Source organism: Vicia villosa, linkage group LG2 (assembly GCF_029867415.1).
Source record: "Vicia villosa cultivar HV-30 ecotype Madison, WI linkage group LG2, Vvil1.0, whole genome shotgun sequence".
In the NCBI taxonomy this organism is placed as follows: domain Eukaryota; kingdom Viridiplantae; phylum Streptophyta; class Magnoliopsida; order Fabales; family Fabaceae; genus Vicia; species Vicia villosa.
This window is the reverse complement of record NC_081181.1, coordinates 12209512-12272587: the sequence shown is the minus strand read 5'-3', so window position 1 is coordinate 12272587 and position 63076 is coordinate 12209512. Positions and strand designations below refer to the sequence as shown.

General features: G+C 35.2%; 5 protein-coding genes and 1 pseudogene across 5 annotated transcripts; 4 read left to right on the top strand and 2 right to left on the bottom strand.

Moving 5' to 3' along the window:
- The first annotated feature begins 4710 nt into the window (after positions 1 to 4710).
- LOC131645893 (F-box/kelch-repeat protein At3g23880-like) lies at positions 4711 to 6017 on the top strand (annotated as a pseudogene).
- A 1691-nt stretch (positions 6018 to 7708) lies between these two features.
- On the bottom strand, positions 7709 to 8626 carry LOC131645892 (GEM-like protein 4). The gene is made up of 3 exons (XM_058916089.1): positions 8403 to 8626; positions 8023 to 8306; positions 7709 to 7924 (listed from the first exon to the last, which is right to left on the bottom strand). The coding sequence occupies exons 1-3, from the start codon at positions 8536 to 8538 to the stop codon at positions 7739 to 7741; spliced, it is 606 nt and encodes a 201-aa protein (XP_058772072.1). The 5' UTR covers positions 8539 to 8626; the 3' UTR covers positions 7709 to 7738.
- Positions 8627 to 20110: 11484 nt separating this feature from the next.
- Positions 20111 to 22005, top strand: LOC131648573 (GEM-like protein 7). The gene is made up of 4 exons (XM_058918322.1): positions 20111 to 20155; positions 20701 to 20824; positions 20928 to 21265; positions 21349 to 22005. The coding sequence occupies exons 1-4, from the start codon at positions 20111 to 20113 to the stop codon at positions 21520 to 21522; spliced, it is 681 nt and encodes a 226-aa protein (XP_058774305.1). The 3' UTR covers positions 21523 to 22005.
- A 1321-nt stretch (positions 22006 to 23326) lies between these two features.
- Positions 23327 to 24683, bottom strand: LOC131645891 (GEM-like protein 7). The gene is made up of 3 exons (XM_058916087.1): positions 24322 to 24683; positions 23881 to 24218; positions 23327 to 23794 (listed from the first exon to the last, which is right to left on the bottom strand). Exons 1-3 carry the CDS (start codon positions 24455 to 24457, stop codon positions 23606 to 23608), a joined length of 663 nt encoding a protein of 220 aa, XP_058772070.1. The 5' UTR covers positions 24458 to 24683; the 3' UTR covers positions 23327 to 23605.
- Positions 24684 to 27060: 2377 nt separating this feature from the next.
- Positions 27061 to 28306, top strand: LOC131645890 (F-box/kelch-repeat protein At3g23880-like). Its single transcript, XM_058916086.1, has one exon. The coding sequence runs from the start codon at positions 27107 to 27109 to the stop codon at positions 28244 to 28246; it is 1140 nt and encodes a 379-aa protein (XP_058772069.1). The 5' UTR covers positions 27061 to 27106; the 3' UTR covers positions 28247 to 28306.
- Positions 28307 to 29565: 1259 nt separating this feature from the next.
- Positions 29566 to 30930, top strand: LOC131645889 (putative GEM-like protein 8). The gene is made up of 4 exons (XM_058916085.1): positions 29566 to 29765; positions 29862 to 29942; positions 30175 to 30449; positions 30566 to 30930. The coding sequence occupies exons 1-4, from the start codon at positions 29630 to 29632 to the stop codon at positions 30752 to 30754; spliced, it is 681 nt and encodes a 226-aa protein (XP_058772068.1). The 5' UTR covers positions 29566 to 29629; the 3' UTR covers positions 30755 to 30930.
- The last annotated feature ends 32146 nt before the right edge of the window (positions 30931 to 63076 follow it).

The following is a 63076-nucleotide window of genomic DNA, read 5'->3' as shown; positions in this document are numbered from 1 at the left end:
ATACAATGTTGAAAAACAGTTAATGTTCAGATTTTTCATTACCTCACAAGTAAAATGAGTTTTGGGGTTATGAAATTATTAGTTTTTATAACAATACTTAAAGAAACATGGAGTTCCTAATGCGGCAGAACATGTGATTTTTAAATCACAATGCAATTGCGGTCTGATGCGGCTGCGGAGGCTACCGTATCAGCAACATTGCGGCCACAATTGCAGTTGCGGATTGCAATTTAGAACCATAGATGAATCCAATTAAATCTATATTTGGGATCTCTGCTGGGAAATTTATAGGGTTTCTGCGTGTATAACAAGGGTATTGAGGTGGAAAGAATAAGGCTAAGGCATTTTGTGTCACCACTATTATGAAAATGCATCAGTCTTTTGTTTATCTTTTGTATCTTATAATTGATTTCTATCTCTTTTAGTTAACTATATTTGGATCATGTGCTGATTGAAAGTAATGATTAGGTATGATCTTCTTGAGAGTGAAAAATTGTATCTGTTTTGTCTGTTGCAGGATCCTACACTAAATAAATACTACTACAACACATGAGTATTCAATCTCATTATTGATATAATCTTTGAGAACATGGACGTAAATAATTCGTCAAGTAATTGAGTCTGGAGCTAAAATTCTGACAGTTTTCTTCACTCTTTCTATTTACATATCTAACAGTCACTTTTTCATGCCAGACCAACCTCAAAGTTCTGTTATAAAAATAAGATATCTAATAAAAATAAGGAGACCATTTGCATTTAAATAAAAACATATGCATAATTTATCAAATCCTGAATGCTTTTGTTTTAAGATAAGATTTGCAGTTTTTATAATTAGGTAGTGAAAATTCAGTATGAAAGGTGAAGATCACATGCTTAGTTTTCACTGCTATAAAAAAAAAAATAAAGAATTGAATTTATTAAGATAAATTATGCTAAAACAGAATTATTTATTAATTAAAAAACTATTTAGTAGATAAAAGAAAAACAAAAATATGTAAATGATAAGCATTGCTGTTAAATTAAAAATTAAAATTTAAAAATGTTTGATTGACTCGCATAATAAGCTGTTGTTTTTAAAAAAAATTATAAAATATTAAAAGAAAAATGTTATAAAATAATTAAAAATAAAACATTCACAATACATCTTAATCTTAATATATATAAATCCAAGGTTGTCATGATGGCAACCCTGGCCACATGTCACCTTGGTAGTATCTATAAACAAAACTTAGCCACATGTCACTTTGATAGTAATTCACACATAACTATATATTAATTATAATAATTTCTTTATCATTAATATATTTAAATTAAAATTATTTTTTATAATTTCTTCCATTACTTTCTCCCTTAAAATATTTGATGTGATTTTTAATTGAGATATATATTTTTAACTATAATATATTTCAGATTTAATTTTATTTATTATATAAAAATTATTAAATATAATAACACTATTATAATTAAAAATTAATTTTAATAATTAATTTTATATTAATATATTTTAATTATAAATTATGTATATAACTTCTTTATTAATTCTCGCTTAAATGGTCATTGAATTGGTTGTTTTTAAAACTATTCATTTTTTAAAATTTAATTCACACATAACTATATATTAATTTTAACAATTCTTTTATCATTTATATACTTAAATTAAAATATTTTTTTATAATTTCTTTCATTACTTTATTTCTTAAATTATTTTATGTGATTTTCAATTGAAATATATATTTTTAAATTATATAATTTTTTTTATTTTAATAATATATGATAATCAATTCTATTTACTCTTTTTTATTAATATTTTTAATTAAGTAACATTTTATTTTAATATTTAATACTCAAATCATTTTTTTAAAACAATTAATAGGTCTTAAGATTAATATTATTCCATATTATTATAGATATAGATTATTATTTAGAAATACATGTAACAAACTCTTCAAACTACCCTCTATTAGTGATAATATTTATCACACTTAAATATTCACTTTTCCTCAAATCAATTTGTAACCTAAATTTAAATTATGGAAAGTTAACGGAGAGTCACCAAACAGTTAGGAATTGAGAGACACCAATAAATTAAAATTTAATAATATTCTATCTCCTTTTTAATAGTAGACATTATAAATATCACCGCACAAATTACTTACACCTACACAATTGTGTCGATTTGGTTTTGTATTTTTAGTCTCAATTCTATATAATTTTTTTTTCTATTTACCATATTATAGATCTCAATCTTATTGCATTGTTGAAACCCAATTTCTGCACACAAAGTTCATTAATCTATGTTAATTTTTCTTCTTTTCTATTAATCAACTTATTCCTCTATGGTTTTATGTTTGCTTTATTTAGATTTTGCATATTCATTGTGTGTTTTTATTGAGTTGAAGTATTGTGTTCTTTTCATTTTCTTCTAAAAACACAATTTTCACAGTTGCAGAAATTGGAACATGGATGGAATCATTAATCAAATAATTGTCTTTGAATACATGCAGATTTTGGGAATGACTTAAAAATAACTTCATTATTTTTTAATTTATAAAAGTAATATCAAATTCTATTTTTAATTTGTAAGATTTAATGCTTTTGTATGTAAATATAATTATTTATTGATCTGTATTAACAACTTCAATTGTATGTAGATGCAAGAAAAATATTGGTGTGGGACTATAAAACTAAAAAAACATTCTATCACTTCTCAAATATGCAGGTAATGAAATGAATTGTTCATTTTATGGATATTATCATGTTGATTTCTCTTTACCTACTGTTAAGGATATTTGAACTATTGATGAAAATAATATCATTTAAAACTCTAATTGGATTCAATAATTCACGTAAGAATGTGCTTATAGATGTCTGATGTATAAAAATAGACACTTTAATTATAGTAAAATAATAGATACTTTAATAAAAATATAGATACTTTTCACATATTATTTTACTAATGTAGAAAAATAGTAATAATTTCTACATTGAAAAGTGAGGACGACAATCTTTTTTAAATAAATTTTATTTACCCTAATTGCATTTTTACTAAAATAATAAATGATAAAATAATAATAATGGTTTAAATTATTAATTAAAATCTATATTAATACAATAAATGAGTGAATGAATATAATTAAAGAATTACAAAATAGCAAAAAAAAAAAAAGTAATTCAAAGGTTTATGATTATGGATAGAACAATAATAAATAATAAAAAATAAAAATGAATATAATTAAAGAATAGTAGTTATAAAATAAAATAAAAAAGTAATTCAAAGGTTTATGATATTTTGTAATAACTTTTCTTTTAAGTAGTTCAAAGGTTTATGATATTTTGTAATAACTTTTCTTTTAAGTAGTTCAAAGGTTTATGATATTTTGTAACTCTTTTTCTTTAATTATATTCATAATCATATATTTTGTTCTATCCATAATCTCTCTACATATAAATATGTAATATTGTGATATCATTATTGTCTACAAACAATTTTTTTGATAGTATGGTTCGATTTTGTATAAAAGTTTTTATTTCTTTTCATGCCTTTATATTGATTTTTGTGGAAGAATACAAACTCAAATAATTTTATTTAAATATTTAAAAACAAATTTATTGATTTAACTTTTGTTAATTTAATATTTTAACTCTCTTTCTAAATTTCATTTATTTCTTGATATGAATATGGTTTTTTATGGGAATTATGTGAAGATGATAGATTTATGTTGCATCATTTTTGTTTGAGAAGTCAATGAAATGGTTGTTCATGTAAGTATATATTTTTATATGTAATAATTGTATAAATCAATTATTTTTCTATTGATATATCTTTTTTGTTAGTTCGTTTTTTATCTTCCTTTCTCATTTTCTTTTATTTATTAATGTGTGGTTATTTTTCATGTAAATCAGAAAAAAATGATAAATTTAAACAATAAATGAAATGGATGTGTTGACAAACTGATAAACCAATGACATATATTACAAAATTTTATCTGATGGAACACACTGCGACATTTTCTTCAAAAAGATATTTCAAAAACCTTTTGACCTCCGTGATTTAGTTTTTTATTTATTACCTTAATTATTATTTCTTTAATGTTTTATTACTTATCATTTCCTTAATTTTTTATAACTTATATTTTTTATTATTCATATTCTAAACTAATAATTAAATATAAAATAATATACTTTTATGTAATTTAGAAAAAAATTGATTTTCCTTTCAATAATAATTAATTAATAAGTTCTTTGATGATATATCTATTAAATGATATTGATTTTCATGTTGTAACTCCTTTGATTTATAAAATTTTACATAAAATATTACAATATAAATTCATAATAATAATAATAATAATAATAATAATAATAATAATAATAATAATAATAATTAATATTATTACTATTATTATGATGAGTATATTACATGTTACTATATTTACTAAAATATTTTTATTTATTTAAAATAACATTTAAGATAAAAATTCCAATCAATCCCGTGCGGAGCACGGGTCGTCAATCTAGTAATACTAAATACGTGTAGTTTGTTGAGATAAATGTGAAAGCAACTCATTACTTGATCAATAAGTTGTTTAAATTTAAGAATAAGTATAAGTTGTTTTAAAGAATTAGGTTACTTAATCAATAAGGAATCTTTGATGGTATAAAAAAAGTTTAACCTGAAACTCAGTCCCCTAACCTTTTCTTAGGTAGCAAAGGTGATGGCCAAAAGAAGGAAACAACCTCAACAAACCCTAACCCTAACATCACTGCATCTCAGCGGTACTCTTCCGTTCGATTTGGTGGTTGAAATACTGTATAGACTCCCTGTCAAACACCTCCTTCAACTCCGCTGCGTCTGTAAATCATGGAATTCTATTATCTCTCGAGATTCCGACTTTGCCAAGAAGCATTTCCTCTTGTCAACCTCCAGCCACGACCGCCACCACCTCATCCTATCTTCATCTAAGTTCCTTCTTTCACATTCCTCAATTTCCTCTATATTCACCTCCACATTCACTACTGCTACTTCTACTGTCAAACAGTTCGGTTACGGTAAAAGAAGTATTCTTAACAAAATAGCAGATCGGAATAGCGCTTCCACATGTGACGGCATCCTATGTTTTAAGATACATGATACTTTGGCTCTGGTGTGTAACCCTTTCATTCGAAAATTCAAAAGATTGCCTCTTCTGAAATTTCCACACCAATTCCATACCTCATATACCTTAGTGTATGATCGTTTCACTAATAGTTATAAGATTATTGCTGTTACTAATAGTTATAAGATTATTGCTGTTAATACGAGTAGAATGAAATACGAAGTCAGCGTTCACACATTGGGTACTCGTTGTTGGAGAAGGATTTTGGACTTCCCAGGTCCTGACCTCATTCCTAATTCTGGATCAGGAACTTTTTTGAATGACTCCGTTAATTGGTTGACAAGTGGTACTACTGATTGGGCGTATTTAATTATTTCTCTTGATTTGGAGAAAGAGTCCTATCAAAAGCTTTCAGTGCCAGTCTTTGATGTGGATTTCCCAATTTCTATGATGAGTACCTTAGGGACATTGAGGGGTTGTTTGTCTCTCCTCTCTCCCAGGGACACGTTTTATGATGTTTTGATTATGAAGGAATACGGTGATGAAAATTCTTGGATTAAATTGTTCAGTGTTCCTCAAACGAATCCATGGGGTGATTGTCACTATACCAAGGTATTATATATTTCAGAAGATGACCAAGTGTTGATGGAGTTTTGAAAGGGTTGGACTGAGACGAAATATAGTTTGGTGGTTTATGATTCCATAAATAATACATTCAAGATTCCGAAATTTCAAAACAACATCCATGGTCATATGGTGGCACTAGAAATCTATGTTGAGAGCTTGATTTGTCCTTTCTAGATGTTGTGCTATGTGACCTGATTTAGAGTGCTCATCTTGTTATTTATTTTGTGCTTATTTTGATTACTAGTGACTTATTTGGTTACTCTTAGTTTATGTTATTTTTATTTGTTTGTTAGTTAGAGCTGTCGGTTTTGTCATTGCACATTACATTTTATAAATTTGTCTTACTATTTAATCTACTATTCTTAATTTTGTTTTGTGTATCATTAGTTGGTTTCTTTATTTCGCTGCAATGTTTGAATCACATTTTGTTTTCTATGCAATTCTTGGCCTTAAAGAAGCTTCACTCAATATCAAAACTTGTGTTCTGGTAGCAGTCTTAGTCTACTATGTGATATATATGTGACTAATAACTTCTGTTTAACCTTACCAGAACATTTCTCATTTGGATTGTTTGCATCTTTTTTATATATAAATATCAGTAATAGTAAAATAAAAAACAAACTAAAAACTAAAATGAGTGAAACATAAATTATAGCTGGAATATATTTTCCATCTCATAATATAAAGGAAAAGATCACAGCTGATATAATCTGGAAAAGATTCACGCACAACATAAGCGATGTTTATTTAACATACATCAACATCATAGATGTTTAGTTAACATACATTATAATATTAAGATGTTACAACTCCTTGAAAATGGTTTTGTAGATAAGAATAGCGCTTGCTTATCTTAACATGTGCAGTTGAATCAATCAGAGCTAGCTGCCACTCTTACCTTTTTGTGATGTCACCCTTCTTTAACACATTTCCATCTGGCTGTTATTGTTTGCACACAACACACGGCTGCATGAGCATGATCCTTGCATTTCTAGTTTCTACATTAAAAAATAACATGTGCAGCGATTGTATTTTATCATTCAGATTTTTCCGAGTTTGACTGTATTTGGAAAAAGGACAAGTGAAAAAAGAACATCAACAAGTTCAAAAGTATAATATAGTAAGAAAATGAAGGTTGTGGAATGTGTGAATTGGAAGTAACAATGCCATCGAAAAGCTCTGCTGATGCTTATACCGATTTTTCCAAAACAGTGCAGGTCTCCAAAGGCTTTGCCGACAAATGGTAGTTAAAGGGTCAAAGGCAGAATAGAGTAGACAGCCCACGTGTAACTGATATGGTTACTTGTTGTTTGGATTTGATTAGACATCATCACCACTTTAATGTTACTTAATTTGAAGAAATCGGGAGGACCACAAACATTGTATTTTAAGATATGGCACCCATGTTTTTGGGAAAAGGATCACCAAATCATTTCCATATACTTTAGAGGCCTTACATTTCTAGTTCCACCGGATAAAGTTTATATATCATAAAGTGAGTTTGCTGACAGGGCAATGTTGGAAATGGAATGAAAACTGAGTTCTAGCCCCGGGCCGGCTACTGACATATTGTGCTAAGAGCCGACCTGTGTAGCACTGACATTTCATATCGAATGCTATATTACACATATTGTTGTTTGCTTAAAGTATATGAATATATTCAATCACTTTTATTTCTTTAATTTCTTTTTTAGGGAAAATGGAAGTTGACAAGTCATTGCCATATCATCTTAAGCGATAGCGGTGCATGTTGCCAAAAATTTGCTTACATGTACAAGATATTCCGTAACTAATGTCATTGCGTGTTTTGACAGAAATAATCTCCATATTTAATATAGACTGAGTTTTAAACTTCAGGGAACAACTATGTCTGTTAGATCATAGAACCAAAAGTTTAAGAAGCAACTAGCTTTTTATATTTATAATGTAATGTTAAATATTTTTACATATTTGGAACCTCTGCAACTTCAAAAAAATAATTGATGAAGCAGTAGGGATAAACAATTTGACAATTTCTACTTTTCTCTCTGAGAACGATAGATAGCCTGTTGCAGATATCTTAAAGCTTTCCGGTAATTAAAAAAACCCATAAACCAGAAGTCAAAACCATCCACGGTAACTATTTCTATATACTTTTCCGAAGGTTTCTTCACATTTTGACTTTGGTTGACATGTTCTATCTTTTCATGTGGAATAGATACCTGAAATAGTATATACACATTAAGGCTAAGGCTGAAAACAGATAAAAGGAATTGCGAGCATTAACATAGAAATTACAAAAAAAAGTAAGAAAATTCACCTTATAATGAATTCTAATAAATTCTCCTTTTGGAGAAGTGATCTTGATGGATTTTTCACTGCAAAAAGCAACTTTGTGAGTGGATATGAAGAGGAGGCCTGCTATAGGACCTGATGTCGTTGATAAGTAGCACTGTGATGCTTTCAATAGCTTCTCTCCATCTTTAACACTAAAGAGTTGCATAAACACTTTCTCTACTCCTCCAACTTGAAGAATTCTCGCACCCAACCTCAATTTCCCTTTTACAGTATCTGTCATCTTAGTTAGAACTGAATTTAATTTACCTGAAAAATATAAAAATTACCATGATCAATAAAATTAAATATGATATAAGTATTTGATTGATGAAATACATATTTGGTAATGTAGATGTGTCCTACCCTTCTTTGACTTTGTGATAGACTTGCAATATTTGCCAGATGAATCAGGCAAGTATCTCTTTGAGGACTTCCCAGCTGGATAAGTTGAGCTGATAGAGATTCCATTAAGTAGGTCATGAAGAAATGAGGTATTCATTTTAGTGTTCTTGCCTTTGAGGATTTTGTTTCTAGCTTGTAAAAAATATTGAAGAGGTCTAGGAATTTGGTTGATGAATGATTGTATTGTAAATGAGTATATATATGGTTAAAAGGAAACAAGGTGAGTGTTGAGCTTTTGGAGGATGAGTCAGCTAGGGATCATCATGAAGACTAAAGGAAAAAAAGCAATTCAAAAAGATTGCATGTCTAGTTGTCTACAGGAAAAAAATAATAATAGTTTTATTTGATTGGAGTATTAGACAATACCATGTGGATATGATAAAACATAGTTTTGATAAAACAAATGGTAATAAAAGGGAGTGATTAAAGCTTTCTGAGCTGGAATTAAGCCTTTCTGATGCTATACATTCATGTACAAGGGAAAAAGAATTTGAATATTTAGGTGAAAAGAAAATAGCCAAATCACTGCCACATCATCCCAATGCCCCCTCATTGATAATTAAACATTTACTTAATAATTTGATTGAGCCTAATAACATTTTCAGCAATTGGGCAGTAATGCTTATAAAAGAATTGCACATGCATCATCAAAGCTAGTTATTTGGGATAGCTTCCATTGTTAACTTTGTGAGGTCATCCTTCTTTAACTTCTCTTTTGATAAGGTCACATGCATTTCCATTTGGCTATCAGTGCTTACAAACAACACACTGCTCAACTTAGTATTCACTTTTCACTGCAATGAAAATTTCACATGAGATTTCAAGATTTTATTGAAGTACAAAATTGACTCTAACTAAACGCAAGTAAAGGCCAAAATAGAATAGAGTAGACAGCACACATGAGACTGATATCTTTAGATTTGATTAGACATCATAACACTTTAATGTTACTTAATTTGAAGAAAATGGGAGGACCACAAGCACTGTATTTTAAGATATGGCACCCATGTTTTTGGAAAAGTATATCAGAAAATTTCCACATGAAACAACTTTTTAGAGGCCATGCATTTCAGAAAGTGAGCTTGGTGACAGGGTATGTTGGAAATGGATAGGAAATTGAAATCTGGCATTAGTACCATGTATTTCAAAAGGCAACTAAACACACCATGATGTCAAGATTTTGGTCGAGTCATCCCACAAAAGGGCTTAGATTCACTTCCTAATCTCAAACCCTTTAATTAGTACATTCCTTAGAATACAAGGGATTGATCAAACCAAGTTAGCGAAACACATACCTTATTAATCAATCAGTATGCAGATCTTAAGTCAATACACCTCATCTAAAAGCCTAAAAAGACTCGAGTGGTTGAAAAAACTACGCATAAGTAATACGAAGGTTCCAATAGGATCTTATGGCTGGTAAATAGTTAAACAAATCAAACATAGTAGAGTAGATTAACACAAATAACATAGTATGACACTTATCATCTACTCTTAACTTTATCAATGATATTCTAAGCCACTTATCATCTACTCTTAACTTTATTACCTATCTGAAATGAAAACCTTTTTTAATAGCTCCTTTACAACAGATGCTGTGATCTAATATCATCCATTACAAGATGAAATCCCTCATTTGAGTAAATAACTAAAAAATAAGAAAAATAATTTCATTAATAATTTAAATAGGTAATGAAATCAGTAGCATTGCAGTTATATTATAATAAGTTATATAGAGTGAAAATGAAATTAGTTATAAGTCAGTCACACATCTTCTTAACTGTAAAAGAAATTAGACAAATATAATATCACAGTTAAACAGTGTAGTTCTCCAAAGAGTTGGCCGATAACATGTCATATGCATACCATGGAATCTTGCTCCTCAAGATATATAACCCTTTCTCTCACCCTCTAAAAAATAAACCCTTTTAAATTTTTTTACAAAAAAACTAATATCTTTCTTCTTTACCATCTTTTTCTTAAGCAACCAAACAATCCATGATATCAAAATATTATCTTGAATAAAGTCCTTCAATTTCCCATGTCAGTGTCTTTAATACATCACCAACATCATGGTTGAGTCATCCCACTAAAGGCTCAAGATTCCCTTCCTACTTTTCAATCCTTTAAATACTACCTCCTTACAATACAAAGGGACTGATCTAAACAAGTGGCCATAGCTTCCTTAACATTCTACCAACAAAATACAAACCTTATTCATCATTCAATATGCAGACTGTGAATAGGAATTAGTTTAAATGTAATTATTTAGTGTAATTACCGATATAGCCCTGTAACCTTTATATATACGAGAAATAATAATGAGAAAAGTATCAAGCAAAGAATTATTGACATGGTATCAATAGGTTTTCGATCAAACCTGTGAGTTTTAGGTTAATCTTGGCTTTATTCAGCGACACCCCACTGGGTCGCTCTTGAAATCGTCTCGGTAGATCTCGTTTCTCGGTAATTGAAATCATCTCGGTTCTCGGTAATCTCTTCCAAGATTGCGATTCTAATCTCGGGTGCTTACAAATCGTGTTTGCTTTGATCGTGTTATCGTATCGGTGTCGGCAAGTATTCTGAATTAGGGTTTTGACTCGGTGTCGGCAAGTATTCTGAATTAGGGTTTTGACTTGGTGTCGGCGAGTGATAGAACAGAGGAAAGGTAGAATATAATGGAGAAAATTAATTTATTAATGATTATGAAAACAGAAAAGAAATCCAGAGCAAATGCTCCTCAGTTAGAGAAAACAATTCTCTCACTGTCTAAATCCTAATAAGGAAAACAGAAAATAATAATAAGATACCTAGCTACTGCCCCATACACCTATTTATATGGGAAATCTAAACTAACTCCTATTTATATGGGAAATCTAAACTTACTCCTATTTATATGAGAAATCTAAACTAACTCCTATTTATATGGGAATACTAATTAACTGGGCCTTTCTTATTCTTTCTCACATATACTCTCCATTGTTTAGGCCCCAAATTATCTTTGTTAACTAACACATCCCCATCATCACTTGTGGGGTCCGATCCATTCCTATCATCACCCCCACCTACAACATTAGCCTTGTCCTCAAGGCGCAGATCAGGGAATTGACTCTTCAACAACAGTTCCTCTTCCCAGGTAGCATTTCCAACATCCATCCCTTCCCATTGAATCAACCATTCTCTCTTGTGCTGTCCACCATCAAACTTATCCCTCCATGACAAAACCTTGGCCGGAGTAATATCCCCTTTTTCTGACTCTAAACTGATAGGTAGCTGAGTAGTAGTAGTATAGTTTCCCACCGCTTTCTTCAATTGCGACACGTGAAATGTAGGATGTATTTTAGATGTTGGTGGTAACTTTAACTTATAAGCAACCTGCCCTATCTTCTTCATGATTTGATAAGGTCCGAAAAATCTAGGGGCTAGTTTTTGATGGATTCTTTGCACGACCGAGTGTTGTCGATGAGGTCGTAATTTGAGGAAAACCCAATCACCAACCTCAAATTGCACTTCCTTGCGCCTCTTGTCAGCTTGGTATTTCATGTACTCCTGGGCTTTGAGTAAATTAGTTTTCAATTGACGCAGCGCCTCATCTCTGTCCCTTAACTCCTGTGCTACAGCTTCTACTCTGGTTTCGCCCTCCAAAAAATGCACCAACACTGGAGGCTTTCTGCCATATACTACCTCGAAAGGGGAGAACCCCGTAGACACATGAAATGTTGTATTATACCACAGTTCTGCCCACGGAATCCAGTGTGCCCATGTCTTAGGTTGATCTGCAATAAAACAACGTAGATAGGCCTCTAAACAACGATTAATCACTTCTGTTTGGCCATCCGTTTGGGGGTGGTATGCCGAGGACATTTTAAGCACCGTGCCTACTAACTTGAACAACTCTTTCCAAAAAATACTCACAAATAAGGGGTCACGATCACTAAGAATAGACTCCGGAATTCCATGTAATCTAACCACTTCCTTCACAAAAATAGCAGCTATTGAACGAGCCGTAAATGGATGTTTAAGAGGAATGAAATGGCTGTACTTGGAGAGACGATCCACAACAACCAATATAGCTTCAAATCCATTACTTTTAGGCAAACAAGTAATGAAATCCATAGATATCTCACTCCATACCAAAACCGGAATAGGAAGAGGTTGTAGTAATCCATTAGGAGTAGTTGCTGTATATTTTTGGCGTTGACAAGTATCACAAGCTTTCACAAAATCTTGCACCCGCCGCATCATCCCTTGCCAATATAAAGTTCCCGCCATTCTCCTATAAGTGCGTAGGTAGCCGGAGTGACCCCCACTCGGAGACGAATGAAAATCTTTTAGTAACTCCTCAATAAGTGGTGAGTTAGCAGGTATAACTAACCTATTTTTGTAGAATAATATGCCGCCTTTTAAAGCAAAACCAGGTTTAGCATTAGGATCCTTTTGAATAGCCTCCACAATATTTTTAAGCAAAGGATCATTTGATACTTCTTGCTGTAGCTGGCTGCTCTGCTGCCAAATAGGATAGGATTTAATAGCTTGCAACTCCGCATCCTCATGCTGTCTAGATAAAGCATCAGCCACTTTATTTTCCACTCCCACCTTGTACACCACTTCAAAGTCAAAACCCAACAACTTAGCCATCCATTCTTGCTGATTTGCTGTGGTAATACGTTGTTGCAACAAGTGTTTTAGGCTCTTTTGATCAGAATAAACCACAAACCTCCTTCCTAACAAATAATGTCTCCAGTGTTGAATAGCTAACACTAAAGCCATCAACTCCTTATCATAGGCAGATTTGGATAACCTAGATGATTCAAAAGCCTTGCTAAAATATGCTATGGGATGCTTTGATTGCAACAACACTGCACCAACTCCTTTTCCTGAGGCATCACATTCGATTTCAAATGGAACCTTGAAATTAGGTAGGGCTAAAACTGGGGCAGTTGTAACAGCTACTTTTAATTTCTCAAAAGCTTCAGCAGCTGCTGCATTCCAGCTAAAACCATCCTTCTTTGTCAATTCTGTCAAGGGTTTAGCGATTCTTCCATAGTTGGCTATAAACTTTCTGTAATAACCGGTTAACCCAAAAAACCTCGCACTCCTTTGACATTCTTAGGAATCGGCCATTGTAACACACTGCTAACCTTGGCAGGATCAACAGCAACCCCTGCTTTAGAAATGACATGGCCCAAATATTCTACTTGGTGCTGACCGAAGGTACATTTCTTCTGGTTTGCCACAAACTGATGTTGTTTCAGAATATTAAGAACCACCTCCAAGTGCTGCAAATGTTCAGCCCAACTACTACTGTATACTAGGATATCATCGGAAAAAACCAGGACAAACTTCCTTAGAAAGGGCTTGAAAATTGCATTCATTACCGATTGAAAGGTTGCAGGAGCATTGGTGAGGCCAAACGGCATAACCAAAAACTCATAGTGACCCTCATGGGTCCGAAAAGCCGTTTTATGAATATCCTCTTCCTTCATACGAATTTGGTGATAACCAGATTTAAGATTGAGCTTAGAGAAGTAACTACAACCATGTAACTCATCTAACAATTCATCTACAACAGGAATAGGGTACTTGTCCTGAATTGTTACCTTGTTGAGTGCACGATAATCTACACACATCCGCCAAGATTGATCCTTCTTCTTGACCAAAATGACGGGACTAGAGAAAGCGCTGGTGCTGTTTCTCACCACCCCTTGTTGGAGTAGGCTCTGAATCTGTTTTTCAATTTCATCCTTGTGTAAATGAGGATATCTATAAGGCCGCACACTTACCGGACCAACACCCTGTAAAAGGTCAATTGAATGGCAAGTGTTTCTTGGCGGAGGAAGACCTTGAATTTCTTTAAACACAATAACAAAACGATCCAACAATCCTCTCAACTCCTTAGTTTGATGATCAGAGACTCGCGACACCGGTGATCCTAGCACCTCCATCAAGGTAGGCCATTCACAGCCTGCTATCATTCGAGAAGGAGTGATAATGCTTTAGAATGCAGCCATCTTATCATCTACAGCCTGACCAAGTAATTTCACCATACTGCCCTTATGGTTGAACACCATAGACATTTCTTTCCAATCCATGGTCACCTTTCCCAAAGTTTCCAGCCACACAACTCCCAAAATCAAATCCACACCTCCTAACTCCAGCACATAAGCATCAAAACAAATCTGCACCGCTCCCACGTTCAACTGAATTCCATTGCATCTACCCCTAGTTAAGACACGATGACCATCTCCTAACTTAACACCCAAGGGATTAGAAGGCACCATAGGCAATCCGAGGGTTTCTACCACCTTAGGGGATATGAAATTATGCGTGGCTCCACTGTCAATAAGAACCAGAATAGATGCACCTTGTAAACATCCCTCCAATTTCATCGTCCGGGCTTGGTTTGGATTAGTGGATACACCAAACAGTCCCATGGTTTTACATTCTAATTCCTCTTGTGTGAGCTCTTCTTCTGAGTCAGCCTCTAACACGACAATCTCTCCTTCATCGTTCACAATTTCATCATCTCCCAAGATAATCAATCGTAACTGTTTTGTTGCACATTGATGGAGAGGATCCCATCTTTCGTTGCAACGAAAACAAAGTCCTTTTGCACGTCGTTCATTAACTTCTGCACTTGGTAGATGGCGAACACCACGAGAATTACGGCGCAAATTGTCCCCTAAATTTGGGCGAGAAGATGCTGTAGAACTAGTAGGTCGTGTTGACCCGGTTTGAGATCCAGAACCCGAACCAACACGCATTTTTCCCAAATAGTTATTATTCTGGGTCTGAATTGCAGAACCTTTTCCTTCCCCTTCGCGAAAAGCCCAATTAGGTTTTTGAGATTTTGTCCAAGAGCCATGACCCGGTTTGTAACGTGAACCAGATCCATGACCTGAATTTTCAGCAAATTCACGTTCCACATCACGTGCCAATTGCATCGCTACATACCGGTTGTGCGGCTTGAATGTTCTTACTCGAGAACGGATATCGTGACGTAAACCACCAATAAAATAGCCCAGAAATTGTTGTTCTGGTAACCTTCCACACCGAGAGGAACACAATTCAAATTCGGCTATGTAATCCTCCACCGTCTCAGATTGCTTCAAATCCTTGAGTTCTTCGAACGGGTTCTCCAAACGACCTCCTCCAAATCTCGCCATCATTGCTTCACATAGGTTCTCCCATGACAATTCCTCTGTTGAATCATGCCATAGGTTAAACCAATGGATAGTAGGGCCTTCCATGCTCAACTTTGTCAACTGAATACGAACATCCCGAGAGATTCGTTGTACTTCAAAGTATGTCTCAGCACGAGTGATCCATGCCACCGGATCGTCGCCGGTAAAAGCTGGCAGCTCCACCTTCTTTGCGGACAAACGAAACTCATCCAACGGTGAGGTAACCGTTTCACCGCTTGTTTGAGGTGATCCACGATTCCCTATCGCCCGCTGAATTTCCGCAGCAAGGAAAGTACGCAATTCCTCAATACTGGTTTCCACACGTCCCAAGCGTTCCTCAACTGCAGTAATTCTCTCTGCCATTCTGGTTTGCATGAACACAGCAGGTCGGACCAATTGATAGAACAGAGGAAAGGTAGAATATAATGGAGAAAATTAATTTATTAATGATTATGAAAACAGAAAAGAAATCCAGAGCAAATGCTCCTCAGTTAGAGAAAACAATTCTCTCACTGCCTAAATCCTAATAAGGAAAACAGAAAATAATAATAAGATACCTAGCTACTGCCCCATACACCTATTTATATGGGAAATCTAAACTAACTCCTATTTATATGGGAAATCTAAACTTACTCCTATTTATATGAGAAATCTAAACTAACTCCTATTTATATGGGAATACTAATTAACTGGGCCTTTCTTATTCTTTCTCACATATACTCTCCATTGTTTAGGCCCCAAATTATCTTTGTTAACTAACACATCCCCATCATCACTTGTGGGGTCCGATCCATTCCTATCAGCGAGTATCCTGAATTGGGGTGTTGATTTGGTGTCGGCAAGTATTTTCTTCAGTGTTCCGTTGGTGTTTCTTGTTTCACGTTAACAAAATTGTTACGTTAACAAAATTGTTACGTTAACAAAATTGTTCTTATGTCATCTCTGATATTATGGCTTCCGAAGAAGAGATAGATCATATTTGTGTTCGTTTTAACGGAAAGAATTATCTTGTTTGGGAATTTCAGTTTCGGATGTATGTCAAAGGGAAAGGATTATGGAGTCACTTGGACGATGTCTCTTTGGCACCGTTAGAGACAACTGACTTAGATGCATGGGAAATAGAAGATGCTCAGATTATCACTTGGATTCTCGGTACTATTGATCCTTACATGATTAATAATTTGCGATCTTTTTCCACTGCCCAAGAAATGTGGAACTACTTGAAGCGTATCTATAACCTAGACAACGCGGCCAAACGTTTTCAATTGGAGCTAGACATTGCCAATTACAAACAAGGCAATCTGTCCGTTCAAGAATATTATTCTGGTTTTTTGAATTTGTGGACAGAACACTCTGCGATTATACATGTTGATGTTCCCAAGAGTTCTCTCGCGGATGCCCAAGAGGTCTACAATACTAGTAGGCGAGATCAATTTCTCATGAAGCTTCGTGCAGAATTTGAGGTTGTCAGAGGTGCTCTGCTGAATAGGAATCCTGTTCCTTCTTTAGATACATGTGTTGGTGAACTTCTCAGAGAGGAACAACGTCTTGCTACTCAAGGATCCATGTCTCACGATGTTGTCATTTCTGAGTCTGCTATGTTTGCATATGCTCCTCAGAGTAGAGGTAAAGGTCGTGATATTCGACATGTCCAATGTTTCTCTTGCAAACAATTTGGACATTTTGCTCAGAGTTGCAGTAAGAAGTTTTGTAATTATTGCAAGCAGCGGGGCCATATTATCTCTGATTGTCCCACCCGTCCTCCACGATCAGCACAACGTTCGGTGCAAGCATTTCCTGCTAGTACAAGCTCTGCAGTTGGTCCTTCCATCATCAATCCATCTAATGGTGGTGCTCTCCAACCTGAAATAATCCAACAGATGGTACTTTCCGCTCTTTCAACCTTGGGAGTTCAGGGTAAGTCTTCGAATGTTTCCTGCCCGTGGTTTCTTGATTCTAGTGCATCCAATCACATGACAGCCTCTTCTGAATACTTGCACAATTTACATTCTTACCATGGTAATCAGAAAATTCAAATTGCGGATGGTAATGCTCTCTCTATCACGAATGTTGGTGACCTCAACTCTAATTTTCAGGATGTGTTTGTAGCACCTGGACTTGCTTCCAATTTATTATCTGTTGGTCAATTGGTTGATAATAATTGTAATGTAAATTTTTCTCGTGATGGTTGCCTTGTGCAGGAACAGGTGTCGGGGAAGGTGGTTGCGAAGGGGCCTAAAGTGGAAAGACTGTTTCCACTTCAGTTTATTTCTAGTCATTTATCTCTTGTTTGTAATAATGTCTTGAATTCTTATGAGGATTGGCATAGAAAATTGGGTCATTCTAACTCTGCTGTTTTATCTCATTTATTTAAAAATGGTTTATAGGGAAATAAAAATGTTGTTTCTAATGCCTCTCTTTCATGTTCTGTTTGCAAATTAGCTAAAAGTAAAACAATTCCTTTTCCGTCAGGTGCTTATCGGGCTTCCTCTTGTTTTGAAATGATTCATAGTGATGTATGGGGTATGTCTCCTGTAGTTTCTCATGCTCGCTATAAATATTTTGTCACATTTATTGATGATTATAGTCGTTTTACTTGGATATATTTTCTTCGGTCTAAATCTGAAGTGTTTTCTATGTTTAAGAAATTTATGACATATGTTGAAACTCAATTTCATGAAAATGTTAAAATTTTTCGCTCTGATTCTGGTGGTGAGTACATGTCTCGTGAGTTTCAAGAATTTCTTCAACAAAAAGGCATTTTGTCTCAACGATCTTGTCCCAATACCCCCCAACAAAATGGGATGGCAGAACGCAAGAATCGTCATTTGCTTGATGTGACCCGCACTTTACTTCTTCAAGCTTCTGTACCACCCCGATTTTGGGTGGAGGCTCTTTCCACAGCTGTCTTCTTGATCAATCGTCTTACTTCTACGGTTATTGATCTCGATTCTCCTTTTTTTCGTCTTTTAAAAATTCAGCCTAATTATAATGATTTACATACTTTTGGATGTGTTTTTTTTGTTCACTTACTTCCATTTGAAAGACATAAGCTTGGAGCGCAATCTGTTCAATGTGCGTTTATGGGGTATAGTCACTCTCATAAGGGATTTGTGTGTTATGATGTCACTAACCATGGTTTTCGCATTTCTAGGAATGTGACATTTTTTGATAATCAGTTTATGTTTCCATGTGTTTCTCCTGTCATGAATGATATTGTTACTCTTCCTAAGTTTTCTATTATGCCTCAATCTATAGAACGCTATAAACCAGGTCATGTATATGTCAGAAAACACAAACAGCAGGTTCCCACACCCCTTCCCGACGCTGAACCGCCACCTGATCCTGTAACGGTTGAACCACGACGTTCTGGTCGAATATCTCGAGCACCAGATAGATATTCACCAGACAGGTATGATTCCTCACATACTTCTCTGACTGCCACACTCTCTAGCATATCTATTCCTACTTGCTATTCACAGGCTGTTAAAGATGTACGTTGGATAAAAGCAATGAATGAGGAACTTCAAGCTCTTCAACAGAATTTCACATGGGATATTGTCTCTGTGAAATTGAATTCTGATGGGTCCCTCAACCGTTTCAAGGCTCGCTTGGTTGCCTTAGGAAACAAGCAGGAATATGGAATTGATTATGATGAGACATTTGCACCGGTTGCCAAAATGACATCTGTTCGTACGGTACTCTCTATAGCTGCTTCTAACGGGTGGGCTCTTCATCAATTAGATGTGAAAAATGCTTTTCTTCATGGTGACCTGGCGGAAGATATTTATATGACTCCTCCTCAAGGTTTATTTCCGTCATCTAAGGGTGTGTGCAAGCTCAAACGCTCCTTATATGGTTTGAAACAAGCGCCTAGAGCATGGTATGAAAAATTTCGCTCCACTCTACTTGGGTTTTCCTTTACTCAGAGTCAGTACGATCCTTCTCTATTTATTCATAAAACATCTACTGGAATTGTCCTACTTCTTCTGTATGTTGATGATATGATTATTACTGGTTCTGATCATGCTTCCATTCAAAGCCTTAAACAGCAGTTACAAGTTGCGTTTCATATGAAAGATCTTGGTAATTTGCATTATTTTCTTGGTCTTGAGGTTCATTCTACATCCAAGGGCATATTCCTCCATCAACACAAGTATGCCACAGATTTAATTTCTATGGCTGGTCTGCAATCGGCTAATCCAGTGGATACTCCTCTTGAGGTTAATGTTAAATATCATCGTGATGATGGTGATCGGTTGCATGATCCCTTATTGTATCGTCAACTCGTGGGTAGCCTTAATTACTTGACTATTACTCGCCCTGACATATCATTTGCTGTTCAACAAGTAAGTCAATTCATGCACTCTCCTCGCCACTTTCACTTGGCAGCAGTTCGTCGTATAATTCGTTACTTGAAGGGAAGCTCTCATCGTGGTTTATTCTTTCCTACTGGAGTTCCTCCTAAATTGAGTGCTTATAGTGATGTCGATTGGGCAGGGTGTCCTGATACTCGACGATCTGTTACTGGTTGGTGCATGTTTCTTGGCTCTTCATTGATCTCATGGAAAAGTAAGAAACAAGCGAGATTCTCTAAATCTTCTACTGAATCTGAGTATCGTGCCATGTCTGCTGCTTGTTCTGAAATAATTTGGCTTCGTGGTCTTTTGGCTGAACTTGGATTTCCTCAAATAGAGCCAACTTCACTTTATGCTGACAATACAAGTGCCAACCAAATTGTTGCGAATCCTGTTTTTCATGAACGCACCAAACATATTGAAGTTGATTGTCACTCAATCCGTGACGCTTATGATGATAGAATAATATCACTTCCTCATGTCAGTACTCAGTTGCAGATTGCAGATCTTCTTACCAAGGTTGTTCTGCGTCCACGTCATCAGTTTCTTGTTAGCAAATTGATGCTCATTGACAAGCAGCATCAATTTGATGGGGGATGTGAATAGGAATTAGTTTAAATGTAATTATTTAGTGTAATTACCGATATAGCCCTGTAACCTTTATATATACGAGAAATAATAATGAGAAAAGTATCAAGCCAAGAATTATTGACACAGACATCACTTCTTCACGAGCTAGTTGTTCCAATCATACATGACCAGTTTCAAAAGTCGGATAACAGATACTTACTTGATTCTGCCTCTCATCCATGTCAATATCCATCTAAACATCAAAGCAAATGTAAGACTTTCTTTCCCTTTAAAGACAGACGAATCACGATTATCTATTCTAATTTCATTAAGTATTGACGATTTTACTAATATAGAGTGCTTCAATGTTTCAGGTAGAGCAAGTTCTAACCAAAAAAAGCGCAGCAGGAAGGCTGATAGAAATTCTGAAACTTCAGCGAGACATGGGACAAACATATCTGAAACTATTAAAAGGAAGTTGAGCTTAGGAGCAAGAATTCTTCAAGTGGGTGGAGTGGAGAAAATGTTCATGAAATATTTTAGTGTGATCAAGGGGGAGAGGCTGTTGAAAGTTTGCCATTGTTATCTGTCTACCACATCTGGCCCTCTAGCTGGTCTCCTCTTCATCTCCACTGAAAAGGTTGCCTTTTGCAGTGACAGATCAATAAAAGTCTTTAACCAGAAAGGTCAAATGTGTAGGATTCACTATAAGGTAATTCATGAACTAATATACCGTACAGAAACAAAACTCTTCATATATCTCAATTTCCCTAATCCGTGATTTGTTATGTTCAGGTTGCCATTCCAGCGAAGAAGATAAAGTGTGTGAATCAAAGTCAAAATGTTGAGAAACCAACACAGAAGTACATAAATATAGTTACAGTGGATAATTTCGATTTCTGGTTTATGGGTGTCTTCAAATATCAGAAAACTATAAAATATCTGGAGCAAGCAATTTCACAAGTTTAGACGAATCTCCCTTCGCTAGTCCACCATATGTGCATAATATAACTAGTTCGATGCTCGAAGAAAGCTTCATGTTGCGATTACAAACATTAAGATTTAAGATATAAAACTTTGAAAAAATGATAACCAACAAGACAAGCTATGGAAAAGAGATATTAGGCTGTGTTTGAAAACGGGGGACTTTGTGGATTGTATTGATCATTCAGAAGCAGAAAACATATTGCGGAATTCTGGCTTTGGGCTTTTCCCCAAAAATTGAATAGTGAACACATATGCGCATGGTTCATTCATATCTGCTCAGATGCAGATATGGTTGTCAATATAGTGTTGGTAAAATTATGACAAGAGATCGAAGGATGGTAGCAAACAAGATCAAAGGACAGTAGATAGAAAGATTAAGCAAAACTATTAGAAGTTAAATTTCAAGCACAATTACTTAACATGTTAATTACGTGCATTTTTTCAGGAACTTTCGAAATGTATTTAAACCATAAAAATTCTTTAATAAAAACTTGTCTATAGTTATGCAAACATGAATCTAATTTTAGTCAGTTAGTTTAAACAATTTGCATGAGTAAAGAGATTGGATATTTTAATCTGTTGGAGCATTAGGATAGGATCCTGCAACAGATGAAACAGATACAAATTTTCCACCTTTTACTCTTCAGAATAACATACCTAACCTAACTAATTACTTTGAAACAGAACTGGATCAAAATAGGACAACATCAATGGTCATCTCTATGTGTAGGGAGTTGTACACCAACTTTCTATTTTTCTATGATTATTTGTCTCTTGAAGTTAATCAAAAGAAAATGATATTAATAATTAATCAAAAGAAGATACAAAAAAGAAACAAGAGAGGGACGCTCACAATGGTGGTGACAGAATGGTCATATAAGGGCTTCACATTGATCACTGACTCTTGTCAACTGTCACAACATTGGGATCATCTAGATGCAATAGATGTTTCTGAATAAACGTAGAAGGAAGCAATGCAAAAAAAAACTGGATTATAATGCAATTCAAGCATGGAAGAAAATGAAAACCTAATTCGAGTTTAAATTGCGGTTGGGATAGAGGATGTGGACCATGCGATTGCGGTCATTGTGGTTGTTGCGATAAGTATTGAGGTCATTGCAGTGTGAATTTTGATTAACAAGAGTTTTAAATCCAATGTTGAAAAACATTTAATGTTCATTTTTTTCATCACCTCACAAGTAAATTGAGTTTTGGGGCTACAAAATTTAGTTTTTATGAAAATACTTTAAGAAACAAGGACGAAATTGTCTGATGGAGTTCATAATGCGGCACGACCTGTGATTTTTAAATCACAATGCAATTGCACTCTGATGCAGCTGCGGAGGCTACCGCATCAGCAAAGTTGCAGCCACAGTTGCGGTTGCGGATTGCAATTTAGAATTATAGATAAATCCAATTAAGTATATATTTGAGATCTCTGATGTGAATGTTATAGGGTTTCTGCATGCATAACAAGGGTATTGAGGTGGAAAAGAATAAGCTAAGGCATTTTGTGTCATCATCACCATTGTGAAAATGCATCAGTCTTTTAGGGATTTCTACCTCTTTTAGTAAACTATATTTGGATGATGTGCTGTTTGAAAGTAATTATTAGGTATGATCTTCATGAGAGTGAAAAATTGTATCTTGTCGTTTGTTGCAGGATCCTACCCTAAATAAATACTACTCTACACATGAGAGTATTCAATCTCATTATTGATGTAATGTATGATAACCATTTAAACTAAATAATTGAACAAGATTCACATGTGAATAAATTCTAGTTGAATTTCGAAAGTTCCTGAGAACTTGCACGTAAATAATTCGTCAAGTAATTGAGTCTGGAGCTTAAACTTCTAACAGTTTTCTTCATTCTTTCTATTTACATATCTAACTATCACTTTTTGGTGTTTGTTACAAATAACGCGCCAAATGATCTCTTGCATCAACAACTTTATCAACGATGTATTGAAACCCAAGTTTGCATCTGAGCTAATATCAATGAACCATGTGCATCTGTTATAAATGCTCACTCTAAGCCCCTCTTTTAAAATCATATCTTCAATTACAGCTGCCATTTCATTGCTTGAGAAGTTGCCTGTTCGAGATATTTATAAGTCTTGTGATATTTTGACACACCCATAAGCCAGAAATCAAAATTGTCAACTGTAACTATATTTATGTACTTCTGTCTTGGCTTCTCAACATTTTCACTTTGCCACACACTCTTTATCTTCTTCACTGGAATGGAAACCTGTTGTACATCACACATATAAGAATCTTAACAAAATATTGGAATAGGAAAACTCAGAGCTATGAATAGGTTTGTTCATGACATACCTTATAGTGGATCCTACACATTTGACCTTTCTGATTAAACACTTTTATTGATCTCTCACTGCAAAAGGCAACCTTTTCAGTGGATATGAAGAGGAGACCAGCTAGAGGGCCAGATGTGGTCGACAGATAACAATGGCAAACTTTCAACAGCCTCTCCCCCTCGATCACACTAAAATACTTCATGAACACTTTCTCCACTCCACCCAGTTGAAGAATTCGAGCCCCTAAGCTTAACTTTCTCTTTATAGTTTCAGATATGTTTGTCCCAAGTCTCGCTGTATTTTCAGAATTACTATCGGTCTTCCTGCTGCGCTTTTTCTGGTTAGAACTTACTTTACCTGAAACATTGAAGCATTCTATATCAGTAAAATCATCAATAATTAATGAAATTAGATTAGATAATCGTGATTCATGCGTCTATAAAGGAAAAGAAAATCTTACATTTGGTTTGATGTTTGGATGGATATTGAGATTGATGAGAGGCAGAATCAAGCAAGTATCTGTTATCCGACTTTTGAAACTGGTCATATATGATTGGAGTTCCAACAATTAGCTGGTGTAGAAGTGAGGTTTGCATGTTGAATGATTAATGAGGTTTGTGTTTTGTTTAAAGAGATAACTAGTAGATTGCAAGGAAGCTAGGCTCACTTGGTTAGATCAGTCCCTCTGTATTCTAAGGTGGTGGTATTTAAAGGGATGAAAAGTAGGAAGTAAATCTTGAGCATTTTGTTGGATGACTTTCAAATAAGATGGTAAAGAAGAAAGATATAAGTTAGATTTTTCATTAAAAAAAGCTTAAAAGGATTTATTTTTAGAGGCTTAGAGAAAGGTTTATATATCTTAAGGAGTAAGATTTCATGGTGTATATGACATGCTGTCGGCCAACCCTTCGGAGAAATGCACTGTTTTGGAAATTAAAACAAAAAAAAAGGGTAAAAGGATGAGGTGGTTTTCATCAGCAGAAACTTTATGACTGGGCATTGTAACTTTGTGGGGCTAGACTTGTCTAAATTTTTTTGCAGCAAGTCAAGTATGTAAAACTAAAATGAAGGCCTAGTGTAGTAATTTAATGTGTTTGAGAATTAAACTTGTTATTTTGTGACTGACGTAGTAATGGTTTGACAATCTCCATTTTTATAGGTCAACCGTCCACACACATCATTAGATACCGGCCTAAGACCAGATTTTAGTTTCCATTCTATTTCTAGTTTCTGTCAAACAAAATTTCATGTTCCATAACCTTATTCCTTAGCACACCATAGCCCTGTCAGCAAGTTTACTTTATGATATAAACTTTGTCTAGTAGAAATAGAAATCCAAGTCCTCTAAAAAGATGGTCCATTAATTGGAAAATACAATAGTCAGTGTAGATGCACATGGAGATAATTTGCTGATTCGCTTTTCCAAAAGCATGGGTGCCATATCTTTAAATACAATGTTTGTGGTCCTCCCATTTTCTTCATATTAATTAAGGTCATTCCAAATTAAGCAACATTCAAGTGCTAATAGCTATTCTGCTTTTGACCCATAAACTACCACTTGTGCTTAGTTATAAGTTAATTGTGTACTTGAAGTAATTAGTATCCATGAAATTCTGAAATTTTAACTTTCACAAAATCTGAATTTCATTGCAGTGAAAATTAAGTCGAGTAATGAGTGAACTGTTATGCAATGTTTTATAGAATATACTATAGTATAATTATTGGTGTCACCATATTTATGTACTTTTTGTTACCTTTTCAAAAGAGAAGTTAAAGAAGGGTGGCATCACAAAGTTAAGAATTGCAACTAGCTTAGATATGATGCATGTGCACATAATAAGAAGATAAGCAAGTGTGATTCTTTTCTTTTATAGGCATTACTGCCCAATAGTTGAAAAAGTTATTAGGTTCAATCACTTATTGATGTAATAAAGACACTAATAGCATGGCAACTTGAAGGTATTTTGTTCAAGATGATATTATGACATGATGGATTGCTTGGTTGGTTTAAGAGAAAGGTTTATGTATCTCGAGGAGCAAGATTTCATGGTATGTATATGACATGTTGGTGGCCAATCAACGAAACTGTTGTAAAGGAGCTACTGAAAAAGGTTTTCATTTCATTTGATATGCAATAAAGTTAAGAGTATATGATAAGTGGCTTAGAGTATCATTGTTAACTTCTTATACCTGTATTGTATATGTATGTAACCAACCCATTTGTTGGTTCCCACTTTCACAAATTGTGGTATAGTATTACCATCCACCAGATTAGCCCAAACGTTTCAGGAAACCTTAATAACTATTTGTATAGCAGCACACAATGTCTGCATATGAGATCATTTTTAACAGAAACAAAGTTCCATGTTTCAAGGGTGATGTTCATGCAGGTCCATTTTGAATGCATATGGAAATGATGTGGCGATTTCCTTATTCAGAAACATGTGCTCCACAAATTAAGATGATTCATTCAGTTATTCCCCAAAGGGGAAAAAAAAAAGGCGTTCCCTATTGGTGGGAAAGTGGCTACATCATTCACACGTAACACTAATAATCCTTTTCTAAAAAATTAAATATTAGTTCTGAAAAATATTTAGATAGAGAGAAACATAATAACTCAATTTACACTAATCAATCATAATTTTGTTATTAATTAAAAAATAAAAATAAAATTATCTCTCTCCTCCTTCATCACAACCATCATATAATTTCAACTAAAAACAAATTTAAATTTTAAATTCTCTCTTCATAATATTTCTCATAAGTTGTTTATTGGTAGTTCCTAAAATTATGGATTTATATTTCTATTTATGCAAATATTTCTCATAAGTTGGTTACTAAATTATTTTTAAAAAATAGGTTATTTGATTGATAAGGAATCATGAATAAATTTAGGGATAATAGGTATTTTCCCCCTACCATATAGGTGAGATTCCATTTACCCTTATTAATATTTTTTTTTGGATTGCCCCCTTGAAATATGAAAAGTTCTATGATTTACCCCCTTAGGACTCTCTGTAAACTTGTTTTTTTGATTTACCCCCTGGTTTTTCACTGTTTTTTACATGTTTAGGGGGTACGCTAAAAATACAGGGGATAATCCAAAAAAAAAATATTAATAGGGGGTAAATCGAATCTCGCTATATGACAGGGGTAAATACCTATTATCCCATAAATTTATAAAGCGGTTACATTGAAACTCAGTCGCCTAGCCTTCTTTTCTTTAGGATTTTGATACGACCGTCATGATGCCCAAAACGACGCCGTCGCTTCTACGGAGGAAACAACCTCAACCAACCATAACATCACTGCATCTTCCGTTCGATCTGGTGGAAGAAGAAATACTGTGTAGACTCCCGGTCAAACACCTCCTCCGACTCCGCTGCGTCTCTAAATCATGGAATTCTCTTATCTCTGGAGATTCCAACTTCGCCAACAAGCACCTCCGCTTGTCAATCGCTAACTACGACCACCACCACCTCATCCTATCTTCACCTGAGTTCGTTCTATTTCATTCTCCAATCTCCTCTTTCTTCAGCTCCGCAAACATTACTATGTCCATCTACTCTCTACGTGAGTCTCTTAACAAAAAAATACTATATGCTAACAGAGCTTCCACTTGTGACGGCATCATATGTTTTAAGATAGATAATTCTTCTGCTCTCTTGTGTAACCCTTCTATTAGAAAATTCAAAATATTGCCTCCTATATCATTTTCAGACCAAGGATACTTTCAAACCTTATATACATTATATACATTAGTGTATGATCGTTTCACCAATAAATATAAGATTATTGCGGTTTATACTTGTAGTTTAAAAAAAGAAGTCCATGTTCATACTTTGGGTACAGATTATTGGAGAAGAATTCAGGACTATCCAGGTCCTAACTTCATTCTTAGGGCTAGATCGGGAACATTTGTGAATGACTCTGTTAATTGGTTGACACGTGAGTCTGATAGTTGCGCACAATACATTGTTTCTCTTGATTTGGAGAAAGAGTTGTATCAAAAGCTTTCACTGCCCGTCTTTGACGTGCATTTCACAACTTCTTGTGTTACTACCTTAGGGACATTGAGGGGTTGTTTGTCTCTCTTCTGTTACAGGGACATGTTTTGTGATGTTTGGATTATGAAGGAATATGGTAATCAAAAGTCTTGGACTAAATTGTTAACTGTTCCTCCCATGAGAGACTGTCATTATTATAGCTATTCCGAGGTGTTTTATATTTCAAAGGATGACCAAGTGCTGATGGAGGTTATGAAGAGTGGGTACTTTACTTTGGTGGTTTATGATTCCATAAATAATATTTTTAAGATTCCTAATTTTCAAAATTATGCGATGACACCAGACGTCTATGTTGAGAGTTTGATATCACCTTTGTAGATGCTGTTCTATATGACGTAGTTTAGAGACTCGGCTGCAACCTTTAAGTTAACACATCATCCTGTTATTTATTTTAAGCTTGCTTAGTTTGATTACTAGTGACTTTATGGATTACTCTTAATTTATGGTGTATGGAGCATGTAACTTGAAAAATTGTTTTGTTACTTTTCATTTATTTGTTAGTTAGAGCTGTTAGTTTTGTCGCCGACCTTTACATTTTAATATAGTTAACAATCATTTAAATCTTCCGCCACATATAACAAATTTCTCTTATTATTTACTTACTATTCTCAATTTTATTTCTCTTATGATTTCTATATTTTGCTGCAAGAATCACATTATGTTTTGCCTCCTTTGTCTCAAACAAGCTTCATTCAGTATTAGATAGATATGGAATATTTTGTTACAAAAAATAAATCAATTTTGTTTTCTATATCATTTGTTGGTTTTTATATAATTATTTTCCAGCGACAATGCTTAGAGCGCAGTAATGTCACAAATGATAAATAATCCAAACAGGTATAAGATGGATGACGTAGAAATGATTTGGCATTCAATTTTTCTCAAACTAAAGTTTGTGTTACCTTACTGCCCCCACAACATGATACTCATATAGCCGACCTAAAATATGACAGGGTTCCTTAGCTGACAAGTTATTTCTCATATCTTACATAAGCACAATTTCATGTCCCATAACTTTATCCCTGTCGCCATGTTCACTTTATGATACATACTTTGTCTGATAAAACTAGAAATTCAAGACGTCGTAAAAACATAGTCATTTGGAAAATACAATAATAGTGAATATGGACTGATGGATGCACATGGGAATGATTTGGTGATTCTGTTTTCCAAAAACATTGGCGCCATCTTTTGAAATGCAATGCTTAATGGTCCTCCCAATTTCTTCAAATTAAACAATACACAGTAAAAGCTATGATATCTATTCTAATCCAAAACAGCAACTGGCCATGTCAGTGACACATGTGTTGATTGCAAACACTGATGGCCAAATGGGAATGTATATAGTGCACTATGCCTATGTTATGTTGTATAGAGTATACTAATATTAATATCTCTTTACTTTTTGTTACATTATCAAAAGAGAAAAGTTAAACAGGGTTGACATCACAAAGTTAAAAATAGCATCAGAAAAGCTTCATTCCACCTCACAATGCGTTAATTAAACAAACCTTGTCTCCTTTAGTCTTCATGATGATTCCTATCTGACTCATCCTCCAAAAGCTAAACTGTCATCTTATTTTCTTTTAACCATATATATACCCCTTTACAATACAAGAATTCATCTACCAAAATTTACAAGAGCTTTCCAATACTTCTCACAAGCTAGTCCTTTTCAAAGGCAATAAACATCAAACAAAAATGAAAACCTCATTTCTTAATGAGTTACTTAATGGAATTTATATCTCCTCAATTTATCCAACCGGGAAGTCGTCAACGAGATACTTGCTTGATTCTTCTAGCATATACAACAAATCCATCACAAAATCAAAGCAAGGTATCAACACACCTCTATTAACAAATCAAAACTATACTTCATTAATGCTTCTTTCAAATTTAATTTCATTCATCATGGTCGTTTATATATTTTCAGGTAAATTCAATTCTGTTATGACAAAGATGAACATATTTGGGAGAAAGGGTGATGGTTTTGCACATGCAGTCCGAGAGCATGGTATGTAACCCTTAGAAGACTAATATTCAATTATTCAATTTTGCTTAAATTCATTACATACCAGTGTGACATAGTACTTTATAACTGCAAATATTTTGTCATTGATAACAAAATTACTAGGCCTAGAGTAGTTTCAAAATATGTATGATGCAGAATTTCAAATTTGGCATGATTGGAAAATAGAATAAAGCTTCTTTAACTTATTGCTTGAAATTGTTTTCGTAAATTGCAGTAAGACTTGGACCAAAGATAACAGAAACGGTTAAAGGGAAATTAAAGTTGGGAGCAAGAATTCTTCAGGTTGGTGGATTAGAGAAGGTGTTCATGCAACTTTTTAGTGTTAAAGACGGAGAGAAGCTATTGAAAGCATTACACTGCTACATATCAACCACATCAGGTCCTATAGCTGGCCTCCTCTTCATATCAACTCACAAAGTTGCTTTCTGTAGTGACAAATCCATCAAGACCACTTCTCCCAAAGGAGAACTAATTAGAGTCCAATATAAGGTGATTTTCTTACTTTTTGTCATACTTTCATGTCAATGCTCTCAATTTCGTTTACCTTTTCTTCACACTTTGTAAGTATGTAACCTTAACTAACCTTAATTTGTTTACTACTGCAGGTCTCTATTCCACATGAAAAGATAGAGCAGGTCAACCAAAGTCAAAATGTGATGAAACCTTTAGAAAAGTACATAGAAATAGTCACGGTGGATGGTTTCGACTTCTGGTTTATGGGATTTTTTAATTACCGGAAAGCTTTAAGATATCTCCAGCAGGCTATCTCTCAATCTCAGAGAGAAAAGTTGTAGAAATAGGCAAATTGTTTATCCTTACTGCTTCATCAATTATTTTTTGAAGTTGCAGAGGTTCCAAATATGTACAAATATTCTACATCATTTTGTTAATAGAAAAATATATCTGTTTATTAAACTTTTGGTACCATGTACAAAGTTGTTAAACTCAATTTTAACAAAGTTAAACATCAGATACGTTTCGGGTAAATCTTCAATTACATTCAATATCATATGACAGAAACTAATTCGACTATGAATCATTTTAATAAATAATACGGAGCTCCATTGGTCTTCTGTTACTTACTTTTCTATTAGCCATGTCAAGTGTTATATGATATAGATTAAGGATAGCTACTAAAATGTGATGGGGATAATTTTAATTAGCATTTCTGTTGCTTCTGTATTAAATTGTCAGCTAATTAATAAGTCTGCTGGGTGGGAGTTTTTTGCCGTAATTATTTTGGCTTGACCAATAAGTCTTATGTCCTCCAAGTCGCTCGGCATTTTAAAGAAAAAACTTTTTCTGCAATTTATACTTTTTTGCAATACCTGATACTGATATTGCAGAGACTAGCTATATTGGTCTCGTGTATTACTTCTTTATCAATCAACAATGATAAGATATTATGATAAAAAAAATATCTATTACAAGTCAAAAGCCAGAAAAGTAAAAAATTCGGGGTTGTAACCGGTTAACACAAACCTGTAACTGGTTACAACAGACACAAAACTAAAAAATACTATCAGGTGTAACCGGTTACAGCAAATTCAAAAGCATTTTTTCTGCAACTTATTTGACTAATTTGATGCAATTGTAACCAGTTACACTCTTGTGTTAACCGGATACAGCACTTGAAATACTTAAAATTCTCTTAACACACCACCTTATTTCAAGTGCTCCAAGTCTTTCTTGCCCACAGTGGCGGAGCCAGCACCCGGCCAGGTAGGGCAGCTGCCCAGGCTCCTCCCAGCCACGCTTCACCATCCGCAGGAGATTTGCCATGACCATCTTCCACCAACACCATTCCGACGAACACCGCGACTTCATTCTTTCTTCTATTTGTTTCTTTTTCAGTTTGATTCTCGCTACAAAATTGTTGTTGTGTTGTTATTTGTTGTTGTTGCAGATTATGCTTGACGAATTGATGGAGAAATGGAGCTGAACTTGTCGTTTCGCGTTGTGCCCACCAACTGTCCAGTAAAAGTTCTGAACCAAAATCCTCCTTCCTTTATCTTATTTTTTCTTTGTTGGATATGTGGATTTACTTGCATATGTGAGTAGTTTTACAGTGTTTACAGATGAAACATGTTTTATTATGGACCATGTATATGTTAGAACAAGATTTGTTCTGATCAATTATCTTAGTTTTGATGATAACAATAATATGAATTTTGCTTAAGATAATATGGTACTCTAATCCAATGCAATTTCCTTTTCAGGAAATATATAAAGAGTATGCATAATTCAGCGCTCAGAAGCTTTGTCTCAAGGGTTCAGCATGCAACATCAGAACATGGTCTGGCAAGACATCAGAAGATGGTCGAAGCAGAATCAGAACATGGGTCTATGGAAGCATCAGAAGAACATGAGATCAGAAGCACTGAAGTTCTGATGGTATCACGCACAGAAGCACTTCAAGGTCAGAAGATCAGAAGATGATTTGCACCAAGCTGTTTGACTTTGATGATATTCAAACGTTGTATTCACAAACATCAGATCAGAAGGAAGTACATGTGGCAGGCTACGCTGACTGACAAAAGGAACGTTAGAAGCTATTAAAGGCAACGTCAGTAGACACAGCGTGAACAAGGCTCGAGGTAGTTGACAAAAGCGTATAACATTAAATGCGATGCTGTACGGAACACGCAAAGCATTAAATGCACTCAACGGTCATCTTCTCCAACGCCTATAAATATGAAGTTCTGATGAGAAGCAAGGTTAACGATTCTGAACAAAAACAACTCATATTAACTTGCTGAAACTCTGTTCTATTCAAAGCTCAGAATCTTCATCTTCATCAAAGCTCACTACATTGCTGTTGTAATATATTAGTGAGATTAAGCTTAAACGTTAAGAGAAATATCACAGTTTGTGATTATAGCTTTTAAGAAGCAATTGTAATACTCTTAGAATTGATTACATTAAGTTGTAAGGAACTAGAGTGATCGTGTGGATCAGAATACTCTAGGAAGTCTTAGAGGTTATCTAAGCAGGTTGTAACTAGAGTGATCGTGTGGATCAGAATACTCTAGAAAGTCTTAGAGGGTATCTAAGCAGTTGTTCCTGGAGTGATCAGTGTGTGATCAGAAGACTCTGGAAGACTTAGTTGCTGACTAAGTGGAGAACCATTGTAATCCGTGCGATTAGTGGATTAAATCCTCAGTTGAGGTAAATCATCTCTGCGGGGGTGGACTGGAGTAGTTTAGTTAACAACGAACCAGGATAAAAATAACTGTGCAATTTATTTTTATCGGTCAAGTTTTTAAAGCTACACTTATTCAAACCCCCCCCCCCCTTTCTAAGTGTTTTTCTATCCTTCAATTGGTATCAGAGCGCCGGTTCTAAGGTGCAAGCACTTAACCGTGTTTAGAAAAGATTCAGGAAGAGAAAAACGCTTCAGTAAAAGATGGCTGATGAAACTGCAAAGTCTACATCTACATCTGGCTCTGCTGAGCAACACAACGGTAACAATGGTTATACTAGACCGCCGGTATTTGATGGTGAAAACTTTGAATACTGGAAAGATAAACTGGAAAGTTACTTTCTTGGTCTAGATGGTGATCTATGGGATCTTCTGATGGATGGTTACAAACATCCGGTAAATGCCAGTGGCGTAAAGCTGACAAGGCAAGAAATGAGCGATGATCAGAAGAAGCTTTTCAGGAATCATCATAAATGCAGAACTGTTTTGCTGAATGCTATCTCTCATGCTGAGTATGAGAAGATATCTAACAGGGAAACGGCCTATGACATATATGAGTCCTTGAAAATGACTCATGAAGGAAATGCTCAAGTCAAGGAGACTAAAGCTCTCGCTTTAATCCAGAAGTATGAAGCCTTCAAGATGGAGGATGATGAAGACATTGAAAAGATGTTTTCAAGATTTCAAACTCTTACTGCTGGATTGAGAGTTCTTGACAAGGGATACACCAAGGCTGATCACGTAAAGAAGATCATCAGAAGCTTACCCAGAAGATGGGGTCCTATGGTGACTGCATTTAAGATTGCGAAGAATCTAAATGAAGTCTCTTTGGAAGAGCTGATCAGTGCCCTGAGGAGTCATGAAATTGAACTGGATGCAAACGAGCCTCAAAAGAAAGGTAAGTCTATTGCATTAAAATCCAATATCAAGAAATGCACTAACGCTTTTCAGGCTAGAGAAGAAGATCCTGAAGAATCAGAATCTGAAGAAGAAGATGAACTGTCCTTGATCTCCAGAAGGCTAAATCAACTCTGGAAGAACAAGCAAAGGAAGTTCAGAGGCGTCAGAAGTTCAAAGAAATTTGAACGTGGAGAATCTTCTGATGACAGAAGATTTGACAAGAAGAAGGTCATGTGCTATGAATGCAATGAGCCTGGACACTTCAAGAATGAATGTCCAAAACTTCAGAAGGAAAATCCCAAGAAGAAGTTTCATAAGAAGAAAGGTCTTATGGCAACCTGGGATGAGTCAGAAGATGATTCAGACTCTGAAGATGAGCAGGCTAACTGTGCGCTGATGGCGACAGAAGATGACGGATCAGAATCTACATCAGAATCAGATTCTGAAGAGGTATTTTCTGAACTTACTAGAGATGAGTTAGTTTCCAGTCTAACAGAACTTCTGGAATTCAAGTCTCAGATTAGTCTCAAATACAAAAAGCTGAAAAAGCTATTTGAATTTGAAACAAAGAAGCTTGAGTTGGAGAATTCTAAATTAAAAGAAAAACTTTTAAAATTATCCAATAATGTTGGATCTCCTTCTGATTCAGAAAAATCCACTCCTAGTCTAAACCATATTCTGAAAGAATATGATTTAAGTTTCAGGAAGTTCTTATCTAGAAGTATTGGCAGAAGTCAGCTAGCTTCTATGATATATGCTGTGTCTGGAAACAAAAGAGTCGGCATTGGTTTTGAGGGTGAAACCCCATACAAACTTGAACCTGTTGATAAGATGAAAATCACATACAAGCCATTGTATGATCAGTTCAAGTATGGCCACTCACATGATATTAGGCACACTTCACACGCTCAAAGTTTTCACATTACACACACTAAGAAGCATGTGACACAACCTAGGAAATATCATGAAACTCACATTAAGAATTATCATGCTGTTCCTCCTATTGCTTACAATGTTAAACCCAAGTTCAATCAGAACTTGAGAAAATCTAACAAGAAAGGACCCAAGAAAATGTGGGTACCTAAGGATAAGATTATTCCTATTGCAGATATCCTTGGCTGCAAAAAGGACAAAGCACAACATGTCGTGGTACCTGGACTCTGGATGCTCACGACACATGACAGGAAGAAGGTCTATGTTCCAAGACCTGGTGCTTAAGTCTGGAGGAGAAGTCAAGTTTGGAGGAGATCAGAAGGGCAAGATAATTGGCTCTGGAACTATAAAGTCTGGTAACTCTCCTTCCATTTCAAATGTACTCCTTGTAGAAGGATTAACACATAACCTCTTATCTATCAGTCAATTGAGTGACAATGGTTATGATATAATCTTTAATCAAAAGTCTTGCAAGGCTGTAAATCAGAAGGATGGCTCAATCCTATTTACCGGCAAGAGGAAGAACAACATTTATAAGACAGATCTGCAAGATCTTATGAGTCAGAAGGTGACTTGTCTTATGTCTGTTTCTGAAGAGCAGTGGGTCTGGCACAGAAGATTAGGTCATGCTAGTTTGAGAAAGATTTCTCAGATTAACAAACTGGATCTTGTCAGAGGACTCCCTAATCTGAAATTCAAATCAGATGCTCTTTGTGAAGCATGTCAGAAGGGCAAGTTCTCCAAACCTGCATTCAAGTCCAAGAATGTTGTTTCTACCTCAAGGCCATTAGAACTCTTGCACATTGATCTGTTTGGCCCAGTCAAAACAGCATCTGTCAGAGGGAAGAAATATGGATTAGTCATCGTAGATGATTATAGCCGCTGGACATGGGTAAAATTCTTGAAACACAAGGATGAGTCTCATTCAGTGTTCTTTGATTTCTGCATTCAGATTCAATCTGAAAAAGAGTGTAAAATCATAAAGGTTAGAAGTGATCATGGTGGTGAATTTGAGAACAGATTCTTTGAAGAGTTCTTCAAAGAAAATGGTATTGCCCATGATTTCTCTTGTCCTAGAACTCCACAGCAAAATGGAGTTGTAGAACGAAAGAATAGGACTCTGCAAGAAATGGCCAGAACCATGATCAATGAAACCAATATGGCTAAGCATTTCTGGGCAGAAGCAATAAACACTGCATGCTATATTCAGAATAGAATCTCTATCAGACCTATTCTAAATAAGACTCCTTATGAATTGTGGAAGAATATAAAGCCCAACATTTCATATTTCCATCCTTTTGGATGTGTATGCTTTATTCTGAACACTAAAGATCATCTTGGTAAGTTTGATTCCAAAGCACAAAAATGTTTCCTTCTTGGATATTCTGAACGCTCAAAAGGCTACAGAGTATACAATACTGAAACATTGATTGTAGAAGAATCAATCAATACCAGGTTTGATGATAAGCTTGGTTCTGAAAAACCAAAGCAGTTTGATAATTTTGCAGATTGTGATATTGATGTATCAGAAGTTGTTGAGCCAAGAAGCAACGCATCAGAAGCAGAGCTTCTCAGAAGCAAAGAATCTGAAGATCAAGTATCAGCTTCTCTGGAGAATCTAAGCATTTCTGAAGAACCATCTGTCAGAAGATCATCCAGACTCATCTCTGGTCATTCAGAAGATGTCATTCTTGGAAAGAAGGATGATCCAATCAGAACAAGAGCATTCCTTAAGAACAATGCAGACTGTCAATTAGGTCTTGTATCTTTGATCGAGCCAACTTCTGTTGATCATGCTCTAGAAGATCCAGACTGGATAATTGCTATGCAAGAAGAACTGAATCAGTTTACAAGGAATGATGTTTGGGATCTTGTTCCTAGACCAGATGGATTCAATATAATCGGTATAAAATGGGTCTTCAGAAACAAGCTCAGTGAGAAAGGTGAAGTGGTAAGGAACAAAGCCAGACTGGTGGCTCAGGGTTATAGTCAGCAAGAAGGGATTGACTATACAGAAACCTTTGCACCAGTGGCCAGGCTAGAATCTATTCGTCTATTAATTTCATTTGCCAGTCAACATAACATCACTCTCTATCAGATGGATGTTAAGAGTGCCTTCTTAAATGGTTATATAGATGAAGAAGTTTATGTCCATCAACCTCCTGGTTTTGAAGACTCCATGTCTCCTAATCATGTTTTTAAACTAAAGAAATCGTTGTATGGATTGAAACAAGCTCCCAGAGCTTGGTATGAACGCTTAAGTTCTTTCCTTCTGGATAATGGTTTCACTAGAGGAAAAGTGGACACTACTCTCTTTTGTAAAACCTTTAAAAGGGATATTTTAATTTGTCAAATATATGTAGATGATATTATTTTTGGAACATCTAATGCTACACTTGGAAAGGAGTTTGCTGAGTCTATGCAGGCTGAGTTTGAAATGAGCATGATGGGAGAACTCAAGTATTTCCTTGGGATACAAATAAATCAAACATCAGAAGGAACGTATGTTCACCAAACCAAGTATGTGAAGGAACTTCTGAAGAAGTTTAATCTTCTAGACTGAAAAGAAGCCAAAACTCCTATGCATCCAACATGCATCCTAGGTAAGGATGAGGTAAGTAAGAAGGTAGATCAGAAGTTATACAGAGGTATGATTGGATCTCTTCTATATTTGACTGCTTCTAGACCTGACATTCTGTTCAGTGTTTGTTTGTGTGCTAGATTCCAATCAGATCCTAGAGAATCTCATTTAACTGCTGTTAAGAGAATTCTAAGGTATCTGAAAGGTACTACTGATGTTGGCTTAGTTTACAGAAAATCTAAAGAATACAACTTAGTAGGATTCTGCGATGCTGACTATGCTGGAGACAGAATTGAAAGAAAGAGTACTTCAGGAAGTTGCCAATTTCTTGGAAGTCATTTGATCTCCTGGTATAGCAAGAAGCAAGCAACTATTGCTCTATCAACAACAGAAGCAGAATATGTCGCTGCTGCTGGTTGCAGTACACAGATGCTCTGGATGAAGAGTCAGCTAGAAGATTATCAGATATATGAGAGTAACATTCCTATATTCTGTGATAATACTTCTGCTATATGTTTATCTAAGAATCCTATTCTTCATTCAAAAGCTAAACATATTGAGATTAAACATCATTTCATAAGGGACTATGTTCAGAAGGGTGTTCTATCTTTAAACTTTGTGGATACAGACCATCAATGGGCTGATATCTTTACAAAACCCCTGGCTGAAGATAGGTTTAAGTTCATTCTGAAGAACATCAGTATGGATTTATGCCCAAAATGAGAAGATGAGAAGTTCTTATGTATGAGTATCTTCTGAAATGAAAGTGGATTATTTTTTTAATCAGAAGTTCTGATTGAAATCTTTTAGAAATTATGATTCGGTTATTACTAACGTTTCATTGTCTAAGTTGAATCAGAACCTCTTGTAAAGCAAAACAGCTGTAACGTTTTATCTCGGATGGTAAACCTGTCTTTACTGTTCATGGATAAGCGCGCGTGCAGTTGAAGGGACGCCGACCATAGGTAACTGTGCTAGTCACCTCATTTGTCTTTATTATCTCTCCTCATGTCACGTAACATTAAATGCTATCCATCATTTGTTTCATTTTATTTTCTTTTAAATACTCTTCAAACGCTTCTCCTTCCCTCTTATATTTTCTCTATTACACTCTGTCTCTGTTTTCTTTCTCTATCTCTTTGCATTCATATCAAACCCTAGCTGTTCATTATCTGCAAATCCATCATGAACTCTTCATCAAGCCCAGGAAACCATGAAAATGATCAAAACAAAAAGAGAAAAGCTGTTGAAACATCTTTTTCCAAACCCAAAAAGATAAAGATCACCTATGACCCTCTCAAGGTGAATCCATTCGAAGCAAATTTGTCTGGAAACTATTCTAGACGTGTGTTTCAACCCCCTGGTGAAAGCCCTCCATCATCTCCATCTTCTTCCTCATCTTTTTACCTTCAAGACTCAACTTCCTCTTCATCTAACCTTTCCTCTCCCTCAACCCATTCCAAAGAAATCTCTTCATCTTCACCTGCTGAGAATGTTGTTTCTGATAGAAATTGTGGAAAATCTGCATCAGAATCAAGTCTCCCTGACCCCTCGCCTGGAAGCCCAAGAAGCAGTCAATGATGCGTTTCACTCCTTCATGGCAAGGAAAACTGCAAATTATGACAGGGTTCAAGACATGCTGGCGCAGATTTTGTCTTAGCTAGGGTCTTAGTCTTTGGTCTTAGTAGTTTTCTTTCCTTGTTGCATCTGCTTGTTAAACATCTTCTCATGTAATATCTTTTGATTATCAATGAAAAGTTTCTTTGTTTTTACATTCCAGTGATTTTATTTGTCGTTTTATTCATCTGAATCTTTTGAAATATTCTTTTTGATGTTATGACAAAAAGGGGGAGAAGATAAATGATAAATGATTTGATTAATCTATCAGTTGCTGGGTAAAGCTCCCACACATTTACTAACAAGAACTGCAAGTTCTATATGGTTTAAGTGTTTTGCAGGTATAAAGAAGTGAAGAAAATCTTCAAAGCAAACACAAGAAGCAAAACCATAAGAAGCGTTATTCTGTAAAAAGAATAAGCTCATGGAAACTGAAGCAAGCTGAGTTCTGTCAAGCTTCAGAATCAGAAGCACTGATAATAGAATTTGATCCATATTTGTCTATTTGCTCTGACAAAATTCTATTTGCTCTGATACATTATTTTAGCCTATATGGCTCTGATACATATCATGTGTTCTAATATACATTTTATGTTCTGACTCGTTCATGCTGACTTTTGTCATTTAGTTTTTGTTCTGTAACATTTCAGGATGTAGAGATGCTCTGATGATGCTCTGGTACATTCAACAATGTTCTGATACAAATCTAGCATGAAGTGATGTTGGTAGAAATTCAAAGCTCTGAAGCTATCCGAGGGAAGCAGAAATCAGAAGCTGTGAATGCTCTAAAAGATCCAGAAAACTCAAGTTCTGAAGCTGTCCTAAATAGAAGCAGAAATCAGAAGCTGTGAATATTCTGAAGATCAAAGAAATTCAAGTTCTGAAGCTGTCCTAGATGGAAGCAGGAATCAGAAGTTGTGAATGTTCTGATGATCAAAGAAATTCAAGTTCTGAAGCTGTCCTAAATGGAAGCAGGAATCAGAAGCTATGAGTGTTCTAGGGATCTAAAGAAATTCAAGTTCTGAAGCTGTCCAATGGAAGCAGAAGTCAGAAGCTATGAATTCTCTGAAGACAGAAGCTTATGTGATCGTCTCTACCGAAATAATCAGGGAAGTCTTTTATTAAAATTCTTCGAGTATTTATTTCAGGGGGAGATTATTTATCTCAGGGGGAGATTGTTAATCTCAGGGGGAGACATATTCACATGCTTATGCTATAGCTGTGTAATTTGTCTTTTGCCGTCTGCTCTTTCTGATCGCAAATTCATATCATTTATATATGTTTTTGTCATCATAAAAAAGGGGGAGATTGTTAGAACAAGATTTGTTCTGATCAATTATCTTAGTTTTGATGATAACAATAATATGAATTTTGCTTAAGATAATATGGTACTCTAATCCAATGCAATTTCCTTTTCAGGAAATATATAAAGAGTATGCATAATTCAGCGCTCAGAAGCTTTGTCTCAAGGGTTCAGCATGCAACATCAGAACATGGTCTGGCAAGACATCAGAAGATGGTCGAAGCAGAATCATAACATGGGTCTATGGAAGCATCAGAAGAACATGAGATCAGAAGCACTGAAGTTCTGATGGTATCACGCACAGAAGCACTTCAAGGTCAGAAGATCAGAAGATGCTTTGCACCAAGCTGTTTGACTCTGATGATATTCAAACGTTGTATTCACAAACATCAGATCAGAAGGAAGTACATGTGGCAGGCTACGCTGACTGACAAAAGGAACGTTAGAAGCTATTAAAGGCAACGTCAGTAGACACAGCGTGAACAAGGCTCGAGGTAGTTGACAAAAGCGTATAACATTAAATGCGATGCTGTACGGAACACGCAAAGCATTAAATGCACTCAACGGTCATCTTCTCCAACGCCTATAAATATGAAGTTCTGATGAGAAGCAAGGTTAACGATTCTGAACAAAAACAACTCATATTAACTTGCTGAAACTCTGTTCTATTCAAAGCTCAGAATCTTCATCTTCATCAAAGCTCACTACATTGCTGTTGTAATATATTAGTGAGATTAAGCTTAAACGTTAAGAGAAATATCACAGTTTGTGATTATAGCTTTTAAGAAGCAATTGTAATACTCTTAGAATTGATTACATTAAGTTGTAAGGAACTAGAGTGATCGTGTGGATCAGAATACTCTAGGAAGTCTTAGAGGTTATCTAAGCAGGTTGTAACTAGAGTGATCGTGTGGATCAGAATACTCTAGAAAGTCTTAGAGGGTATCTAAGCAGTTGTTCCTGGAGTGATCAGTGTGTGATCAGAAGACTCTGGAAGACTTAGTTGCTGACTAAGTGGAGAACCATTGTAATCCGTGCGATTAGTGGATTAAATCCTCAGTTGAGGTAAATCATCTCTGCGGGGGTGGACTGGAGTAGTTTAGTTAACAACGAACCAGGATAAAAATAACTGTGCAATTTATTTTTATCGGTCAAGTTTTTAAAGCTACACTTATTCAAACCCCCCCTTTCTAAGTGTTTTTCTATCCTTCAGTATATTCCTTCATTCAATTTAATACACATATAACAGATAAGACAGAAAGAATAAGAATATCTATGCAATGGTACAAAATGAATGTCACGATTTTGATATCATTGAAAGCATCATACATTGAAACTTGTCTCATACATCTCATACAGTTCTAGGGATGACATTGATAACAATTGCGAGTAGATATTGTTTTCAATTTGTCTCTCCCTTTTGTATATTCTTACTCAATCATGTTGTTGCTACCAATTTCTTATGTTTTATTTCAACCATGCAAATTTTCTTCCTAATTTTTCATAATATGCAATTGGTTTTTCCGCTGGATTCAAATGTATAGATGTATAGTTACTAGGTTATGTGAAAAATTATGGCATGCAATTGTTTTTCTGTTGGGGAGGAAAATGTCAAGATTGAAAATACCACTTCATTGCATGTCTTGGAGTTTAGTTACTGTTATTTTGAAGTTTTAGTCTATAACTAAATACCTGATTTATGGACATTGAAGGTGACCTTGAAAGGCGTTTGTTATCAAGTAAGCTCGCGATATGTTCCTTTATAACTAAAAGCCCGCTTCTGGACATTTCGGTAAGTTAATCCCTTCATTTTAGACTTTCAAATCCTTCTTTTAAATTTCTAATTTCTATTTTCTCGTCTCCATATTTTATGTTTTTAGCACTATAGCCGTTTTCAGATCAAGAAAGCAAAGAAACAGGCGTGAGCAAAGATAGGAAAGACAACTACATTTAACAGGTTTGTGATTAATTTATTTAGTACTGTTTATGATTTTGATTCAAAGTTTGGAACTTTATGATTTTTCCGTTTTTAAATTTTTTCCCGGGCTTTGTAAATTTTCTGGCTCCGCCACTGCTTGCCCATGCTCATCTTCAATCTTTTGAACACATCATTTGTGACTTCCTTAGTTAACAAATCAACAACTTTGTCTTCACTTCTACAATATCTCAACCTTAACTTTCCTTCACTAACAAGCTTAGTGAAATCTCATCTCAATGTGCTTTCTTCTCCCATGTGCCATTCTGTTCTTAACAAGATTAGTAGCGGAAACATTGTCAACGAAGAGCGTAACAACCTCACTTTCACTATTGCCCTACTCCTTCAATAGATTCATTAGCCACACGGCTTGACACGCACATAACGAAGCAGCAATAAACTCGGCCTCACAAGACGAGAGTACAACTACCGATTCCTTCTTAAAACATAATGAGATTGGTGTTCCACCGAACATAAAGATGTATCCAGTTGTAGACTTTCAATCATATTTATTTCCGCACCAATCGGACTCATTAAAAACAAGTAAATTGCATTTTCTACTTGTATCCACTGCGGGAAAGAGAATTACGCAGCCAATAGACCCTTTGACATATCTTAGGATCCTCTTGACAGCTGTCAAGTTAGACACCTTCAGACTCTCCAAGAATATACTTGCAATATCGACACTAAACGCAAAATTTGGTCGCGTATTGCACAAGTAACGTAATGATTCAATCAACCTTCTATATTGAGTTGGATCTATGTTCTGCTCCTCTTTATTCTTTGACAGCTAACCTTAGTTTAGCTGGTATAATGACAATATTATAATGCTCAATTTCACACTTCTTCAATATCTTAAGAGCATATCCCTTTTGGACTTATGGAACTCTATGCTAATGAAGTATGTCATGATACTAGGGCCGCTCTTCTCGAATTATTTCATAAACTCACTCTTGAAAATAGAATTACTTTTCTTGCTGCTGTCTGTGATAAACAAATCATCTAGGTATAGACAAAGATTGATCATTCCTTCAGTTACGTTGTATCTGTTTTCACATAAAGTCAATGTTCAGACACACATTCCTTGAAGTCAACCTCAATTAGGAAACCATTTATTCTTTTGTTTCAAACTCTTGGAGCTTGTTTCAATACTTATAACGCTTTTATCAACTTGTAGAAACTTTCTTCTTGGTTTTTCAGAACAAAACCAGATGGTTGATCTACATACAATTCTTCTTTATGAGGACCGTTCAAAAACGTGAATTTTGCATCCATTTAATAGATAGACCAATCGTTGCTATTCGCAATACCAATAATTAGCCATATGGTTTCAATTCTAGAAACCAATGAAAATACCTCATCAAAGGCTATACTTTTTCTTTGCAAAATTTCCATTGCAACTAATCGAGTCCTATGCTTGATTATTTCGCCCTTAGGATTTTCCTTCACCTAATAGGCCCATCTTACACCATTCAGCTTCTTTCCTTTCGGTAGATTAACCAACTCTTTTTCTCAATCGATTCAAATTTCCCCTTCATAGCACAAATCCACTTTGGGTCACTCAAGGTCTCTTGCGTCTTAACTGACTCGGATTCGGCCATAAGTGCAAAATGGACGAAATCATCATCATCATTGCTTTCGTTGTCACGAAATATCTCACAGTCATGGAGTATTTAAGGAAAACCTTTTTGCATAGTTGGTCTTCTTACATTTCATCAGTTAAGAGGTATTGAAACCGGACCGGACATTAAACCGGCATACTAAGGGGTTTAAGGTTTAAAGGTCGAACCAAGGTTGGACCGAGGTTCAACCGGTATTAATAAAATATATATTTTATTATTATTTATTATAAATAAAATATATAATTATTTTAATATTTTTATAATCTCTTCAAATTTGAAGACATTAGAAATTCATTCAGCATAAACTACATAAAGAAAATCAATCATGAAAAAGTTCAACCAAGTACTAGAGGAAAAATAAAGGTAATGGGTTATATGACAAAATTAGGCCCACTACTTATTTGAAAACAAAAACCCTAATTTCACTTGTATTAATCTCATTGTCTCTGCGCCGCATCTCTTTCTCTTTCATATTCCAATTTGATACAGCAATTTCACTTTTCACCTTTGACCCATCTTCTTTTTTTAATATTTACACAACACACCACTTTTCTCTTTTAATATCTTAATTTTGTTCGCATCTTTGTGATTCTATAGATTAACAAGAACACAATATTTCCAGACCTTCGAAATCGTGGATCCTCATATTAGTTAATCTGCTTCGTTTTATTTTTGCTTTGAAAAATAACAACCATTGTTCAACTTGTGGAACCGTCCAAACGGCCGGTTTTCCCGGTTTCTTCCGGTTTTCCATCTCATTTCCGGTTCTGTGATAGAACGGTTTTTTAGACATATTAAGCCGGACACAGGCTCGGTTTCCGGTTCAACCGGTTGAACCGGCCGGTCCGGTCCGGTTTTCATTACCTTAGTTAAGACTTGGACGTGCGGTATTTCTGGTTTTTCCAAATTTGCATAATCTAGAAATTTGAACTTGTAACTGATAACAGACTGCTGGTAACCAGTTACAACCTACTAAAAAGGCTTCAATTTATTGATCACAACATCCTGACTGAACATTATCCTTATGTTTGAAGAATCAAATAGCTTGTAACCTCCGGTGGGGGTGATACCTTACAAATATCACCACCCCCTGTAAATAAGACTTAGAAGATTTTGATATTACAGAAAATTACATAGGCGTTTTTGTTGTTTAAATATTCTATTCTATTATGTCATTATAAATTTTAATCAAAACACAACTTTATTTAATAATAATATCATGTCATTATTATATTATATTCCTATACAGGTTCTTATCATTTACCCCCTTTATTATATCATATGTGGAAAATAAAGTATCAAAATTAAATTCAGTAGAAAAGAATGAGAGGAGAATAATTCATTTATATATTCAAATGTATAGGGGTTTCTCTCTTAAGTAGAGAAGAATTAGAATCCTAAATTAATTGCAGAAATCCTAACATAATTACAGGTTATTGACAATAGTTGACTATCTAATAATATAATAACAAAAAAAGAAACAATATAAATGTTCTAATATTCTAATTAATATTTTGATTTTACAACATCCCCCCAAGATGGCTTGAAAAAGGTTTCTTTGGTAGTCCTTTGGTTAAGATATCTGCCAATTGTTTCGCAGTGGGAATATATGCCATAAATATATGTCAAATTTCAATTTTTTCATTGATGAAATGTTTGTCAACTTCAACATGTTTGACTCTGTCATGTAGTTTGTGAGCAATAGATATGACACAATAAAGTTTTATAGGTGGAGAATTATAAAAATTCAATTCTTGCAGTAGTTTTCCACCCATAACCCCTCACAAATTCCATGAGCTACTGCTCTAAATTGAGCTTTAACACTACTTCTTGTTACAACACTTTGTTTCCTGCTCTTCAAAATAACCAAATTTCCCCCAACAAAGGTTCAATAGACTGATGTTGATCTTCGATCAGTTATAATTCCAGCCCAATCTCCAACGATGTAGGCTTCTATTTGGAGATGTCCACGATTTTTATAAGGAATTTCCTTCCCGGATGATCCCTTCAAGTATCTTATGATCCTAAAAACATCCTCTTGATGTTCAGGTCCTGGTGCATGCATGAACTGGCTCACCAAACTTACAACAAAGGTTATGTTTGGACGTGTATGAGATAAGTATATTAGTCTTCCTATCAATCTTTGATACCTTCTTTTATCTACCATATTTTTAGCTTCAACGGGATGCAATTTTATGATTGGTTCCATGGGCGTCTCAACAGACTTACATCTAAGTAATCCAGTTTCTTTTAAAAGATCCCAAACATACTTACGCTAATTCCTAAAAAAACCTCCTTTTATCTTGCAAATTCAATTCCAAGGAAGTATTTTAGTGGGCCAAGTTCTTTGATTTCGAAGACCTTACCAATTTTTTCCTTTAAGCTTTTGCGCTCCAAGCTATCATCTCCTGTTAATATGATGTCATCCACATATACAATCAAACTAGTGTATGATTATCTTGACTTTGGATGTAACCAAGTCCTTTTACCATAGCTTCGAACCTCTCAAACCAAGCTCTTGGGTATTATTTCAAACCATACAAAGACTTCTTCAATCTACACACTTTATTTATTCCCAGTTTTTACTCAAGTCCAGGGGGAAGACCCATGAATACTTCTTCCACTAATTCTCCATTTTGAAAAGAATTTCTTATATCCAGTTGATGTAAAGGCCAATTGAAGTTGGAATCAAGGTATAAATGAACCTGTATGGAGTAAAGTTTTGTAACTGGAGAAAAGGTTTCCGGATAATCTATACCATAAGTTTGGGTGAATCCCTTAGCTACTAACCTAGCCTTGTACCTCTTCACACTTCCATCTGCTTTGCACTTGATGGTAAAAATCCACTTACAACCCACCTTCTTTTTGTCATGTGGTAGGCTCATAACTTCCCATGTTTCATTTTTCTTGAGTGCGTTAAGCTCATCTAGGACTGTTAATTTTTGGTTGGTATCATCTAGTGCTTCCTCAATGTTTCTTGATACAAACAAATTAGTAATTTTAGAAGTAAAGACTCATTGGTTTTGGGAGGAAACGTAATTGGAAATGAGATGGTTTGTACTGGTTTTAAGTGATTTCTTGGTGCAGGTTCTAGTGCCTTTCCTAACAGCTATGGGTAGATAAAATTAGAAGTGGAAATTTCAGAATTACCTGTTTGTTCTTGAGGCATCTTTGTTGAACCATCTTCCGGAGATTCTGTTTGATTGGATGCTTAAAATGATGGATTGACTTATGACATTTTTAGGATATTTTTGAGCATAAACACGAAGCTCTTTTGATTTTGGTATTTCTTTTCCTATTTGGGAACCACCTAATCTTGGCACAAGGTTTCCCTTATCAATTTTAGGATATGTTTCCACATGTTCCACTTCTTTATGTGCAATTGTGTGATCAATTAATTCTTTATCCCCACTATTAAAAATAGGATTTGGCAAAGGTTCATTGAAAGTGTTGTCACTTAAAAAATTGTCTTCATTGACATTCTCCCCCCTGAAGGGAATTTTTGTGATAGAAAGGTTGTAGTTCTAAGAAAGTGACATTTATACTAACATGAAGTTTCTTTGTGGTAGGATTGTAACACTTGTACCCTTTTTGGTTGGGAGAATAACCAACAATAATACATTTTTCATCTCTTGGATCTAGTTTAGTTCTAGAGTTAGAGGTGTACATAAAAATAGTACAACCAAACACTTTTAAAGGTAAATCAGTATGCAATCGACATGATGGAAAAAAGTTTTGAAAACATCCAATGGTGTGCGATAACATAACACACGATCGGGCATCCTATTTAAGAGATATGGTGTTGTTAGAACCGTACCCACCATAAAAATTTAGGGACATTGCACTGAAACATAATGATGTTGTCATCTACAATATAAGAAAATTTTATGCTATGAAAAATACCAATATGCCCTGCTGCTTTAATAGACTGCCACATGGATGGCTTAAGCTATCTTCATTTCTTTTTTGGTTTTGAAATATTATTATAATTAGTAACAAACCCGTGCGTTCGCACGGGTTCTGGTACGGGACGCACATTTGTTTCAGATGTATATTTTCTAATAGAAAAATGTCCGCTACCTGTGAAAAATAATAATTGAATGTACAGAAAAATGTCTGGTACCCACAAAAAAAATTAATTGAATGTATATAAAAATGTCTGGTACCTATGAAAATAATAATAATTGAATGCATAGAAAAATTTTCGGTACCCGTGAAAAAATAATAAGTGAATGTTTAGAAAAATGTCAGACACTCGTGAAAAATAATAATTGAATGTTTAGAATACTATCTCGTACCTGTGAAAAAAATAATAATTGAATGTATAGAAAAATGTCTGGTACTCGTGAAAAAAATAATAAGTGAATGTTTAGAAAAATGTCTGGTACCCGTGAAAAAATAATAATTGAATATATAGAAAAATGTCCGGTAACCGTGAAAAAATAATAATTGAATGTTTAGAAAAATGTCTGGTACCCGTGAAAAAATAATAATCTAAATATATAGAAAAATGTCCGGTACCCGTGAAAAAATGCTACTTAAATATATAGAAAAATGTCTGGTACCCGTAAAAACATTTAGATCAATAAGATTTTTTAATATAAAATATGTGAATAATAGAAGCTAAAAAAATGTAATAAAAAATAGAAGAAAGCAAACATTAAAAGCAAATAGAAACTAAATATTTGGCTTTCCAAGATGGAAGATTTTTAATAATTTAGATTATAGATGTCTTTTCAAGAAATGAATAAAAAAACTCATTGGCAAAGCATGCAACATTTAAAAAAGCTGAAGAGGAGTAGAATAGAAAGATGGAACAGGAAAATGTGGAAGATGGAGAACATGTACACGTGGAAGCATATATAAGCAGAGGTTTAATTTGGTATTTTTCAGACCAATTCATTTTCTTATATTGTAGATATCATTTTTTGAATTGTAAACATGCAACATTATTATAATATTTTATACTGCATTGATATGACTACACCTACAAAACCTTTTAAATTACAAAACCTTTTAAATTACGCTTCATAAATTTCAAATTCAAATAATATTCTTCTACTTCTAATTAATTAATATATCTTTCTATCTTTTATTTTTATTTTCAAATATTATTTTCTTTTTTATATTCATAAGATTTCTCTTTAATTTTTCTGATACTCTTTTAATTCATTATTTTTTAGCTTCTATTTTTTTATTATTTTTTTTAGCTTCTATTATTCACATATTTTATAACAAAATTATATTTTGTATTAAAATATCTTATTGATCTAAATGTTTTTACGGTTACCAGACATTTTTCTATACATTTAATTATTATTTTTTCACGGCTACCAGAAATTTTTCTAAACATTCAATTATTATTTTCTTATTGATCTAAAATAATTTATTTTCTTTGTTGAATGCAGTATAGGGAAAGCAACAAAAAAGATTTGGAAATATTGATCCGGGAATTATCGTCCTCAGAGATGGAGAGATGTCATTCAACAGTTTCTACGGTTTTCGAGCTTGGGTTTGAATGAGCAAAAAGTAAACAAAGATATAGACAAGAAAAGAATAAACACATTCTTAGAAGAGAAATAACTTATCAGGTAAGTATATTCACTCTTCACAAACATACACTTACCAACCCGTTATACTCAACCTACGATACTCATCTATGTTATCACGTATCTCTCACATAAGCGTCCATCTCTGGAGCACAAACGAGATCATCTCACAACTAAGGTTATCTCTAACGCAAAGTCACGAGAACATCCGTATTCTCGCGTCGGTGATCTCTCGCGCACCACTCAAACACGAAAGCATTACGTACAGATACCCACAGTGAATGTTAGCTCTAAATCTATCTCTAGAGTTCAGAACCAACAGATTATCATCCTAGATAAGGATTCAAGAAGTTTATCTCTAAAGCACCCCAAATCCCCAGCATAGAGCAAAAATCCAGGATAATATCAACACAGATTTGTAAAGCAAGTTAAACATAACATTATAATAGGTAAATATACATAAGATTCAAGTAAATATATAAACAAAACCCAACCAAAGAGAAATACACAAAGAAGAAGAGAAATGAACCGAAAATCTCCCGGTTTGTCAGCTCCGTTCGACGCTCAATCCACCCCCGATCATCCGTATGCAACCTCCGAAGTTGTTTTTTAAGCTAATTTTGATCTAAGAATCAAAATGATGGAGTTGGGACTAAAACTTTCCCAAAACCATAACCCTAAAATGTCTCAAATGAAGAAATATAAAGAAAATTCTGCACAGGTCCGCTCAATGGACCCTCTCTGCTCAGCGGACTCAAAATTGCATCCAGCCTCTGATTTGCTCCGCTGGAGCTCCGCTCAGCGGACCCCCTCCGCTTAGCGGATGACAGCAAAAGTGAAATCTTGTTTTCGCCATAAGTTGAGAACCGTAACTCCGAATTGCGCCCGGTTCAAAGCGTTGGAAATGGTATTCAATGCTCTATCCAATAATGAATGAATGGAAACCAAAATGATAATTTTTATCATCCTTATTTAGAGCTTTATTCTTTGATGAATTGGTAGAATTTGCATTCTTGAAGCTTAGCCTTTGGTCTTTATTACTCAATGCTCCAAAGATGCATGAATACCTATAAAATGAATGGAAAACTATTAATTGGTATAAAAAGTATATGAAAATACAATTATTCACAAAGTATACGTATTTATACACAAAACGGGGAATTATTCAAACAGTATTAACAAAAGTATCGATAAGTGCCACTATTTACATACACAAAATAAGTACATTTTGGCACTTATCAATACATATCCTCTAGTAGGAATCAGAGCAATTGTAGCTCGGGTCTAAAGGGTACAATGGTTTGTTTGGCTTGTTAGTGTTTGAAAAAGTTATGCCCGGCAAGGATGAGACCTTGTGCCTACGTATTCTCAAAAGGATGTTGAGAAAGTCAGAGCAATTGTAGTTCCCACTTATGATGCTAGTGGCAGCAAAAAAGTTAAGAGACAGATAATGTGAATAAGAATTAGTTTGTTCCTAGAATAAGGGTTTGTTCTATTTAGTGTAATTACCGATATAACCCTGTAACCTCTATATATACAAGAAATAATAATGAGAAAGGCATGAAGCCAAGAATTATTGACATGGTATCAGTAGGTTGTCGATCAAACCTGTGAGTTTTAGGTTAATCTTGGCTTTATTCAGCGACATCCCACTGGGTCGCTTTTGAAATCATCTCGGTAGATCTCGGTTCTCGGTCATCTCTTCTAGGCTTGCGATTCTGATCTCTGGTACTTACAATCGTTTCTCGGCTCCGTTATTGGTGGTGCTCACAAGTTGCAATTCGTTATTCCTCGTTCACAAATCATGTTCAGTTTGGTGTGTTGATTTGGTGTCGGCAAGCTTTTGATTTCGGCAAATTTTAGGTTTCTTTTTGTTTCACGTTAAAAAAAAAATTAAGTGTTACGTGCACCACTTGTTGGGTTTCTTTTTTGTTTCACTTGATCAAAAAGAATAGTTAGGTGCATCACAGCATATTCATTTTGGCACTTTGGTCAGTATCTAGTTTTCCTTCTCCACTTATAGTTGTTTGTTGCTATATTATTTTCTATGGCTTCCGAAAAAGAAAGTAATAATATTTGTGTTCGTTTCACCGGAAAGAATTATCCGGCTTGGGAATTTCAATTCACAATGCATGTCAAAGGAAAGAAATTATGGAGTCACTTGGACGGTGTCTCTAAGGCACCGACAGAAAAATCTGCTTTAGAAGAGTGGGAATATAAAGATGCTCAAGTTATCACTTGGATTCTCGGTAGTATTGATCCTCAAATGATTAATAATTTGCGCTCCTTCTCCACTACTCAAGAAATGTGGAATTACTTGAAGCGTATTTACAATCAGAACAATGCGGCCAAGCGTTTTCAGTTGGAGTTAGAGATAGCTAATTACAAACAAGGTACCTTGTCGGTTCAAGAATACTATTCTGGTTTTTTGAATCTATGGACAGAACACTCTTCTATTATACATGCTGATGTTCCTAAAACTTCTGTCGTGGTTGTCCAAGAGGTCTATAACACAAGTGGGCGTGATCAATTTCTCATGAAGCTTCGTCCAGAATTTGAGGTTGTCAGTGGAGCTTTACTGAATAGGAATCCTGTTCCTTCCTTGGATACTTGTGTTGGCGAACTCCTTAGAGAGGAGCAGCGTCTCCTTACTCAAGACACCATGTCTTATGATGCTATCACATCTGAGCCTACGACGGTTGCATATGCTGCTCAGAGTAAAGGAAAGGGTCGTGATATGCGACAAGTCCAATGTTTTTCTTGCAAGCAATTTGGACATTTTGCTCGCAGTTGCAGTAAGAAGTTTTGTAACTATTGCAAACAACATGGTCATATTATCTCTGACTGTCCCACGCGTCCTCCTCGACCGGCACAACGTCCAGCCCAGGCATTCCATGCCACTACCAACTCTGTAGCTGGTCCTCTCAGTACTGGTGCATCTAATGGTGGTGCTCTACAACCTGAGATGATTCAACAAATGGTACTTTCTGCTCTTTCAGCCTTGGGAATTCAGGGTAAGTCGTCTAATGATTCTCAACCATGGTTTCTTGATTCTGGTACATCCAATCACATGACGGGTTCCTCTAAATACTTGCAAAATTTACATTCTTATAATGGCAATCAGCAAATTCAAATTGCTGATGGTAATAAACTCTCTATCACTGATGTTGGTGACATAAACTCTAACTTTCGTGATGTGCTTGTATCACCCGGATTGGCTTCCAACTTATTGTCGGTCGGTCAATTGGTGGATAACAATCGTAATGTTAACTTTTCTCGTGTTGGTTGTCTTGTGTAGGAGCAGGTGTCGGGGAAGGTGATCGCAAAGGGGCCTAAAGTGGGAAGATTGTTTCTGCTCCAATTTACTTCTAGTCATTTATCTTTTGCGTGTAATACTGTTTTGAACTCTTATGAGGATTGGCATAGAAAATTGGGTCATCCAAATTCTGTTGTTTTGTCTCATTTATTTAAAACTGGTTTGTTGGGAAATAAACATGCTTGTACTGCTTCTATTTCATGTTTTGTTTGCAAATTGGCTAAAAGTAAAATACTTCCTTTTCCGTCAGGTGCTCATCGTGCTTCTACTTGTTTTGAGATGATTCATAGTGATGTGTGGGGAATGTCTCCTGCAGCATCTCATGCTCATTATAAATATTTTGTCACGTTTATTGATGATTACAGTTGCTTTACTTGGATATATTTTCTTAGATCTAAGTCTGAAGTGTTTTCTATGTTTCAAAAGTTTTTGACATATGTTGAAAATCAATTTCAAGCAAATGTTAAAATTTTTCGATCTAACTCGGGAGGTGAGTATATGTCTCTTGAATTTCAGGAATACCTTCAACAAAAAGGGATCTTGTCTCAACGATCTTGTCCCAATACCCCTCAACAAAACGGGATGGCAGAACGAAAGAATCGTCATTTACTTGATGTAACGCGCACCTTACTTCTTCAAGCTTCTGTGCCATCCCGATTTTGGGTAGAAGCTCTTTCCACAGTCGTATTCTTGATCAATCGTCTTCCTTCTACGGTCATTGATTTTGATTCTCCCTTCTTTCGTCTTTTTAAAATTCAGCCTAATTATAGTGATTTACATACTTTTGGATGTGTTTGTTTTGTTCACTTACCTCCGTTTGAACGAAATAAGCTTGGAGCACAGTTTATTCCATGTGCATTTATGGGGTATAGCAACTCTCATAAGGGTTTTGTGTGTTATGATGTTTCCAATAACCATTTTCGAGTTTCTCGGAATGTTACATTTGTTGATAATCAATATATGTTTCATTCTCTTTCTCCTGCCACAAATGATATTGCTATTCTTCCTAATTTTTCTGTTATGCCTCGATCTATAGAACGTTATAAACCAGGAATCACATATGCCAGACAACGCAGAAAACAGGTTCCCACTGCCCCTCCCGACACAGATCCGCCACCTGATCCTGAACCGGTCTAACCACGACGTTCTGGTCAAATATCTAAAGCACCGGATAGATATTCACCAGACAGGTATGATTCCTCACATACTTCTCTGTCTGCCTCATTGTCTAGCATATCCATTCCTACTTGTTATGCACAAGCTGTTAAAGACTTACGCTGGGTAAAAGCAATGAATGAGGAACTTCAGGCCCTTCAAGAGAATTTTACATGGGATATTGTCTCTTGTCCCCCTGATATCAAACCCATAGGTTGCAAATGGGTGTATTCTATGAAACTAAATTCTGATGGGTCTCTCAACCGTTTCAAGGCTCGATTGGTTGCCTTAGGAAATAAGCAAGAATATGGAATTGATTATGATGAGACATTTGCACCGATTGCCAAAATGACATTTGTTCGTACGATAATCTCTATCGCCGCTTCTAATGGGTGGTCTCTTCATCAAATGGATGTGAAAAATGCCTTTCTTCATGGTGACCTGACGGAAGATATCTATATGACTCCTCCTCAAGGCTTATTCTCTTCATCTAAGGGTGTGTGCAAGCTTAAACGCTCCTTATACGGTTTGAAACAAGCGCCTAAAGCATGGTATGAAAAATTTCGCTCCACTCTACTTGGGTTCTCCTTTACTCAGAGTCAGTATGATTCTTCTCTATTTATTCATCGAACATCTACTGGAATTGTCCTACTTCTTCTGTATGTTGATGATATGATTATTACTGGTTCTGATAATGCTTCAATTCAAAGCCTTAAACAGCAGTTACAAGCATCGTTTCATATGAAAGATCTTGGTCATTTGCATTATTTTCTTGGTCTTGAGATTCACTCTACATCCAAGGGTATATTCCTCCATCAACACAAGTATGCCACAAATTTAATTTCTATGGCTGGTCTCCAATCGGCTACTCCAATGGATACTCCTCTTGAGGTTAATGTTAAATATCATCGTGATGATGGTAATCTGTTGCCTGATCCCTTATTGTATCGTCAACTCGTGGGTAGCCTTAATTACTTGACTATTACTCGCCCTGACATATCGTTTGTTGTTCAATAAGTAAGTCAATTCATGCACTCTCCTCGCCACCTTCATTAGGCAGCAGTTCGTCGTATAATTCGTTACTTGATGGGAAGCTCTCATCGTGGTTTATTCTTTCCTACTGGCGTTGCTCCTAAATTGAGTGCTTATAGTGATGCCGATTGGGCAGGGTGTCTTGATACTCGACGATCTGTCACTGGTTGGTGCATGTTTCTTGGCTCTTCATTGATATCATGGAAAAGTAAGAAACAAGCGAGAGTCTCTAAATCGTCTACTGAATCTGAGTATCGTGTCATGTCTGCTGCTTGTTCTGAAATAATTTGGCTTCGTGGTCTTTTGGCTGAGCTTGGATTTCCTCAATTAGAGCCAACTTCACTTTATGCGGACAATACAAATGCCATCCAAATTGTTGCGAATCCTGTTTTTCATGAACGCACCAAACATATTGAAGTTGATTGTCACTCAATCCGTGACGCTTATGATGACCGCATCATATCACTTCCTCATGTCAGTACTCAGTTGCAGATTGCAGATATTCTTACCAAGACTGTTCTGCGTCTACGTCATCAGTTTTTTGTTAGCAAATTGATGCTCATTGACAAGCAGCATCAATTTGAGGGGGGGTGTGAATAAGAATTAGTTTGTTCCTAGAATAAGGGTTTGTTCTATTTAGTGTAATTACCGATATGAATCCACACCACCAAACACTCCCCCACTCCGATTGTTCTTTCAGACTCTCCATCTCCACAACCATCCCTAGAAGATCCCCGGAAAATAATCATTGACCTTGAAGCTCTGAATTATCTCTCTTCCGTACCCACTAAGAAAGTTGTACCTAAACCAACACCCCAACTTACCCAAGCAGATGTTGGTCAATCATTACTGATTTTTGAAACATAAATTCAAAATTGGGTGAAATCCTTAAGGCAAGTATGTTTTGAACAATCTAAATCCAGCGGAATCCGACTATCTCTGGACCAACTTCAGAAAATGGTTCTTTTCTGAAGTCAAGAAGCAGAAAGAACAATGTTACAATCTGGCCCAGCAAAATTTTGCTACATGGCTTCAGCATCTGGAAGATCATATTGCTCAGCTGAACAATGCTCACAATCTGATTCTAACTGATGCACCTTGGGAAACCATTGAAGCATCCTTTCAGAAAACTGAGTCTCAGCCTCTGGTTCTGGTCCAAGATAAAGGGAAATCTATTGCTGAAACTGCTGGTCCGAATGAGTCTTCTCCTTCGTTGGTTATTCAAACTCTGGAAATGCTGAAGAAGGAAAATGAAGAAGTAAAGAGAAGATTGGACAAACAAGATGAGACCAATCAAGAGCTGAAAGAGATGATGGGTCAGCAACATAATTCAACTTTTGAGCTCAAAGGGATGTTGGAGGCTCTAATCACAAAACTTAGTTCCTAGAACTTCTCTTGTTTTTCTGTTTGATGTTTTGTGTTTTCTGTTCTCTTTTCAATTCTGTTATTGCTTCTTGTACTTTGCTTCTATTCTTTCAATCCAATCAGTATTTGCTTTCCTATTTTTCTATCTGGTTTTCTATCTGCTTTATTTTAGCTCTTTTTTATTTTTGACAAAAAGGGGGGAGAACGTACGATATTTTGAACAACCATAGTTACTGATAAAGATCAAAGTCTCAGACATTCTGATATTCTCTATAAATACTATGTTTGAGTTTTCTTAACATGAAATCATTAGAACATACCTCATGGAAATATCAATCAATCAGAATCATGCTCTCAAGAACTCTATCAGGGAAGTATATATGCTCTATCATTTCTAAGTTTATTTGGTTAATAAACTCAAGGGGAGTCAATTTATTTTCAAAATATATATGTTTTGTCATCATCAAAAAGGATGAGATTGTTAGAACATAATTAGTTCTATAAAGAATTCTAGAGTTTTGATGATAATAAATATAAGTTGATGATATCTATGTTCTGACTTTGATCTGTATCAGACTTTGTTGATTCTCAATTTTATGCAGAGCAAGTTCTGATCCGTTAAAGAAATCACATTATAGTGTTGATTTTAATTCTGACGAAAGATAAGCGTAAGAGCAATCAAAGAGCAATCAGCTTTAAAATATCACGCTACTTCACAAACAGAAGATCTGCACCGCTCAAACTCTGATAAAGCACCATGCTGCATCAAATCCTTGATCATATCTTCTGAAAGCAATAGTGTGAAGCGTTAAAATATGTTTAAAAAGGAAAGATTCTAGTAACGGCATCAAATAGACAAGATCTCGCTAATAAGGAAAGAAACTCTTATGACATTTATCACATTTCCTTATACAAAATCTGATGACTTCCAACGGTTCAAATGGATCACTACTTAAAGGATGGACATCTTCAAATCAAGACACTCACTTACGTGTGTGAAAACGAGAAAATACATCCAACGAAAGTACTTTCAATTCTCTAAGAAATTCCATTGAGCTTTAGTTTTTTGTGTAATACATCACAGTTGTGATATTGCTTGTAAGAAGTAAACCTTTATATACACAACAAGTATAGTCTTAATTGTAATTCCTTGAGAACCAAGCTGTGGTAATCTCAAGAAGACAAAGACAATTGTCTTTGTGTATTTGTAATCAAGTTTTGATTATTGGATTAAGATCTCACTGAGAGAGGCAAATCACTTTTACGGGTGGACTGAAGTAGTTTGAGTACAAACGAACCAGGATAAAAAGAACTATGTCATATTTGTTTTTAATTTTAAAAACCCGATTCAAACCCCCTTTCTCGTGTTTTTCAACCTCCAAGAAGATCTTTATTACACATCTTCTAGAATATCCTTGCCTCCCTCTGAGGCAATATTAAAATTGGAATTCCACTCGATTATCCTTGTCTCCCTTATAAGCAATAATAATGTTGGACTTTCAGTGAAAGATTCTTGCCACCCTCAAAAACAATATTAATGTTGGACTTCCATTAAAATTTCTTTGTTGCTTAATCAGCAATCGATATACTAGGCCAACACAAATAATTCCAAAGTTTATCTTTATTTAAAATTAATCCTCTTGTTGAATCATTAAATATACCATGTATTGGACCCTTTAATAAGCAGCAAAACAAGGAATTCAACTTAAAAGTCTTGAATGGGGGACTCCACTTAAAAGTTTCACGTGAGGGATTCTACTTCAAAGTCTCTCTTGAGGGAATTAACTTAAAAGTCATTCTTAAGAGACTCCACTTAAAAGTATTGCCCGGGGGAATCAACTTAAAACTCTCGCCTGAGAGACTTAACTTAGACTTTTGCATAGGCACAAAAAAGTATATCACTTCAAACTTTAAAAGACCTTTTGTTTTAAGAACTACGTAATGGAATAATTCCATTTTCCTAGGAGAAGGTAAATCGAAGGATGGCATGACAATCCACTTTACGTGAGTACATGGCTAACACCTCTCGCTCCCTAAAATTGAGGTTGTAGTCTCCCACTGATCATAATGTGAATCCATTTTTTAGATCGTTAGCCATTTGGTTGCATCATTCACCCTATATGAGCTTTGTTAAAACCATTTATTGCCTACTCATGAAACGTTGGGGTTAACGTGTCTTATGGAATGATCGGTATAGAATTTAGGTCAGAGAGAATAAATATGTTTCCCATAAAAATAGTTCTAATAATTGTCACACACTCTCAAGATAGGAGAATATTTGCTCCTTGGATCCTAGAACTCGGGTCAAATATATCTCTATAATTACCTCAATTAATTAGGAAGTTGAGGAATAACATTCAATCCACTCATGGATCACATATATACCGAGCTTATCACCGTCCTTGCATGAGCTTGTTCTAACATCAACAACAATCCTAAACCACCAAACAACCCTAAACAATTAGAGGTTATAACTCATTGTACTTTTAGCAAGTACTCACACTGATGACTGTAGCAACCTGCCTAAAATTTAAACTTAGAGAGTCGCCACCTATTCTACCAAGGCGAATAGGAAACCTTTAACGGTTGAGAGATTGAGGGTAAGATACTATATTCGGTTTAAGGGAAGGTGTTAGGCACGCAAAACCCTTTCCTAAAGGTTAATATTGCAAAGATAAGGGTTATGGCAGAAAAGCATAAAAAGGGTAATGGACAATTAGTAGGGTTAAAAGTTTAATTATTGAAAATGATTAAGATTTGGAGGAGGGGGACTCGCCTTGTTGCCAAATGCCTACGTATCTCCTTAGGGAGAATCAGAGTCCACGTAGTTCGGGGACGGGTTGTACGCCTTTAGAATTGAAATTTGATTTGATATGGTTTTTTAGAGGCTTTTTGAATGGCCTATCGTAGTTTGATAATTTGTAATTTTGAATGGATTTGAGAAGTATTTTAAGGTTTGGGCGTACAACCCTGATTTTGTACTATTAACCGCAATGATCAATAGATTTGATCACCATAGTTAAAAGATTTGAAATTGCATCACTACCAATTTTAATCGATTGATTCGATTATCACTAATAATGAATTAAGGTATTTTTTAATAATTTTATAGTTTAGTTTATATCATTACCCCTCGCAATCGATTAATTCGATTAAAAAGAATAAAGAATTTGAAGAAAAGATTAATCATCACAACCAATAGGATAGTTGCAACCATTTAATCGAATATAATTTAATTTGCATTTTAATTAAATAGCATTTTAATTAAAAACATTGTTGACCATAGCGATTAATCGATTTAATCGGCACGAACAACAAATTGAAATTTTTAATATAAACATTATAAATTTATTCTATTTATGAAATAATTATTATTTAATTAATTATATTAAAAAGTATTCAAATTAAAATAAACAAATAATTAAAATTTATTAAGTTTTATTAAGGTTTTGATTAGGTGTGGTTATTATTAGGGTGCATAGCATGGGGAAACAGGCTGGGGCGTTAGATCTAAGGCTAGTGGGGATTAATGGTCAGATCTGAGGGATGCATGGTGTTCTATGCGCAGGCGCATGTATTGGATCAAGAAGTAAGTTTTTTCCAGAAAAATAATGAAGGAGGGAGGGCTCGAACCTGCGACCCTCCACTTCCAAACGCACTCACTAATCACTCCAACCAAACAACACTTTTGAAAATAAAAGGCGCTCAGATCAATACATACGCAACTAAATGGGTGACTGGAAACGCGCGCTAAAATTCAAATGGACGAACCAGACGTTGACATGCCATCGTCTTCCTCCCCAGACCTACAAAAACCTGTAAATATTGCTACATTTTTCTACGAAACCGTTCGTAGCAAACCCCCCTACGAAAATAGCGATTAGGGCCTGCACGCCTATAAATCGTTCGCACCACCTGAAATCCTCTCATTTAGACCATGCGAAATCAGTCACGTATTCAGTTTCCCTCAATTGTAATCCTAATAAAAACCCCCAAACTAAAACCCTAGAACTCGAATAGGGCTCTAATGGCAAAACATGTTTAAGGCACATAAACTTCAAACAAACGATTCAGACACGATCAGAGCATCAACACAAATCAGAACATATGATCAAAACATCATGAGGATGCATATAATGTGCTAATCGAATCAAGATGCAGAGCGACTTACTTTGACTTAATGGAGAAAAATCTGGGGGTGTTGATGCTATGCTATTGTCCAGACACGCTCCAAATTCCTCAGTGAACCTTTTTCCACCTTCAATTCTTGTCAAAAGCCTCACAATCGCCAAGTCCGAATCTGAGTTTCTTTGATGATTTTTGGTTCTTTGCAAGTCTGCCTCTCTCTCAATTTTCGTCCCCTAATCCTATGCTTTAGGTTCTGTACTTATAGGAGAGTAGAATTAGGTTAAAGTTTTGTCCAAAACTTCACTTGAATCCAATCTTGCTACTTTGAGAAATTGATTTTATTTTTGATTCAAAACCTTCTATTTTGGCCAAAATTTTGTATCAATCTTTTCCATTTGATTGAGCACGAAAATTATAACATATTTTGCCATTAATGTTGATTGGAAATCACCAAAATATATTTTCTACCAAAATATTTGATTTCTCACTTATTTAAATCATTAAAAATCAATTTTAAATGAAATAAAATTGTGTAAAAAATCAAATAAAGTGATAAAAATTCTTGGCATATGTTTGGATAACTTATGGGCCAAGTTCAAGTCATAAAAGTATGGGCCTATCTGCAAGAAATCCAATTTGAACCTCCTTTTTTCACATTTGGTCCTCCAAAATCACCCAACTTTGATCAAGCATATCTCATTCAATTTTTAAGCTATGAGGGAGTTCTAATACTTTTTGGAAACCTCAAGAGGTCCTATATAAGCCACTTTAGAACATATTTTCCAATTGGAGCTTTTATCTTGATCATATCCTCTTTGCAAAAAAACTGCTTTTGAAGAATGCTTGAAAAGGACCTGTAATCTTTTGCCTTGTACCTCTTAAATGAAGCATTTGGCTTGTGAGAGACAAAGTTGTAGAGAATCAAATTTCCTTCAAGATAAGCTTTGAGTGGGGGATTTTTGATGTTCCATGTGAAAGTTATGCCCAGTCAAAGTTGGGTTGACTTTCTCCTAAGAAACCCTAATTTGAACCTTTTTGTATTTGTTCATCTCTGAGTTTCTATTAATGGAATCATGATCAATCCTTGATCCAATGATGGTTATACTCTTATTCACTTGATCTTGACCCAAAATTGAGAGGTTTTGACTGTGCTTTGATTATGATTGACTTTTAGGTTAAACAGTTGACTATGGGTTATCTTGATTATTAAGGGAGCAAAGCTTTTGGATTTGAATCTTGTGCTTTGTTTAGAGCATGATGAGCCATGGAGACTTCATTGGGGCTTCACCTATCCTATTACCTTAGGAGAGCATTCAATCCTAGTTCTAGAGGGACCTTGCATAAGAGATCCTCCTTGCTGCCACCCTTGAGTGTTGACTCATTATGAATGAAGTGTGAGGGGTAAATTTTGGGGTATGACAGCTGCCCCTATTTAATTACCTTGGATCGAATGGCGTGAGAATACGTAGATCTCACGTTGTTCGGATTGAAGAGTTATTAAATAATGGAAGACCCCTAAATTTATCCCGTGCTTGAGTGTGGGAAAGAATTGTCCTGCTAACGCCTGAGTCTTACATAGCGAGGACTTGCGGTTAGTTGTATGATCAGCTTGCTACCATTGATAGCAAACTTTCGTAGTTTTGTAGACCCCACTTACTATAGCTCTAGTAAGTTTCCGTAGCTTGTGAACCCCAAAGGATTGCTTACTATAGTTCTAGCAAGTTCACCTGTATCATAAGGATTACTTGTCATAGCTCTGACAAGTTCACCTGCTCCATTCGAATCATCTGTCCTGGCTTAGACAGATTCACCTGCACCATTTAAGATCTTTTATCCTTGTTTGGATAAATTCACCTGCACCATTATGTTTATTCATCCTTGTTCGGATAAATTCACCTGCACCATTAGGTTTATTCATCCTTGTTCGGATAAATTCACCTGCACCATTAGGTTTATTTATCCTTGTTCGGATAAATCCACCTGCACCATTAGGTTTATTTATCTTTGTTCGGATAAATTCACCTGCACCATTAGGTTTATTTATCCTTGTTCGGATGAATCCACCTGCACCATTAGGTTTATTTATCCTTGTTCGGATAAATTCACCTGCACCATTAGGTTTAGTTATCCTTGTTCGGATAATCCACCTGCACCATTAGGTTTATTTGCTATGCTCATAGCAAACTTGCCTGCCCCAGTGGAGTTGTTCTTGTCCTTGCTCGGACAAGTTTCACCTGTATATTTTGTTTTGCGAATGTGTATGCATTTTACGTATGCATTATGCGCATGTATATGCCCCTGCTGTTTGTGTGATGTTTATGTATGAATATTTATATATGTAAATGTTACATGTATGCAAATGAATAAGCATGGTAACCTCAACATCTTATCTCCTAATCACCCATTTCTTTTGTTTTAACTCCCTTTGGAATGCTTGT

What these genes read in the sequence shown, in the direction of transcription:
- LOC131645892 (XM_058916089.1), bottom strand. Translation starts at nt 8,538, where the DNA reads ATGAATACCTCATTTCTTCATGACCTACTTAATGGAATCTCTATCAGC. An exon ending in TATCACAAAGTCAAAGAAGG is followed by an intron (nt 8,307 to 8,402) that starts GTAGGACACATC and finishes TATATTTTTCAG; the next exon opens with GTAAATTAAATTCAGTTCTA. An exon ending in TTATTAGAATTCATTATAAG is followed by an intron (nt 7,925 to 8,022) that starts GTGAATTTTCTT and finishes ATACTATTTCAG; the next exon opens with GTATCTATTCCACATGAAAA.
- LOC131645889 (XM_058916085.1), top strand. Translation starts at nt 29,630, where the DNA reads ATGAAAACCTCATTTCTTAATGAGTTACTTAATGGAATTTATATCTCC. An exon ending in CATCACAAAATCAAAGCAAG is followed by an intron (nt 29,766 to 29,861) that starts GTATCAACACAC and finishes ATATATTTTCAG; the next exon opens with GTAAATTCAATTCTGTTATG. An exon ending in ACATGCAGTCCGAGAGCATG is followed by an intron (nt 29,943 to 30,174) that starts GTATGTAACCCT and finishes CGTAAATTGCAG; the next exon opens with TAAGACTTGGACCAAAGATA.
- LOC131645891 (XM_058916087.1), bottom strand. Translation starts at nt 24,457, where the DNA reads ATGCAAACCTCACTTCTACACCAGCTAATTGTTGGAACTCCAATCATA. An exon ending in ATCCAAACATCAAACCAAAT is followed by an intron (nt 24,219 to 24,321) that starts GTAAGATTTTCT and finishes TCAATGTTTCAG; the next exon opens with GTAAAGTAAGTTCTAACCAG. An exon ending in TGTGTAGGATCCACTATAAG is followed by an intron (nt 23,795 to 23,880) that starts GTATGTCATGAA and finishes GATGTACAACAG; the next exon opens with GTTTCCATTCCAGTGAAGAA.
- LOC131645890 (XM_058916086.1), top strand. Translation starts at nt 27,107, where the DNA reads ATGATGCCCAAAACGACGCCGTCGCTTCTACGGAGGAAACAACCTCAA.
- LOC131648573 (XM_058918322.1), top strand. Translation starts at nt 20,111, where the DNA reads ATGTCGATTGGGCAGGGTGTCCTGATACTCGACGATCTGTTACTG. An exon ending in TACTCGACGATCTGTTACTG is followed by an intron (nt 20,156 to 20,700) that starts GTTGGTGCATGT and finishes TTATTGACACAG; the next exon opens with ACATCACTTCTTCACGAGCT. An exon ending in ATCTAAACATCAAAGCAAAT is followed by an intron (nt 20,825 to 20,927) that starts GTAAGACTTTCT and finishes TCAATGTTTCAG; the next exon opens with GTAGAGCAAGTTCTAACCAA.